At 36.8% G+C, this 72,089-nt stretch overlaps 1 long non-coding RNA gene across 1 annotated transcript; it reads right to left on the bottom strand.

The window, feature by feature from the left end:
- Positions 1-27,636: 27,636 nt before the first annotated feature.
- On the bottom strand, positions 27,637-53,229 carry LOC133250105 (uncharacterized). The gene is made up of 2 exons (XR_009737231.1): positions 53,145-53,229; positions 27,637-28,130 (listed from the first exon to the last, which is right to left on the bottom strand). It is a non-coding gene; the product is annotated as an uncharacterized LOC133250105 (long non-coding RNA).
- Positions 53,230-72,089: the final 18,860 nt, after the last annotated feature.

The following is a 72,089-nucleotide window of genomic DNA, read 5'->3' as shown; positions in this document are numbered from 1 at the left end:
GGGAGGGTCTTTCTTATTAGAGTTCTGACATTTTTGTCTAATACTTGTTAGGAAAAAAAAGTTCTTAATATTAGGGAATTATCTAAATGTCATCCTTGAGATAGGTTGTTTACATCACTGATAATTGTTTTCAAAGTTTATTAACCTAATTTTTCCTAGTTCCCAAAGACTTCTGAACAATACAGTTGTTGCTAAGTCACTTCAGTCATGTCCGACTCTGTGTGACCCCATACATGGCAGCCCACCAGGCTCCCACATCCCTGGGATTCTCCAGGCAAGAACACTGGAGTGGGTTGCCATTTCCTTCTCCAATACATGAAAGTGAAAAGTCAAAGGGAAGTCGCTCAGTTGTGTCCGACTCTTAGTGACCCTATGGATTGCAGCCTACCAGGCTCCTCCGTCCATGGGATTTTCCAGGCAAGAGTACTGGAGTGGGGTGCCATCGCCTTCTCCATTTTTTAAACAAAAGAAATAAATGAAAGTAAAATAGAATTGTTTTCAGGGTTTTGTCTTTTTACTTAGAGTGATAAAGTTTTTTTTTTCCCCCCTGCTGTTTGAACAGCCTCATTTACTATCCATTTTTTTTTCTTTTTTTTTTTTTAATTTTATTTAATTTTTAAAATTTACATAATTGTATTAGTTTTGCCAAATATCAAAATGAATCCACCACAGGTATACATGTGTTCCCCATCCTGAACCCTCCTCCCTCCTCCCTCCCCATACCATCCCTCTGGGTCTTCCCAGTGCACTAGCCCCAAGCATCCAGTATCGTGCATCGAACCTGGACTGGCATCTCGTTTCATATATGATATTTTACATGTTTCAATGCCATTCTCTCAAATCTTCCCACCCTCTCCCTCTCCCACAGAGTCCATAAGACTGTTCTATACAACACTGTCTCTTTTGCTGTCTCGTACACCAGGTTATTGTTACCATCTTTATAAATTCCATATATATGCGTTAGTATACTGTATTGGTGTTTTTCCTTCTGGCTTACTTCACTCTGTATAATAGGCTCCAGTTTCATCCACCTCATTAGAACTGATTCAAATGTATTCTTTTTAATGGCTGAGTAATACTCCATTGTGTATATGTACCACTGCTTTCTTATCCATTCATCTGCTGATGGGCATCTAGGTTGCTTCCATGTCCTGGCTATTATAAACAGTGCTGCGATGAACATTGGGGTACATGTGTCTCTTTCCCTTCTGGTTTCCTCAGTGTGTATGCCCAGGAGTGGGATTGCTGGATCATAAGGCAGTTCTATTTCCAGTTTTTTAAGGAATCTCCACACTGTTTTCCATAGTGGCTGTACTACTTTGCATTCTCACCAAGAGTGTAAGACGGTTCCCTTTTCTCCACACCCTCTCCAGCATTTATTGCTTGTAGACTTTTGGATCGCAGCCATTCTGACTGGTGTGAAATGGTACCTCATATGGTTTTGATTTGCATTTCTTTGATAATGAGTGATGTTGAGCATCTTTTCATGTATTTGTTAGCCATTTGCATGTCTTCTTTGGAGAAATGTCTATTTAGTTCTTTGGCCCATTTTTTGATTGGGTCATTTATTTTTCTGGAGTTGAGCTGTAGACGTTGCTTGTATATTTTTGACAGTTGTTTGTCGGTTGCTTCATTTGCTATTATTTTCTCCCATTCTGAAGGCTGTCTTTTCACGTTACTAATAGTTTCCTTTGATGTGCAGAAGCTTTTAAGGTTAATTAGGTCCCATTTGTTTATTTTTGCTTTTATTTCCAATATTCTGGGAGGTGGGTCATAGAGGATCCTGCTGTGATGTATGTCAGAGAGTGTTTTGCCTATGTTCTCCTCTAGGAGTTTTATAGTTTCTGGTCTTACGTTGAGATCTTTAATCCATTTTGAGTTTATTTTTGTGTATGGTGTTAGAAAGTGTTCTAGTTTCATTCTTTTACAAGTGGTTGACCAGATTTCCCAGCACCACTTGTTAAAGAGATTGTCTTTAATCCATTGTATATTCTTGCCTCCTTTGTCAAAGATAAGGTGTCCATATGTGCGTGGATTTATCTCTGGGCTTTCTATTTTATTCCATTGATCTATATTTCTGTCTTTGTGCCAGTACCATACTGTCTTGATAACTGTGGCTTTGTAGTAGAGTCTGAAGTCAGGTAGGTTGATTCCTCCAGTTCCATTCTTCTTTCTCAGGATCGCTTTGGCTATTCGAGGTTTTTTGTATTTCCATACAAATTGTGAAATTATTTGTTCTAGCTCTGTGAAGAATACTGTTGGTAGCTTGATAGGGATTGCATTGAATCTATAAATTGCTTTGGGTAGTATACTCATTTTCACTATATTGATTCTTCCAATCCATGAACATGGTATATTTCTCCATCTATTAGTGTCCTCTTTGATTTCTTTCACCAGTGTTTTATAGTTTTCTATATATAGGTCTTCAGCTTATGATCAGATAGTGATCTCTAGGGCTGACCTGAAATGTCTCATCACACAACATATACCTAACTCTTTGTCTTCTGAGTTTTTTCCCCAAGATTTTGCATATTTTTGCATATAACTCATGAAACCTGTGGAATTTTCACTCTCGTTTTCTTTTTCTGAATGGAAAATGATATTCTAGATTTTTTTCATACACACATTACAAAAATAGTATATTTTCTCTCCCTTTATCCATTCTTCTTTCCTACCTTTGGTTCACCCTGTCTTTCTCTCCCTCCCTCTCTTCATCTCCCTCTTTCTCTTTACTCTCTCTTTTCCCTCTCTCTTTCTATCTCTTCCTCTCTCTTTCTTGTCTTCTCTTTCTCTACAGATCCAATAAACCCATTTTAAGCTCAAAATATCAGGTTGAAAGTGCATTTAATACACCTAACCTACTGAACATCATAGCTGAGCCTTGAACATGCTCAGAAATTAAATTAGCTTACAATTAGGCAAAATCATCTAACATAAAGCCAATTTTATAATAAAATGTTGAAAATCTCATGTAATATATTGAATAATATACTAAAAGTGAAAAACAGAATGTCTGTATACAAAATGACTATGAGTGTATCTGTTGTTTATGCTGTGATTATGTGGCTCACACAGAGCTGCAGCTGCCTTTGTCCAGTGTCATAAGGAGAGAATTTCATACTATGTATTGTTAGCCTGGGAAAAGGTCAATGTTTAACATTTGTAGCACAGTTTTTACTGAATGAGTATCACTTTCACACCATCATAAAGTAAACAAAATCATAAAACACTATAAATTGGAGACTATCTGTATACATTCTAATGGACAAATCAAGAGGTCTCTGAAATGTTAGGAGCAGAAAAAGGAATAAAGACATTTAAGACCAGAAATTAGATGTTAAAGTCATTCAGTTCAGTTGAGTCGCTCAGTTGTGCCTGACTCTTAGTGATCCCATGGACTCCAGCACGCCAGGCTTCCCTATCCATCACAACTCCAGGAGCTTGCTCAAACTCACGTTCATCAAGTCGGTGATACCATCCAACCATCTCATCCTCTGTCACTCCCTTCTCCTGCATTCAATCTTTCCCAGCTTCAGGGTCTTTTTCAGTGATCCTGGCATCAGGCGGCCTAAGGATTGCAGTTTCAGCTTCAGCATCAGTCCTTCCAATGAATATGCAAGACTGAATATTCAAGTTAATATCATTACTTACTGAGATTATTCATGGGGTCTCAAAGAGTCAGACACGACTGAGCGACTGATCTGATCACATCTGACTGAGATTATAAGGATGGGATAACTTCTTTCTTATAAGTTCTATTTGAAATGAACATTCCTGTAAAGTTAATTCAATGTAATATTTTAAATATGCAAAAGTCAACATTAAGTACTTTAGCAAATGATTTAAGATATAATTGACCTAAAGTAGCCTTGTTTTAGGGCCTCCCTGGTGGCTCAGACAGTAAAGAATCTGCCTGCAATGATCCCTGGATTGAGAAGATCCCCTGGAGAAGGAATGGCTACTCACCCCAGTATTCTTGCCTGGAGAATTCCATGGACAGAGCAGCCTGGTGGGCTACAGTCCATGGGGTCACAAAGGGTGGACACGACTGAGTGACTGACACTTCCAACCCTGTTTTAGAAACTCTTTTGTGGAATTATAATAATCAACCATATATATTTTTTCTCTCTCTCTGATATATATATCTTCCTATATTTCAAGAGGTTAAAACCTTAAGCTCTAAGATGATGAAGTATTTCAAACTTTGTAGAATATTTGATCTTGGAGACAATAACTTAACATAAATGAAATAGTTTTAGTGTCATCTCCCTCCCACATATTCTATATTCTTAGTTTTACATCGTCTATTCTTAACAAAGCAAAACCGAAAAAGCAGGGAGAGAAGAAACACATTTGATATACACTTATATAGCACTAGTCGAGAGATAGCCTCCTAAATGCTAAATTTTTTTTTGCTCGTTTATTTGGTATGTCTATAAAATGGCTGCCATATATTTGGGTGTTGGTGCTTCCCAGGTGACTCACTGGTAAAAGAATCCCCTACCAATGCCAGAGAAGCCAGTTTGATTTCTAGGTCAGGAAAATCCCCTGGAGTAGGAAATGAAAATTCATTCCAATATTCTTGCCTGTAAAATTCATGGACAAGAAAGCCTGACAGGCAAGGTCCATGGGGTTTCAAAGAGTCAGGCAAAACTGAGCATGCACACACACTCCTGATTATAAAAGTATCTATTGTCAGTTTGTGGAGAAGGAAATGGCAACCCATTCCAGTACTCTTGCCTGGAAAATCCCATGGATGGAGGAGCCTGGTAGGCTAAAATCCATGGGGTCGAAAAGAGTTGGACATGACTGAGTGACTTCACTTCACTCACTTCATACTTTATCACTGAAGAAGGAAATGGCAACCCACTCCAGTATTCTTGCCTGGAGAATCCCAGGGACAGAGGAGCAGGTGGGCCGTGGTCCATGGGGTCACAGAGAGTTGGACACGCCTGAAGTGACTGAACACGCACGTATTGTCAGTTTGAAACTTTGTTGACTGATTCCACTTCCTCATTAGTAATGACTCCACCCAGACTGCTCAAATTCTTGTCCATTGAGTCAGTGAGGCCTTCCAACCATCTCATCCTCTGTCATCCCCTTCTCTTCCTGCCTTCAATCTTTCTCAGCATCAGGGTCTTTTCCAAGGAGTCAGTTCTTTTCATCAGGTGGCCAAAGTATTGGAGTTTCAGCTTCAGCATCAGTCCTTCCAATGAATATTCAGGACTGATTTCCTTTAGGATCGACTGGTTGGATCTCCTTACAGTTCAAGGGACTCTCAGGAGTCTTCTCCAACACCAGAGTTCAAAAGCATCAATTCTTCTGCATTCAGATTTCTATATAGTCCAACTCTAACATCCATACACGACTACTGGAAAAACCACAGCTTTGACTAGAAGGATTTTGGTTAGCAAAATAATATCTCTGCTTTTTAATATGCCATATAGTTTGGTCATAATTTTTCTTCCAAGGAGTAAGCATCTTTTAATATATTGGCTACAGTCACCATCTGCAGTGATTTGGTAGCTAAAAATAAATAAATAAATAAAGTCCTTCACTCTTTCCACTGTTTCCCAATCTATTTGCCATGAATTGATGGGACCAGAGGCCATTATCTTCACTTTTTAATGTTGAGTTTCAAGTCAACTTTTTCACTCTCCTCTTTCACTTTCATCAAGAGCTTTTTAGTTCTTCTTCACTTTTTGCCATAAGGGTGATGTCATCTGTGAATCTGAGGTTATTCATATTACTCCTGGCAATCTTGAATCCAGCTTGTGCTTCATCCAGCCCAGGATTTCTCATGATGTACTCTACATATAAGTTAAATAATCAGGGTGACAATATACAGCCTTGACATAGTCTTTTCCCAACTTGGAACCAGTCTGTTGTTCCATGTCTGGTTCTAACTGCTGCTTCCTGATCTGCATACAGATTTCTCAAGAGGCAGGTCAAGTCGCTGATATTCCCATCTCTTTCAGAATTTTCCACAGTTTGTTGTTGTCCACATAGTCAAAGGATTTTGCAGTCAATAAAGCAGAATGAGATGTTTTTCTGGAACTCTCTTGCTTTTTCAATGATCCAACGATGTTGGCAATTTGATCTCTGGTTCCTCTCCCTTTTCTAAATCCAGCTTGAACATCTGGAAGTTCACAGTTCATGTACTATTGAAGCCTGGCTTGGAGAATTTTGAGCATTACTTTACTAGCGTGTAAGATATCTGCAACTGTGCAGTGGTTGGATCATTCTTTGGCATTGCCTTTCTTTGGGATTGGAATGAAAACTGACCTTTTCCAGTCCTGTGTCCACTGCTGAGTTTTCCAAATTTGCTGGCATATTGAGTGCAGCACTTTAACATCATCATATTTTAGGATTTGAAATAGCTCAAGTGGAATTCCATCATCTCCACTAGCTTTGTTCATAGTGATGCTTCCAAAGGCACACTTGACTTTGCATTCCAGGATGTCTGGCTCTAGGTTAGTGATCACACCATCGTGGTTATCTGGGTCATGAATATCTTTTTTGTACAGTTCTTAAGAAGGGGACAACAGAGGATAAGATGGCTGGATGGCATCACTGACTCAATGGACATGAGTTTGAGTGAACTCTGGGAGTTGGTGATGGACAGGGAGTCCTGGCGTGCTGCAATTCATGGGGTCGCAGAGTCAGACACGACTGAGCAACTGAACTGAACTGAACTCTCTGTATTCTTGCCACCTCTTCTTAATATCTTCGGCTTCTGTTAGGTCCATACCGTTTCTGTCCTTTATTGTGCCCATCTTCAGATGAAATATTCCCTTGGTATTTTTAATTTTCTTGAAGAGAACTCTAGGCTTTCCCATTCTATTGTTTTTCTCTATTTCTTTGCATTGGTCACTGAGGAAGCATTTTTTTTTTTTTTTGGCTCTCCTTGCTATTTTTTGGAATTCTGCATTCAAATGGGTATATCTTTCCTTTTCTCCTTTGCTTTTCACTTCTCTTCTTTCATAGCTATTTGTAAGGTCTCCTCAGACAACCATTTTCCTTCTTTGCATTTTTTTTTCTTGGAGATGGTCTTGATCCCTGTCTCCTGTACAATGTCATGAACATCTGTCCATAGTTCTTCAGGCACTCTGTCATCAGATCTAATCCCCTGAGTCCTTTTGTCACTTCCACTGTATAATCATAAGGGAATTGATTTAGGTCATACCTCAGTGGTCTAGTGGTTTTCCCTACTTTCTTTAAGTCTGAATTTGGCAATAAGGAGTTCATGATCTGAGCCACAGTCAGCTCCTGGTCTTTCTTTCACTGATTGTGTAGAGCTTCTCTATCTTTGACTGCAAAGAATATAATCAATCTGATTTGGGTATTGACCAGCTGATGGTGTCCATGTGTAGAGTCTTCTCTTGTGTTGTTGGAAGAGGGTGACCAGTGTGTTGTCTTGTCAAAACTCTACTAGTCTTTGCCCTGCTTCATTCTTTACTCCAAGGCCAAATTTGCCTTTTACTCCAGGGGTTTCTTGACTTCCTACTTTTTCATTCCAGGCCCCTACAATGAAAAAGACATCTTTTTGGGGTGTTAGTTCTTGGAGGTCTTCATAGAACCATTCAACTTCAGCTTCTTTAGCATTCCTGGTTGGAGCATTGACTTGGATTACTGTGGTATTGAATGGTTTGCCTTGGAAATGATCAGAGCTCATTCTGTCATTCTTGAGATTTCATTCAAGCACTGCATTTAGTACTCCTTTGTTGACTATGATGGCTACTCCATTTCTTCCAAGGGATTCTTGCCCACAGTAGTAGATATAATGGTTATCTGATTTAAATTCACCCATTTCAGTCCATTTTAGTTTGCTGACTCCTAAAGTGTCAATGTTCACTCTTGCCATCTCCTGTTTGACCACTTCCAATTTACCTTGATTCATGGACCTAATATTCTAGATTCCTGTGCAGCGTTGCTCTTTATAGCATCAGATTTTGCTTTTATCACCAGTCATATCCACAACTGAGTGTTGTTTTTGCTTTTGCTCTGTCCTTTCATTCTTTCTGGAGTTATTTCTCCACTACTATCCAGTACCATATTGGGCACCTACCGACCTGGGAGTTCACCTTTCAGTGTCCTTTTTGCCTTTTCATACTTCTCATAGGGTTCTCAAGGCAAGAATACTGATGTGGTTTGACATTCCCTTCTCCAGTGGACATTTCGTCAGAACTTTCCACCATGATCCGTCCATCTTGGGTGAGCCTACACGACATGGTTCATAATTTCATTGAGTTAGACAAGGCTGTGGTCCATGTGATCAGATTGGTTAGTTTTCTGTGATTGCGGTTTTCAGTCTGTCTGCTCTCTGATGGGGAAGCATAAGAGGCTTATAGAATCTTCTTGATGGGAGAGACTGACTGAGGGGGAAACTCAGTCTTGTTCTGATGGGCAGGGCCATGCTCAGTAAATCTTTAATCCAATTTTCTGTTGACAAGGAGCTATGTTCCCTCCCTGTTATTTACCTGGGGTGAAACTATGATGGAGGTAATGAAGATAATGGTGATCTCCTTTAAAACGTCCCAAGCATGTACTGGTACACTCAGTGCCCCGAACCCTGCAGCAGGCCACCACTGACCCACGCCTCTGCTGGAGACTCCTGGACACACCCAGGCAAGTCTGGGTCAGTCTCTTGTTGGATCACTGCTCCTTTCTCCTGGGTCCTAGTGAACACAAGATTCTATTTGTGCCCTCTAGGAGTCTATTTCCCAGTTCTGTGTAAGTTCTGGCAGCTCTGTTGTGGGGTTAATGGTGACCTCCTCCAAGAGGGGTTATGCCATACTGAAGTCTGCTGCACCCAACCATACCAAAGTGTGCTGCTCCCACACTGCTGCCCCTGTGGCAGTCCACTGCTGACCTGTACCTCCATAGGAGACACTCAAACAGTTTTATCTCAGTCTCTGCTGGGTCTCTGGGTCCTGGTGGGCACAAGGTTTGTTCGGGTCCTCTGAGTGTCTGTGGCAGGAATGGGGTTTGATTCTAAAGATGAGGTATTGTACTTCCCATAATTTTAAAAGAATTTTTAAAACTATCAAGTAACTGTACGATAAGATAAAATACACTTTCACTTAAAGTTGAAAAATATGCCATAGTGTAATTGTTTTGCAACTCCTTTAAAAACTTTTTAATCAGAGAATGCTCTAAGAAAAGATACTTAGAAATCTAATATTTAGCACAAATGAAAACAGTGCTGCTCACATCAAAAATGATGGGGTGTTCCAATGTCATCTCACTGGTTCTTCCTTTACACTCTTTCTACAGGAGGAATGCTGGGGGAGTTGGGTCTTTGGAACAGCTAGGGTACAGACTGAAAACTACTTATACAGAGTAGAGGTGTGTTGTGAGAGGCCTATTGTCTAACGGTGGACCTCTCTATTGAAATTTGGAAACAAAGTGAGAATGGCCTTAATAATTTTTATTTACTTTTTGAGAGTGATTTCATCTGTTTCTATTTTCAATAAAGACTTTTTAAGGTGTATACACTCAGATAAAGATATAAGATGTGAAAACGTTTAAGTATTGTACCAGTTTAAAAAGCTATTATTGATTGCTCATTCACTATAAATGGAGCTGTACTCTATTTTGATAATTCAGAAGTAAATATGCTGACCCTGCAGCTCAATAACAAAACAACAGCAAAAGAAAAAGAAAAATCATTTAATGTCAGACTATACTCTGATAAACTTGATGATGCTGAAACTTGCACTACTCTTGAATTGAAGGATAGTATTAATTCTTTGAAGCCTTAAAGGCAAAAGCCATTAGAGACTGAATAGATAGTGATATGCTCTTAAAAATATTAGTTGCAATGCCTCTATATCCAGAATATTTATTTTTTAATAAGTACTTTTAGTTGTGAGATTCCCTTGTAAACAATAATCAGTATATGTTAACACTAAAAATTATTTTTACTGAATCATTATTTTTCATTGGTATATGTTATGCTACATGCATTAGTTCTTTTCCTTTTGTCTGCAATTTGAGATAATGATGTCATTTTGCAGTTAATGCCCCCTCCCCTGGGGGGATTTCTTTTATTTTTTATTAATTTATTTATTTTAATTGGAGGCTAATTATTTTACAATATTGTAGTGGGTTTTGCCATACATTCACATGAATCAGCCATGGGTGTACATGTGTCCCCCATCCTGGCCCCCTTCCCACCTCCCCCACATCCCATCCCTCAGGCTTGTCCCAGGGCACCAACCCTGAGTGCCCTGTCTCGTGCATCAAACCTGGACTGGCAATCTATTTTACTTATGGTAATATACATGTTTCTGTGTTATTCTCTCAAATCAGGCCACCCTCGCCTTCGCCCACAGAGTCCAAAAGTCTGTTCTTTACATCTGTGTCTCTTGCTGTCTCGCATATAGGGTCATCATTACCATCTTCCTAAATTCCATATATATTCATTAATATACTGTATTGGTGTTTTTCTTTCTGATTCACTTCAGTCTGTAAAATGGGCTCCAGTTTCATCCACATCATTAGAACTGATTCAAATACATTCTTTTTAGTAGCTGAGTAATATTCCATTGTGTATATGTACCACAGCTTTCTTTATCCATTCATCTGGTGATGAACATCTAGGTTGTTTCCATGTCCTACGATGAATATTGGGGTACACGTGTCTCTTTCAATTCTGGTTTCCTCGGTGTGTATGACCAGCAGTGGGATTGCTGAAAACTCTCACTGTTTGAAGATGACATGATCCTCTACATAGAAAACCCTAAAGACACCACCTGAAAATTACTAGAACTAATCAATGAATATAGTAAAGTTGCAGGATACAAAATTAACACAGAGAAATCCCCTGCATTCCTCAGTTCAGTTCAGTTCAGTTCAGTTCAGTCACTCAGTCCTGTCTGACTCTTTGCGACCCCATGAATTGCAGCATGCCAAGCCTCCCTGTCCATCACCAACTCCTGGAGTTCACTCAAACTCATGTCCAACGAGTCGGTGATGCCAACCAGCCATCTCATCCTCTATTATCCCCTTCTCCTCCTGCCCCCAATCCCTCCCAGCATCAGAGTCTTTTCCAATAAGTCAACTCTTCACATGAGGTGGCCAAAGTATTGGAGTTTCAGCTTTAGCATCAATCCTTCCAAAGAACACCCAGGACTGATCTCCTTTAGAATGGACTGGTTGGATCTCCTTGCAGTCCAAGGGACTCTCAAGAGTCTTCTCCAACACCACAGTTCGAAAGCATCAATTCTTCGGCACTCAGCTTTCTTCACAGTCCAACTCTCACATCCGTACATGACCATTGGAAAAACCATAGCCTTGACTAGATGGAACTTTGTTGGCAAAGTAATGTCTCTGCTTTTAAATATGCTATCTAGGTTGGTCATAACTTTCCTTCCAAGGAGTAAGCATCTTTTAATTTCATGACTGCAATCACCATCTGCAGTGATTTTGGAGTCCAGAAAAATAAAGTCTGACACTGTTTCCACTGTTTCCCCATCTATTTCCCATGAAGTGATGGGACTGGATGCCATGATCTTCATTTTCTGAATGTTGAGATTTAAGCCAACTTTTTCACTCTCCTCTTTCACTTTCCTCAAGAGGCTTTTTAGTTCCTCTTCACTTTCTGCCATAAGGGTGGTGTCATCTGCATATTTGAGGTTATTGATATTTCTCCTCACAATCTTGATTCCAGCTAATGCTCCCTCCAGTCCAGCGTTTCTCATTAGGGAAATAAAAAGTCAAAACCATGACAATATGAGATGTTTCTTTGTATATTTTTCCCTTCCTATTATCCCTAATGCCATAATAATTTATGTATTTTAAGTTATGATGACAAAGTATTGTTTCACAATATACCTTCCAACCATAGAAACATAGTCTCTTGTCTATTTTGACATAGGCTTAGAATTTTAAATTTCCTGGACCTTTAACATTGCTGCCAAGTCATTTTCTTAACAGTGGTTAGCACAAAATATATTAAGACTCAAACTGAAAGTTTAATTTTTGTACATACAATTATTTCTCTGATATAAAAATGGTTGTCAAATATTTTAGCTGAAGAATCATTTATAATCATAATAATATCATCTTATTAAGCACACAGGTGTAAAAATACACTTTTTTTTTTTTTGCAGCCAAAAAAAATTTTTTTAATGTTTAAACCTAATTCCCACATTTCTTTTCTTTTCTTTTCTTTTTTTAAATTTTATTTTTAAACTTTACACAATTGTATTAGTTTTGCCAAATATCAAAATGAATCCACCACAGGTATACATGTGTTCCCCATCCTGAACCCTCCTCCCTCCTCCCTCCCCATACCATCCCTCTGGGTCATCCCAGTGCACTAGCCCCAAGCATCCAGTATCGTGCATTGAACCTGGACTTTGTACTCTATACAGCTATGAGTTAAAACATAACAAAGATTATTTAACATCATCCATTGAGAATACAAGTTTATTGGCAGACCTGAAACTGATACCATGGTTTTGGAGAAAAATTCCAGTTATATCTCTATTTTTATTCAATTTATTGCAACCAATAAAATGTTTATGTTCACAAACTATTTATGAATGATAACAGATTGTTTTTAAATGTTGTAATATGTTATCTCATCCTGTAGCAGACTGTCACTTCCAAATAACATCCACAGATATATTTCTGGTCTAAAACATCCCCACTCCCCAGCAAGTAGTAGAATTTATTTTCCTTTCATTTGAAAATGAACATGACTTTGAGACTGCCTTGATGAATAGATTGCAATGAAAATTACATTATATGACTTTGAAAATAGTTCAGAAAAAGCAGTGTGGCTTCTGTGTTCATGCAGTTTATTTCTGATATCTTACTCTTGAAACCCAGTGATTCTATAAGGAAGCCAACCTAGTCCATACAGAGTCCCACTAGAGAGAAACTGAGATGACTAGATTATATTCAATGTCTACCATACATGAGCAAATAAGACTACAGATCATTTTAACCCCTAGGTTTCAGTTCTTCTTTCTGAGGCTTGTAGATCATGACCCCAAAAACCATTTTTATTATTTGTCTTTTAAATCCTGATCCATAGACATACTGAGACAAAAGCAAATACATAGACATAAAAGCACATACATAGATCAAAAGAAGTTGTTTAATACTACTAAATTTGGGGTGATATAGTAATGTGTTACACAGAGAAACTGAAATAGAATTTGGTGACCAGAGTGGGCAGTGCCAAAATCTTGGTGGGCCTGAGAACTTAGTCCTAAAGAAATAATTAAGTGAATCATGATAAATTTTGAGGAGACTGTCAGTGAGGACTTAAAGAAAAGTGAAGAAAATACTGTCAGAAATTAGGTAAAAGTGTTCTTTGCATGTAGTGGCTGAAAATTTAACAATATCATTGATTGCAGTAACATGGAAAGTAGAAAATGAGTCAAATGAACCTAGTGATCAACAATAGACACTAGGTTGAATAGACAAGGTGGGTCAGGCTTGTAGTTTTACTCATTTAGAGGGAAAGCTTTCAGTTTTCATGACTGAGTTTCATGTTAGCTGTCATGTTTGTTATAAATGGCCTTTATGATGTGAGATATATACCCTCTACAGCAACTTTATCACACATTTTGTGATTCAGATGGTATAGAATCTGCCTGCAATGTGGGAGACCCAGGTTCCATCACTGGCTGGGGAAGATCCTTTGGAGAAGGAATGACTACCCACTCCAATATTCTTGCCTGAAGAATCCAATGGACAGAGAAGCCTGGCATGCTAGAGTCCATGGGATTACAAAGAGTCAGACACAATTGAGTGACAAACACTTCCATGTTCATATCAACTCTGGAAGAGAATTTTTATCATGAATGGATGTTGAATTTTGTCAAACACTTTTTCTTCATCTATTAAGCTGATCATGTGATTTTGTCATTTGTCACTGTTTTATGTCACGTTTATTGATTCATAGATATTGAATCATTCTTTCATCCCTGGAATAAACCCCGCTTGATCATTGTCTAGGAATAGTTTTATATATTACGGAGTTTCTCTTGCTAATATTTCTTGGGGATTTTTGAGTCTATTTTCATTAGTGATATTGGCCTATAATGTTATTGTAGCATTTTGTCATCATGATAAAGATGGCCTTGTACAAAGAATTAGGGAGTGTTCCCTCCTCTTCAGCATTTTGGAACAATTTGAGAGGATGGGTATTAACTCTTCTTTTAATGTTTGGTAGAATTCTGCTATAAAGTCATGCAGTCCTAGATTTTTGTTTATTAGGAGTGTTTTGATCACTGGTTCAATGCTAGTAATTGTTTTCTTCAGATTATCTATTTCTACCTAACTTATTCTTGAAAGAATGTATGTTTCTAGGAATTTATCCATTTATTTTAATTTATCAAATTTGTTAACATATTACTGTAGTGTTCCTTTATGATTTTTTGTATCTACGTTGTATCAATATTTTTTTTCCTCTTTCATGTACTATTTCCTTGAGTCCTCTTCTTTTTTTCTTAATGAACCTGACTAGAGGTTTGTCAGTTTTATTAATCTTTTTAGAAAACAACTCTAGATTTCGTTGATCTTTTCTTTTTCTTTTTTTTGTCTCTAATTTATTTCCTCCCTGATCTTTATTATACCCTTCTTTCTGATAACTTTAGACTCTCTTTGTGCTTATTTTTCTGATTCCTTAAGTTGGTAGGTTAGTTTATTTTCTTGAAATATGCCATATTTCTTGAGGTGTCTCTGTATTTGTATAAATTTCCCTTGTAGAACAGCTTTTGCTGCACCTTGATAGGTTTAGGGAAGTTGCAATTTTATTTTCATTTCTCCCAAAGTATTTTCTGATTTCCTCTTTAATTTCTTCATTGACCCATTTTTTCCACAAATGTTGTTTAGTTTTCATATGTTTGCTTTTTTCCCAAAATGTCTTCCTCTACCTAATGTCTAATACCATATCATTGTGGCCAGAAAAATGCTTTATATAATTTCTATACTCTTGAATCTGTTGATACATGCTTGTGACCTAACGTAATTTATCCTAGAGGATCTTTCATGTGCATTTGAAAACAATGTGTATTCTGATGTTTTTTGATGGAATGTCCTTTGAAAGTGAAAGTATAAAAGTCCTTTAGATATATATTAAGTTCATTTGGTTTAATGTGTCATATAAGACTACTATTTCCTTATTAATTTTCTACCCATCGATATTAGTGCGGCGTTAAAGTTCCGTATTATTATTGTATTACTGTCAGTTTTTCCATTTATGTCTATTATATTTGCTTTATATATTTATGTGCTCCTATATTAGGCACATATATGTTTAAGAACATTATCTCTTCTTGTTTTATTCCCTTTATTATTATATAATTCCTCTCTTTGCATTTAATTTTAGATTTTGTTTTAATGTATACTTTGTCTGGTATGAATATATACTCCAGTTTTCTTTTAATTTGTATTTGCATGGAATATCTTTTTCTCTACCTTCGCTTTCAGTTTGTGTGCATCTTTAGTTCTGAAATGAGTCTCCTCTCTCCTTTTCTTCTTAGTTTAGTTTGTTCCATTGTGATTTTATAATTTGATTAAGTGGTATGCTTGTGTTCCTTTCTCTCTAGTGTTTGTGAACCTATTATAGGCTTTTTGATTTCTGATTCCAATGGGGTTTATATATATTGTGTGCATGTGTGTGTTTGTGTGAACTCACTTCAGTCATGTCTGATTCTTTGTGACCCTGTGGACTGTAGCCCACCTGTGGGGCTCCTCTGTCCATGGGATTCTCCAGGCAAGAATACTGGAGCGAATTGCCATGCCCTTCTCCAGGAAATCTTCCTGACCCAGGGATCAAACCCGCATCTCTTATGTCTCCTGCATTGGCAAGTAGGTTCTTTACCAGTAGTGCCAACTGAGAAGCCCTTTTTATACATTGAGCTATAAATATATCTATTTATTTTAAATTGTTAGTAGTGTAAGTTCAAACACATTCTAAAAGATCTACATGTTTTAACTCCCTTCCCCCAATATTTGTGTTTTTGATGTCATATTTTACATCTTCATATTTATCCCTTAACTATTTGTTATAGTTATATTTGATTTCATATTTTTTTTCTTTTAACCTTTGCACTAGCTTATTTAAACAGTGGATCCATAGATTTCACTATGTATTTTCCTATAACAATGGAACTTTTCCCTTTGCATAATTTCTTTATTGTAGCCTTTTATTTTTTATTTAAAGAAGACTCTAGCAACTCTTATAAAGTCTCTTTAGCATTCAGTTTTTAAGTATTTCAATGTTTGCTTGTGTGAAAAGTTCTTTATTTTCCCTTCAATTATGAATGATAAAATTGCTGGGTAGGGTGATCAGAGTTTTTAGCACTTTAAATGTATCATGCCACTCTCTTCTGGCCTACAGAGTTCTGCTAAAAAATAATCATAGCATTATTGTTCTTCTTTTGCTGCTTTTAGAATTTTCTTTTTATCTTTAATATCTGCCATTTTAATTATATGTCTTGGTGTGTGTCTCTTCGGGTTCATCTGGTATGGTACTGTCTGTGCTTTGTGCCTGAATATCTCGTTTCCTTCTTCAGATTCAGGAAGCTTTCAGTCATAGTTTTATCAAATATATTTACACCCCTTTCTCTTTTCTCCTTTTGGGATTCTGATAATTCAAGTGTGAGTATGCCTGATGTTGTCCTAAAAGTCCTTTAAACGGTTCTCATTTTTATCTTTTGCTGTTCTGATAGAGTGACTTTCATTATTCTATCTTCTAGACTGTTTATGCATTTGTGTGTGTGTCATCTAATTTGCTGTTAATTTCTACCTGTGTATTTTTTCATTTCAATTATTGTGTTTTTCACACTTATATTTTTTAGTTCTTTGTTAAAATTCTTGCTGTTTTCCTCTACTCTTTTCCTCAGTTTAGTTAGCATTCTTTTTTTTTTTTTTTTGTATATACATTTTTATTTTTATTTTTTTACCCATGGCGGATTCATGTTGATGTATGGCAAAACCAATAAAATATTTTTTTTTAGTTTTTATTTTTTTTAATTTTATTTTATTCAATACAATATTGTAAAGTAATTAGCCTCCAATTAAAATAGTTAGCATTCCAGTTTTTTAAGGAATCTCCACACTGTTCTCCATAGTGGCTGTACTAGTTTGCATTCCCACCAAAAGTATAAGAGGATTCCCTTTTCTCCTCATTCTCTCCAGCGTTTATTGCTTGTAGACTTCTGGATCACAGCCATTCTGACTGGCATGAAATGGTACCTCATTGTGGTTTTGATTTGCCATATGACCCAGCAATCCCACTGCTGAGCATACACACTGAGGAAACCAGAATTGAAAGAGACACGTGTACCTCAATGATCATCCCAGCACTGTTTACAATAGCCAGGACATGGAAGCAACCTAGATGTCCATCAGCAGATGAATGGATAAAAAAGCTGTGGTACATATACACAATGGAGTATTATTACTCAGCCATTAAAAAGAATACATTTGAATCAGTTCTAATGAGGTAGATGAAACTGGAGTCTATTATACAGAGTGAAGTAAGCCAGAAAGAAAAACACCATTCCAGTATACTAACACATATATATGGAATTTAGAAAGATGGTAACGATAACCCTGTATGCAAGACAGCAAAAGCGACACAGATGTATAGAACAGTATTTTGGACTCTGTGGGGGGGGGGGGGGTGATTTGGGAGAATGGCATTGAAACATGTATAATACCATATAAGAAATGAATCGCCAGTTCAGGTTTGATGCAGGATACAGGAAGCGTGGGGCTTGTGCACTGGGATGACCCAGAGGGATGGTATGGGGAGGAAGGTGGGAGGGGAGTTCAAGATTGGGAACACGTGTACACCCGTGGTGGATTCATGTTGATCTATGACAAAACCAATACAATATTGTAAAGTAATTAGCCTCTAATTAAAATAAATAAATTTAAATTTAAAAAATAAAATAGTTAGCATTCTTATTACTATTGCTTTGAAATAAATAAGGCAAATTATCTATGTTTCATCAAGGTTTTCTCTCAGTCTTTTTTGAAACCTATTTCACTATCATCTCATTCTGTTTAATTTTTTCTGTACTTATAAAATTAGAGGAAATATTTATCTTTCCTGATCTTGAAGTGATGTCCTGCACGTGTGTGTCCTTCTGCCATCTGTGTGCACAATGGCTTCAGTGGGAAACCTGGATCTGAAGTGAGCATAGGCTAACTGCCTTGGTGGGGGGTAGGACTTGATTTGGAGGGGACAGAACCGGGGGCAAGCCAGGGCTTCTGCAATGTTCAGTACCCATCACAATCCTATCAGGGGTTAGTTCAGAGTCTGAGAGGCTAGAACAGGAGCCGTGGTGTTGTTGTCTCTCCTGGGTATGATGGCAGTTTCTGCCTTGATTTGAGTGATATTTAGGGCTTGAGGGCTTGGGGCTGCACTTTTTTTTTTTGCTGGTTTTATTTTCTCTTGTTGTGTGTCCCCTGTTTATAGGATGGGTCAGGGCCAGAGGGACTGGGGCCACACCACTGAACTGGCCTCATTCCATTCCTAGTGTGCACATGGATGTACACTTCAGTGATGGCAGAGTCTGCCCTAGAACTAGCTTCTACTCCTTGGAAATGTGTGCAGGGACATGAGAGCTGACAATGGCTACTTCCACCTTGGTCAGAGGCAGGGCTGATTCTAAGTTGGCTCTGTTTCTTAAATGAATACATACTTACATTGGAAAAGGCAGCCTCCTCCTTAGTGGGGAGCCATGCCAGAGTAAGAGTGGCTACAGCTGGAGGCTGCGGAGGTCCTAGTAAGCCAACCAGATCCCACATAGTTTTGAATCGGCTGCCTCCACACTGTAACAGGGAGTAATATGCATATATATGGAATTTAGAAAGATGGTAATGATAATGTTCTTGGCAAGACAGCAAAAGAGACACAGATGTATAGAACAGTCTTTTGGACTCTGTGAGAGAGGGACAGGGTGGGATGATTTGGGGGAATGTCATGGAAACATGTATAATATCATATAAGAAACGAATCACCAATCCAGGTTTGATACAGGATGCTTGGGGCTGGTGCACTGGGATGACCTGGAGGGATGGTACCGGGACGGAGGTGGGAGGGGTGTTCAGGATGGGGAACACATGTACGCTCGTGATGGATTCATGTTGAAGTGTGACAGAACCAATACAATATTGTAAAGTGAAAAAAATAATAATAATAACAAAGAAATAGGCAAAAAAAAATTATAACTTATTGGACTTCTCTAGAGCAGACTGTTGGTCTCTTATAACCTTCCTCTAAGTCCCACTGGTTTTCAAATCAGTTAAGAGAGCTCATCTTCCCAGCATTGAATCTGGAATTTAGGTGCTTCATATGCAGCTCGTCTCCAGATGGTCAACACCAAAATCAGATTGATTATGTTCTTTGCAGCCAAAGATGGAGAAGCTCTATACCATCAACAAAAACAAGACCAGGAGCTGACTGTGGTTCAGATCATGAACTTCTTATTACAAAATTCAGACTAAAATTGAAGAAAGTAGGGAAAACCACTAGACCATTCAGGTATGACCTAAATCAAATCCCTTATGGTTATACAGTGGAAGTGAGAAATAGATTTAATGGCCTAGATCTGATATATAGAGTGCCTGATGAACTATGTACAGAGGTTCGTGACATTGTACAGGAGACAGGGATCAAGACCATCCCCATGGAGAAGAAATGCAAAAAAGCAAAATGGCTGTGTGGGAAGCCTTACAAATACCTGTGAAAAGAAGAGAAAAGAAAGCAAAGGAGAAAAGGAAAGATATAAGTATCTGAATGCAGAGTTCCAAAGAATAGATAAGAGATAAGAAATCCTTCCTCAGTGATCACTGCAAAGAAATAGAAGAAAACAACAGAATGGGAAAACTAGAGATCTCTTCAGGAAAATTAGAGATACCAAGGGAACATTTCACAAATATGAGCTCTATAAAGGACAGAAATGGTATGGACCTAACAGAAGCAGAAGATATTAAGAAGAGGTGGCAAGAATACACAGAAGAACTGTAAAAAAAAAGATCTTCATGACCCAGATAATCACGATGATGTGATCACTGACCTAGAGTCAGACATCCTGGAATGTGAAGTCAAGTGGGCCTTAGAAAGCATCACTACGAACAAAGCTAGTGGAGGTGATGGAATTCCAGTTGAGCTATTTCAAATCCTGAAAGATGATGCTGTAAAAGTACTGCACTCAATATGCCAGCAAATTTGGAAAGCTCTGCAGTGGCCACAGGACTGGGAAAGGTCAGTTTTCATTCAAATCCCAAAGAAAGGCAATGCCGAAGAATGCTCAAACTACCACACAGTTGCACTCATCTCACATGCTAGTAAAGTAATGCTCAAAATTCTCCAAGACAGGCTTCAGCAATACGTGAACCGTGAACTCCCTGATGTTCAAGCTGGTTTTAGAAAAGGCAGAGGAACCAGAAGTCAAATTGCCAACATCCGCTGGATCATGGAAAAAGCAAGAGAGTTCCAGAAAAACATCTATTTCTGCTTTATTGACTCTGCCAAAGCCTTTGACTGTGTGGATCACAGTAAACTGTGGAAAATTCTGAAAGAGATGGGAATACCAGACCACCTGACCTGCCTCTTGAGAAACCTGTATGCAGGTCAGGATGGAAGAGTTAGAACTGGACATGGAACAACAGACTGGTTCCAAATAGGAAAAGGAGTACATCAAGGCTGTATATTGTCACCCTGCTTATTTAACTTATATGCAGAGTACATCAAGAGAAACGCTAGCCTGGAAGAAGCACAAGCTGGAATCAAGATTGCCGGGAGAAATATCAATAACCTCAAATATGCAGATGACACCAACCTTATGGCAGAAAGTGAAGAGGAACTCAAAAGCCTCTTATGAAAGAGGAGAGTGAAAAAGTTGGCTAAAGCTCAACATTCAGAAAACAAATATCATGGCATCCGGTCCCAGCACTTCATGGGAAATAGATGGGGAAACAGTGGAAACAGTGTCAGACTTTATTTTTGGGGGCTCCAAAATCACTGCAGATGGTGACTGCAGCCATGAAATTAAAAGATGTTTACTCCTTGGAAGGAAAGTTATGACCAACCTAGATAGCATATTCAAAAACAGAGACATTACTTTGCCAGCAAAGGCTCGTCTAGTCAAGGCTATGGTTTTTCCTGTGGTCATGTATGGACGTGAGAGTTGGACTGTGAAGAAGGCTGAGTGCCGAAGAATTGATGCTTTTGAACTGTGGTGTTGGGGAAGACTCTTGAGAGTCCCTTGGACTGCAAGGAGATCCAACCAGTCCATTCAGAAGGAGATCGGTCTTGGGATTTCTTCGGAAGGAATGATGCTAAAGCTGAAACTCCAGTACTTTGGCCACCTCATGTGAAGAGTCGACTCATTGGAAAAGACTCTGATGCTGGGAGGGATTGGGGGCAGTAGGAGAAGGGGACGACAGCGGATGAGATTTCTGGATGGCATCACTGACTCGATGGACATGAGTCTGAGTGAACTCAAGCAGTTGGTTATGAACAGGGAGGCCTTGCATGCTGCGATTCATGGGGTCGCAAAGAGTCAGACACAGCTGAGCTACTGAACTGAACTGATGCAGCTCAAACCTATTACCCAGGATGATTCCCAAGCTTTTGGTATCCCTCCATTTTCTGTGTCCCCTGCTAGGGATGCATATTCTAACCTGATCACTTCTCTTCCCTTCTTACCAGACTTCATTTGGATACAGCTTTGACTGAAGAAGAATTCTGCTAATTCTGAGGTTGATTCTGGTATTAATCACTCTATGTATTATATTATATGCTATTATATCTATTAAATCAATAGTTTTGATGTGCTTGTGAGCAGAAGCAAGTCCAGCATCCCCCTACTCCACTATCTTATCTCCTCTCCAAAAATAACATTTTTAAAGGGAAAACAACACAATTAACTACTCTTTTAAGTTACTCTACTATATATAGTGTTAGATTCAAACATATTTAGGATAAGTTTGATTCCTTCCCAATATTTGACTTAACTTTTTAAACCACAGGCCATACACAAATTTAGTATGTCAAGTTTTAAGATTAAGCAGCTAATCAACTTTTCAGTTATTTCAAAACATTTCCTTCCTAGAATAGTGAGATGATGTCAGATCTAAATCTTTTAAAATGTATGTATAAGAGATGAATTGTATCCAGTTTCATGAACAGAATATTTTCTTCAAGAGAGGGTAGATATATTACAGGTAGGAGATTTCAATGCATAAATGCTTCACAGAGATAAAGTGAATTCCAGAAAATCCATTCACTATAGAGCTATTCTGGGAATTTGTCCAAAGATTCTGCAGAATGAGGTATGATCACAAAACGGGACATGCCTCAAGTCTAGGTAATGTGAGAATAAGTTTAGAAATTGTTTCCTTATTATTCAGACACAGATATGCCCAACATATCCTAGAAACTTACTCCTCCCAAAATTGGAAATGGTAGACTTATGGTTGTTAGATGCTTGGATTAATAGTTTCCCAGCACTGGCTAGATCAACTTGATATTTGATGACTGTATTCTCAGTTTCAAATCCACAGAGTATGCTCATGCATTTTTTATATATCCATGTTCTTTGAATGATTCAGCATTGCCCTGCAATAGCTCTTATATTAAATGTGATGCATGCTATTAATGTATGTAAATTTCAGCTTTTAAATTTAAGCTGTCTTATTGTTCAGAAGTGTGTGCCTACATGATGAACAAGAGGGGAAGTCTAAATAAATGTATTTCTTACATGGAGGTTTGAGGATATCTTGAAAGAATTCACTGGAAAATAAAAATGAAAAAATGAAAAACAACAACAACAAAAAAGCAGTTAAGTCCTGGTTATAGGAGAGAAGAGATAATATGGATTTGAAAAAATAGTCATTTGAACCTCTCTCCTAAATCCAAAGAAAAGAAGGGCTGTCAGCAAATAGAGAAAAGTATTTCAACAAAATTATGTGTTTCAGGACCTGAGCATAAGGATTTGGTAGGTTTTAAACAGACTCCAACACTTGAAGAAGTGGTAAGACATTCTCCCATTTTATTCTACCAAAAATCTTGTGGATATTGCAAGGTCATCCATTGTGGACTCTGGGATACAGTGAATGGAGTGGTGTCTAGTGAAAAAATCATCATATCTAGAAGGAAGAAGTGCCTTTGGAGGTCTTTCTCTAGTGGACCCGACCTCAAGGAGTAATAGCAGTTGAACGATACCCAACAGAAGTGGCAGAGGATGCCATTGTCTAGATTTGGTCTCCGTGTGAGACAGTCAGGGAAATCCAAGATATTTAGATGGAAAGAGCAGGGACCAGGAGGGAGGCTGCTGTTCTAAATAACCAGTGGGGAAAATGCCCTGAGAAATGTGTTATCCCTGTTAGTGGTGCCCCATAGATTGGTGAGGCCTGTGGAAACTCCACTCACAGCAGTGCTGCTAGTCTTAATCTGTTTAGACAAATGTGAATTAAACATGTATACTTCGATCTCCTCTGAGAATTACACATTGCATTTGGATATTTTTTGTCCATACCTAACTTGATTTTTTGGGGTCGTACATCTGTATTTTATCAGTTTACACATACTAAGCAGGGCTTATTCCATGTCCCTGTTTAATCTCTCCCTTCACATTTCCATGTTACGTTTCTGTCAACAGTAGAGTCTTTCTTTACCCCTAAACCATAACCTCAAAAACTGCATGTTGTAACTCATAGTTTCTGCCAAATTTAAATCACCTGAAGATTTAGTTGAGTTCAGTTCAGTTCAGTTGCTCAGTCATGTCCGACTCTGCAATCCCATGAATTGCAGCACGCCAGACCTCTCTGTCCATCACCAGCTCACGAGGTTCACTCAAACTCACGTCCATCGAGTCAGCGATGCCATCCAGCCATCTCATCTGCTGTCGTCCCCTTCTCCTCCTTCCCCTAATCCCTCCCAGCATCAGAGTCTTTTCCAATGAGTCAACACTTCGCATGAGGTGGCCAAAATACTGGAGTTTCAGCTTTAGCATCAGTCCTTCCAAAGAACATCCAGGACTGATCTCCTTCTGAATGGACTGGTTGGATCTCCTTGCAGTCCAAGGGACTCTCAAGAGTCTTCTCCAACACCACAGTTCAAAAGCATCAATTCTTTGGCACTCAGCTTTCTTCACAGTCCAACTCTCACATCCATACATGACTACTGGAAAAACCATAGCCTTGACTAGACGGACCCTTGTTGGCAAAGTAATGTCTCTGCTTTTGAATATGCTATCTAGGTTGGTCATAACTTTCCTTCCAAGGTGTAAGCATCTTTTAATTTCATGGCTGCAATCACCATCTGCAGTGATTTTGGATCCCCCAAAAATAAAATCTGACACTGTTTGCACTGTTTCCCATTTATTTCCCATGAAGTGATGGGACCAGATTCCATGACTTTAGTTTTCCAAATGTTGAGCTTTACGCCAAGTTTTTCACTCTCCTCTTTCACTTTCATCAAGAGGCTTTTTAGTTCCTCTTCATTTTTCTGCCATAAGGGTGGTGTCATCTGCATATCTGAGGTTGTTGATATTTCTCCTGGCAATCTTGATTCCAGCTTGTGCTTCTTCCAGCCCAGCGTTTCTCATGATGCACTCTGCATATAAGTTAAATAACCAGGGTGACAATATACAGCCTTGATGTATTCCTTTTCCTATTTGGAACCAGTCTGCTTTTCCATGTCCAGTTCTAACTGTTACTTCTTGATCTGCATACAGGTTTCTCAAGAGGCTGGTCAGGTGATCTGGTATTCCCATCTCTTTCAGGATTTTCCACAGTTTATTGTGATCCATACAGTCAAAGGCTTTGGCATAGTCAATAAAGCAGAAATAGATGTTCTTCTGGAACTCTCTTGCTTTTTCTATGATCCAGTGGATGTTGGCAGTTTGATCTCTGGTTCCTCTGCCTTTTCTAAAACCAGCTTGAACATCAGTAAGTTCACAGTTCATGTACTATTGAAGCCTGGCTTGGAGAATCTTGAGCATTACTTTACTAGCATGTGAGATGAGTGCAATTGTGTGGTAGTTTGAGCATTCTTTGGCATTGCCTTTACCTGAAGATTAGTTTCTTCTAAATCAGTATCCTCAAACAGACAGAACATTACTGACACAGAAAATAGGCACATTTCTAAATAATTTGTAGCAGTGGTATTCTATATTAGAGGTAGTGAATAAGTAGATCCAAGTCTTAGTTTAATCTCAGTTGAATGATAGAAAATAGTTTAGGCATTCAGAAGTTCCCTGAAACAGTTTTCATAGCATATAAGCAAACTGATCTTTGTTAATAAAATCATTTAAAAGTAAAATATTTTTTCACATGGAATTATTACTGTGAAGTGAATTTTCTTTTTGCATGTTCCAACTAGATTGATTAAACTGCACATATTTGATTTAAAAACAAAGGGATATGGCCTTTCAGATATTTTCAAAGGTTATATTAAAATATATCCCTTTTATCAAACGTGTAATGAGATATATAAAATGACACTAAGTTAGATATCACAATGAAGAGCTTCTCTTTGCATAAGAAATTTCATTTTTGCTGTTATTACTCTTAGCAGATGTGGTAGACAGATAATGAGTGCCCCCAAACGCCCATGTCTTAATTTTCAGAACCTATGATTATGCTTCTTTACTTAGCAAAAGGAACTTTGCAACTATGATTATGGATCTGGACTATATAATGTGGACGTCCTCCTGGATTCTCCAGGTGGAACCAATATTACCATGATTGTTATTAAAATGGAAGAGAAAGGCAGAATAGACAGACATGTAACTAGAGAAAAGCAAAGTCAGAGAGAACTGCAAAATTATTGTCTTTGATAGAAGAGGAAGTGGCCCGAATAACTTTGGAAACCTTGAGAAGTTGGAAGCCACAAGAAACAGATTCTTTTCTAGAGCTTCTTGGGAGAAGGCAGTACAGGCCTGTTTTCACCTTCAGTTTATCTCAATGAGACCTGTGTCAGACTTCTAGCCTATCAAACTGTAAGACAGTAGATTTGTATTGTGTTAATTTGGACCATAAAGAAAATTGAGTACAGAATTAATGCTTTCGAACTATGGTGTTGGAGAAAGCTCTTGAGAGTCCCTTTGGACTGCAAGGAGATCAAACCAGTCAATCCTAAAGGAAATCAATCCTGAATAGTCATTGGAAGGACTGATGCTGAAGCTGAAGCTCAAGTATTTGGCCACCTGATATGAAGGACTGACACATTAGAAAATACCCTGATGCTGGGAAAGATTGAAGGCAGGAGGAGAAGGGGACGACAGGTGATGAGATGGTTGGATGATACCACCAACTCAATTGACATGTTTGTGCAAACTCTGGGAGATAGTGAAGGACAGGGAAGTATGGCATGCTGCAGTCCATGGGGTCATGACTGAGTGACTGAACTGAACTGACCGAAGTCACTAAGTTTTTGATAATTTATAACAGAGGCAATAGAAAACTAATATAGCAGATACAATTATTTCCACTGAAAAATTTATTTTTTAAAGGCTCAGTGTATGATATTATCCCTAGAATAGGAAATGGCAGCCCACTCTAGTATTCTTGCATGGAAAATTCCAAGGACAGAGGAACCTGATGGGCTAGAATCCATGGAGTCACAAAAAACCAGACATGAGTGAGTGACTGAGCATGTATGTATGCAATCTTATAGAAAATACATATAAGATTGAAAATATAAAAAATTAAGTTCATGTATTTTGAGCTTAATTAATGGTGTCTAATGTGCTTCACTGAATCGATGGACGTGACTCTGAGTGAACTCTAGGAGTTGGTGATGGACAGGAAGGCCTGGCATGCTGAGATTCATGGGGTCGCAAAGAGTTGGACACGACTGAGCAAGTGAACTGAACTGAACTGAATGTGCTTCTCTTGTGACTCAGTGGTGATGAATCTGCCTGCCAATGCAGGAGACATGGGTTCCATCCCTGATCCAGGAAGATCCCTTGGAGAAAGAAATGGCAACTCACTCCAGTGTTCTTGCCTGGGAGATCCCATGGATAGAGTAGTCTGGCAGACTACAGTTCATGGATCCGTAAAGAGTTGGACAGGACTTAATGAATGAACAACAACGTTACTATCAAATAGTCAATATCTAGTTAAAATGTGCCCTCCTCCACCTCCATATATGTCCACTACCTTCTACATTTGAGTAGGTGAACATTTAGGAAATTATCTTTAATCCTGAGTGGTCTGAGTTTGACTTTTGATTTTCACATGATCACCAGTTGCCACTGATCTCAAAATACACTGACTTTATCAAACTCTATGAGAATCTTTTTGGATATTCTTGTGTTGTCTTCTATTTTAACGTCTCTTAGCTAAATTTATTCCATTTCTTTATTTGAGAAATAAATTTTTATTTTTCTACCGGAATAGTTTTTCTTGCCAGAACAGAATGCTCTGCAATTTTAGATATATCTTAAATATTCATGGAGCAAATATTAGTATAATAGGATGTTACAGTATATTTGAAACATATTCACATGTAGAGATTATGCCGGTATGTGTAACTCACATTAGGCATCCAATTCATTGTCCTCTCTAAACCTTTATTTACTACAAAATGTACATTTCCCAAAACCCCTTTCAGCTAAGGTCCTGAATGCAAATTAATTTCCACCATTTGGTTACCAAGTATGTATTATGGCAAGGTCTGAAAGGGACAAATTAATCAGAAACCATCTTCCTGTGGTTTTGACCTTTAATGTCAAACAATGCTCAGGAGATATGATGATTTCCAACAGTGATTCTGAAGGGTCCCAACTCCAACTTTCTAGATGTTGACAAGCAAAAGGTACAGAACCTTGGCCTGGTGTAGCAGGCTGCAGCAATACGAGCACATTTTGCAGCCTCCTGAGTGTTGGGCTGTGTTGGCAAAGTCAGAGAATCTTGTTTCTGGCATATTCCCAGCTGTGACCTCAGAGGTAGTGCTCTTTTAGTAAGTCAGTTCTGTACAGGACCAGGAGTTACTCCAGGAGACTCAGCTTAGAAACTGTTGCTTCAGTCTTGGCAATGTTTTTGTAAGCACAGAATTTCCTGTATGAAATTTCCTCATGTTTAAGAATACCTATGGTGGTTTCTGTATCCTGCTTTGAACTGTGGTAGAAAAGTCCATTCTGGAAATATAAATACATTATCCATAAGAAATTGCTGTGCTGTTTGTGACAAAAATTTGATATATTTTCTGTTATTAAATGGAGAATTAATTGAAAGGCAATTATAGCACCTTAATTACAAAATATCTGCATCTCTAAATTCATAAATATATTTTCCAAGAATTTGAATGTATATATGCATTCATTTCAGTGGCAAAGATTATACGTATGCCAATCATCATTCTAAAACATATATTAAATGAAAAATAGTAATCGTTCAAACTCATTTCAAGTGTCATTCAAGTATAATTCTGTTTATAGAAAGGGAAAAATCACAAAATTAATACATAAACATGTATTGGGAATATGTACACATATAGTAATATAAATGTATGTATATCTCTATATCTTATTTCTATATATCCTTCATTTTCTGAGTTAAGGACCAAATAATAGATATCTCTCTAAATACTAAGAGAAAAATTACTTGGAGTGGATGAATGTGAATATTATGGTTCAATTTATTTATAATCAGTTCTGCCAGCTCTTCCGAACTGTAATGCCACTTCCTTCTAGGAGTTAGTCTTTTATTTTAGTGGAGATTTATGAAACCTCTTGAATACAGTCATTAAAACTGTGACCACCTCTCACTGCAGCCCTGTCATTTAGTTTTCTTGCATTATTAACTGGGCAAGGCACTGTATATAGTAATGGAACCTACTCAGCACTCATTAAGATTTCATTCAGAGTCACTCTTTTTGAATTTCAACATGAAGGAGCTTGTGAATAGGTGTGCACAGTGATTTGAATCTGTAAAAGGAAGCTTTATTACATTAATGATATTTTTAAATCTTAAAAAAATACATTTAAGTAATAACTTTTAAAGTGTATCTTCAGTCATATATAGTTTATAATTTAGCTTTCAAATCAAAGAAAAACTTATTAGTTTCTAGAAAAGATATTTTTCTGCTCTGAACCTACTTGCTAATATTAAGGAATTTATAAAACTATCTCTGTGTTGAATTTGAAAAATTTATATTTCTACTAAGTACTGGAGAAATTTCAAACAAGAAGATTCTTGCAATTTTGAGAAATCCAGCAATAAGAAGGGAAAGTTGCTCTGTAACATAATTACTGAGGCCCAGAAAAAGTGTTTTTCATTTTGTGAGTACTGTGTTATACTTTAAAAAAGAATCTTTGGTGAATGACATTTATAAAATTAAAAAAAAATCTGTTGATTGATTCATTATATCCTTGGACATCTGCTTTAAGATGTAATAACTTAAACATCTGAGAATTATTCTGATGCTTCCAGGGCTATTTTATTATTTTTGAATTATTTATTATGAAAAAAAAATTGCTGTTACTTTTTTTCTGCTGTTGTTTTTAACAGTCAACACCAAATTTTTTTAGTCACATTGGTAATGCATTGTTGAAATGAAGGCTTATTTCTATTACTCAGTTCCTTTATGATCCCTAAATTTCAGTGTTAATTAAACAAAGACAATCTTGTTTGGTGACACATGAATTTAAGGAAGACAAATACATGAGCATAGCATTTACTAGCTTGGTTTCTGTCAGCTACAGTTGTTCCTTTGTATCCACGGGGGATTGGTTACAGCACCCCACCCACTTCAGGGATACCAAAATCTGTGGGCAATCAAGTCATTTATATAAAATGCTACAGTATTTTTATATAGTTTGCTCGTATCCTCACATAGGCTTCAAATCATCTCTATATTACTTATGTCTAATAAAATGTATATATTTTGAAAATTATTGCAAATATAATGTAAATCTTATGTAAACAGTTGCCAGTACATTGCAAATTCAAATTTTGCTTTTTCCACCAATATAGTGAGATATAGTTGACATATGTTATATAAGGTTCAGTTCAGTTCAGTTGCTCGGTTGTGTCTGACTCTTTGTGACCCCCACTCTTTGTGACTGCAGCAAGTCAGGCTTCCCTGTGCACCAACAACTCCCGGAGCTTGCTCAAACTCAAATCCATCGAATTGGTGATGCTATCAAACCATCTCATCCTCTGAATGAGAGGTCACCTTCTCCTCCTACTTTCAATAGTTTCCAGAATCAGGGTCTTTTCCAGTGAGTCAGTTTTTCACACCAGGTGGCCAAAGTACTGGAGTTTTTTTTTTTTTTTAATTTTTATTTAATTTTAAAACTTTACATAATTGTATTAGTTTTGCCAAATATCAAAATGAATCCACCACAGGTATACATGTGTTCCCCATCTTGAACCCTCCTCCCCCCTCCCTCCCCATACCATCCTTCTGGGTCGTCCCAGTGCACTAGCCCCAAGCGTCCAGTATCGTGCATCGAACCTGGACTGGCATCTCATTTCATACATGATATTTTACATGTTTCAATGCCATTCAACTTCAGCATCAGTCCTTCCAATGAATATTCAGGGCTGATTTCCTTTAGGATGGACTGGTTGGATCTCCTTCCAGTCCAAGGGACTCTCAAGAGTCTTCTCCAACGCCACAGTTCAAAAGCATCAATTATTTGATGCTTTGCTTTCTTTATAGTCCAACTTTCACATCCATACATGACTACTGGAAAAACCATAGCTTTGACCAGACGGACCTTTGTCAGCAAAGTAATGTCTCTGCTTTTTAATATGTTGCCTTGGTTGGTCATAGCTTTTCTTTCAAGGAGCAAATGTCTTTTAATTTTATGGTTGCAGTCACAGTCTGCAGTGATTTTGGAGACCAAGAAAATAAAGTCTGTCACTGTTTCCACTGTTTCCCCATCTATTTGCCATGAAGTGATAGGACCAGATGCCATGATCTTAGTTTTTTGAAAGTTGAATTTTAAGCCAGCATTTTCATACTTCCTCTTTCACTTTGATCAAGAGGCTGTTCAATTCCTCTTCACTTTCTGCCATAAGGGTGTTAATGATTTGATTTACTTCATGAAGTTATTATCACAATAAGTTTATAGAATATTACTCATTTCTTAGGTACAATATTCAACAAAGAGAAAAGAATGCTATTCTTATGATGGCAAACCTTAAGTGCTGCTCTGTTAAAGATTTCATATATAATATATGACAGGGTTAATTAATTATACTTATCACATTGTAAATTTCAGTACTTATTTACCTTATAACTGGAAGTTTGTACCTTTTGACTGCCTTCATAAGATTTTCCCCACCGCTACATCACCCAATCAAGTTTTGCTTTTTGAAACTTTCTGGAAACTTTTTCAAATATTTTTGATCCACAGTTAGTTGAATTTGTGGATATGAAACCTGTGGATTTGGAGGGCTGACTATGGATTCCTTTGTTTCTCCTAAATATGATCACTGACAAAACATGATCCACTGGAAAAGAGAATGGAAAAACACTTCCGTATTCATGCCTTGAGAACCCCATGAATAGCATGAAAAGACAAAAAGATAAGACACTGAAAGATGAACTCCCTAGGTCAGTAGGTGCCCGATATGCTACTAGAGAAGAGTGGAGAAATAACTCCAGAAAGAATGAAGAGACAGAGCCAAAGCAAAAACAACACTCAGCTGTGGATGTGACTGATGATGGAAGTAAATTCCAAAGCTCTAAAGAGCATTATTGCATAGGAACCTGGAATATTAAGTCCATGAATCAAGGAAAATTGGAAATGATCAAACAGGAGATGGCAAGAGTGAACATCAACATTGTAGGAATCAGCAAATTAAAATGGACTGGGATGGGTGAATTTAAATCAGATGACCATTATATTTACTAATGTGGGCAAGAGTAGAAAGAAGAAATGGAGTAGCCCTCATAGTCAACAAAAGAGTCTGAAATGCAGTACTTGGTTGCAGTCTTAAAAACAACAGAATGATTTGTTCATTTCCAAGGAAAACCTTTCTTTCACAGTACTTTCACAGTAATCCAAGTCTATAGCCTGACCAGTATGCTAAAGTAGCTGAAGTTGAATGGTTCTAGGAAGATGTACAACACCTTCCAGAACTAACACCCCGCCCCCCACCATAAAAAAGTGTCCTTTTCATTATAGGGGACTACAATGCAAAGTAGGAAGTCAGGAGATACCTGGAGTAGCAGGCAAATTGGCTTGGAGAACAAAATGAAGCAGGGCAAATGCAAACACTGTTTTGCCAAGAGACTGTTTTGGTCATAGCAAACACCCACTTACAACAACACAAAAGAAGACACTACACATGACATCATCAAATGGTCAATACTGAAATCAGATTGATTATGTTCTTTGCAGCCAAAGATGTAGAAGCTCTACACAGTCAGCCAAAATAAGACCAGGAGCTGACTGTGGCTCAAATCATGAACTCCTTATTGCCAAATTCAGACTTAAAGAAAGTAGGGAAAACCACTAAGCCATTCAGGTATGACATAAATCAATTCCTTTAGGATTATACAGTGAAAGTGACAAATAGATTCAAGGGATTAGATCTGATAGACAGAGTGCCTGAAGAACTATGGACAGAGGTTTTTGACATTGTACAGAAGGCAGTGATCAAGAACATTCCCAATTAAAAGAAATGCAAAAAGGCAAAGTGGTTGTCTGAGGAGGCCTTGCAAATAGCTGAGAAAATAAGAGAAGCAAAAGGCAAAGGAGAAAAGAAAAATATGCCTTTTTGAATACAGACTTCCCAAGAATAGAAAGCAGATATAAGAAAGCCTGCCTCAGTGATCAGTGCAAAGAAATAGAGGAAAGCAATATAACGGGAAAGACTAGAGATCTCTTCAAGAAAATTGGAGATACCAAGGAAACATTTCATGTAAAGATGGGCACAATAAAGGACAGAAATCATATGGACCTAACAAGAGCAGAAAATATAAAGAAGTGGCAAGAATACGCAGAAGAACTATACAAAAAAGTTCTTCAAGACCCAGATAATCACGATGGTGCAATTACTCACCTAGAGCCAGACATCCTGGAATGAGAAGTCAAGTGGGCCTTAGGAAGTATCACTATGAACAAAGCTAGTGGAGGTGACAGAATTCCAGTTGAGCTATTCCAAATCCTGAAAGATGATGCTGTGAACCTGCTGCACTCAATATGCCAACAAATTTGGAAAACTCAGCAGTGGCCACAGGACTGGAAAAGGTCAGTTTTCATTCCAATCCCTAAGAAAGGCAATGCCAAAGAATGCTCAAACTACTGCACAATTGCACTCATCTCACGCACTAGCAAAGTAATGCTCAAAGTTCTCCAAGTCAGGCTTCAACAGTACATGAACCATGAACTTTCAGATATTCAAGCTAGATTTAGAAATGGTAGAAGAACCAGAGATCAAATTGCCAACATCTGCTTGATTATCAGAAAAGCAAGAGAGTTCCAGAAAAACATATATTTCTGCTTTACTGGTCACGCTAAAGCTTTTGACTGTGTTGATCACAACAAACTGTGGGAAATTCTTCAAGAAATAGGAATACCAGACCACCTGACCTGCCTCCTGAGAAATCTGTATGCAGGTCAAGAAGCAACCGTTAGAACTGAACACTGAAGTTTAACCATCTCCTGAGAAACCTATATGTGGGTGAAGAAGCAACAATTAGAAGCAACAATTAGAACCTTACATGAAACAAGTGACTGATTCAAAATTGAGAAAGGAGTATGACATGGCTGCATATTGTTACCCTGCTTATTTAACTTATATATAGTGTAGCAGTGGTGGTTTAGTCGCTAAGTTGTGCCCAACTCATAGGACCCCATGGACTGTAGCTGGCGAGGCTCCTCTGTCTATGGGATTTCCCAGGCAAGAATACTGGAGTGGCTTGCCATTTCCTTCTGCAGAGATCTTCCCAGTCTAGGGGTTGAATCCATGTCTACTGCATTGCAGGAAGTCTGCGTTGCAGACAGATTCCTTATCACTGAGCCACCAAGAAAGCCCCATATACAGAGTACAGCATGCAAAACACCAGGCTGGATGACTCACAAGATGGAATCAAGATTGCCTAGAGAATATAAACAATGTAAGATACACAGATGATACCACTCTAATGCCAGAAAGTGAAAAGGACCTCAACAGCATCTTGATGAAAGTGAGAGATAAGAGTGAAAAACCTGGCTTGAAACTCAACGTTCAAAACACTAAGATCATGGCATCTGGTCCCATAAAAGGAAAGGAAAGGAAAGTCGATTAGTAGTGTCCAACTTTTTGTTGGACAGGCTCCTCTGTCCATGGGATCCTCCAGGCAAGAATACTGGAATGGGTTGCCATTTCCTTTTCCAGGGCATCTTCCCAACCCAGGGATTGAACCCGGGTCTCCCACGTTGCAGGTAGAGGCTTTATCGTCTGAGCCACCAGGGAAGATCTGGTCCCATAACTTCATGGTAAATAGATTGGGAAAAATTGGAAACAGTAACAGATTTTATTTTCTTGGTCTCCAAAATCCCTGATAATAGTGACTGCAACCATGGAATTAAAAAGCACTTGCTTAATGGAAGGAAATCTATAACCAACCTAGACCACATATTAAAAATCAGAGACATCACTTTGCTGACAGAAATTTGTATAGTCAAAGCTAAGGTTTTTCTAGTAGTCATGTACAGATGTGAGAGTTGGACTATAAAGAAGGCTGAGCAGCGAAGAATTGATTCTTTTGAACAGAGGTTTTGGAGAAGACTCTTGGGAGTCCCTTGGACAGCAAGATCAAACCAGTCAATCCTAAAGGAAATGAGTCCTGAATATTCATTGGAAGGACAGATGCTGAAGCTGAAGCTCTAGTACCGTGGTTACCTCATGCAAAGAGCCAACTCTTTGGAAAAGTCCTTGATGCTGAGAAAGATTGAAGGCAAAAGGAGAAGGGGACAGCAGAGGATGAAATGGTTAGATATCATCACCAACTCAATGGTCATGAATTTGAGAAAACCCTGGGAGATAGTGAAGGACAGGGGAGACTGGTGTGCTGTAGCTCATGGGATTGCAGAGTTGAACATGACTTAGTGACTGAACAACAACAGCGAATCTGACTGAGCATGTCCAGTGGAATGTGAGTGAAAGGAAGTTGCACCACCTTCATGCATTGGCCGTAGAATTCTCTCACATTGGGTTCTCCTGCTCTATTCCTTCGACATCTTGAAGCATAGGAGCTTGGATAACCTGGAAGCCATATTTTGAAGACACTGTAGTCATGGATTGAGGTAACATGGTTCCTTGTAATCATTTATATTAGTCGTTCTCTACTGGGGCTAATTTTGTTCCTTAGGGGGCATTTGTCAAGTTATGAAGATATTTTTGGTCATCATAACTAGGAAGGTGCTGTTGGAATTTAGTTGGTAGAGACTATAGATGTGGTTATACAACCTATAGAAACAGTCTACCATAACAAAAAGTTATATAGGTCAAAAATGTTAACAGAGCCAGGGTTGAGGAACTGTAACTTCCATGAGGCTACATGGCAACCAGGGACACATGTTTCATCCTTTATGAATGAGAAATAATCCATTATATTAAACCACAGATATTTTTAGGATTTATATTTTATTCCAGCTAGCATTAAGAATACATGATTCATATGTTTTCCTACTTAGTATGATGTGGAACATACTCTAAAACAGTCACTAAGAAAGTGTAATATTAAATTAATCTTTAATTCACATATTTTTAAAATAGTTACTGAGCACTCATTGTGAATTTGACACTTTTCTAGTAGTAAAATATTGGTAGTAAAATATTATTGAAACATGTTCTCAACCCTTAAAGGGCATTGGTCTATAAGCAGAACACAATATGAAGATCCAATTAAAAATTGTCAGGGACACCATGATGATATCATATTCAGAGTTCTGTAGCAGAACAAGAATAATTATCATGCAAAAAAAAGAAAAAAAGAAAAGAAAAAGGTCTTAGTAAAGCAGTACTGAGTATAAACATTTTTGAAAAGCACAATTTTTTTTTAGCTGGATTCTAATGAAGAGGTAAAAATTATAAAATAAAGTTAGGACTATTTCATACTGAGGGAACAACACAGTTGAAGGTCTGACATGAAGTCAAACAGAGGTTATTTAATATTGTAGACAGGGCTATGCCTGTTTGGTGTGTATCTAGAATGAGTGTATATAGATGAGGTTAGCAAGAAATTAGCAAAGTGATTTTCAAAAAAGTTCTATTCTAACTCCAAGTTGAGTAAAACAGGAATGTGTTCTAACATCCCTTTTTTTTTTTTTTTCTTAACAATTTTATATCATCCACAATACATATTCTCCTAAATAAGGAAAGGAAAATACAAAAAACAAGAGAGGAAAACAGTCTTCTAAATTATGTAATAGTTGCATAGCCTTATATCATCAATTACTCAAAATCGTTTAATACTCAATGGAAAAATATTCAATGCAAAATATTTCCTTTTCACTGTTGGAAAAAACATGTATCAGTTAGCCATTGCTATGTAACAAATCATCCCCAAATACTCAGCAGATTTCAATAGTAAACATGTATTCTTGCTCATGGGCTTCCAGGTGGCTCAGCTGGTAAAGAATCTGCTTGCCAATGCAGGAGACCGAGTACGATCCTGGGTCAAGAATATACCCTGGAGGAGGAAATGACAACCAACTCTAATACTCTTATCTGAAAAATTCCATGGACAGAAAAGCCTGGTGGGCTACACTACATGTGATCACAAAGAGTCAGACGTGATTGAGCTCACACACACACACATTATTGCTCGAAAGAGTATAGGCCAGTTGCTTGACTTTTCTGCTCTTGGCTAAGCTTGACTGATTTCTTATGTGTCTGTGGTCAACTGGTAAGCTGGTAGGTAGCCTGAATATGATTTGTTAAGGAAGGCCTCAGTCATGTCTGATGTATAACTAGCTATCTTCTGGAATAACAGAAATAAGCAGGCCACCCTTATTTCATCATCCAGGAGTCTAGTGCAGGCTTCTTTACATGGCAGTGCAGGTTACAAAGATAAAACAGAATCTATAGGACCTCTTGAGGCCTATGCTCAGAAATGGAATTGAAACTTTTACTGCCTCCTATTTAAGTAAATCGAAAGGCCAACCAAGTTGAAAAGATGGGAAGAATAAACATATCAAGATGAGAAGTTTTGTGAAGTCATATTGGGTGAATTTTAGCAAACTCACACAGGAAAGTTACCATAATCAACTCTTACTGATAATCAACTTTTCTAACTCAAGGTTATCATGCCCATCTCACTGTAACTTTTAATTGCTGGTAGTTAATAATGCTATGTAATGATTTCTTTTCTGTGACCAGGCATAGATTTTTAAACAAATAACATTGTGGGGATCATTAGAAAGTTTTATTTTTGCAAAAGACATTTTCTTATTGTGATTTAAATATGTGAATTTAGTGTAAAGATGGGCATTTATTCTTGTCTGTTTATTTTACTTTCTGAAACAATTTTTTTTGCATTTACATTGCATATCTCATTATTTGAGATAATCTTAGACTTTCCTATGTCTATTTTATTTATTCACATCTTAGAAAAGGCAATGTGAGCTTTTAAGTCGCAAGTTCTCATTCAACAGGTCAATTTTATAAGTGAATGGCAAATAATTTTTCAACTTAGTTCACTTTTAAGACATGTGGTGATAACATTTATTAGGAACTGATATTTTGTGAATTTTAGGAGTCTTTCAGATGTACAATTTCAAATTACTGTTACTTTGCATAATATAAATTTCAAGTTAGATAAACACAAAGAAATTTTCTGAATTAAATGTTATTCTGGACATTCTAAAATCTCTCAGTAGATAATACAAATTGTCAAAAAGATTAAAATCTGGTTCACTTCTTTGGCATCTTTTGTTAAACCATGGCACATAGATTAAGAATTAACTTTTGGATATTTATATACTACTTCCTATATTTATATTAGCAATACCTATTGAGGATATTATTTCCACTTTATTTTTCACAGGAAAAAGCATGAGAGAATCAATCTGGTATCTATACAAGGAACAATTGCATTTTTCATTAACTGTTTATATTTAGCTTTTATAAATATTACAGATTTTGTAACTGACCTGTTTCTGTATTTGCCTTGGAAGTTAGTGAACTTAGATTCAAATTTATCATACATTACTCTAAGCCATATTTTCTGTTCTAATCTTATTTCTGGCTTCTATTTTCCTTAGACATCTCTTCCTCCATTATGCTGCAATTAATCTTTTTGTGTATATATTCTTGTGAACTTTCTTAAACTATTTTGGAATTAATGAATATTATGAATAAATACATATATAGAACATAAAAATAGGGCTATTTTAAAATTTAAATGCGTCCTATATTTGATATATTCAGTATAGTATTGTCAAATGACAAGTAAATATGATTGTTTAAAATATTTACAATTTTAAAATCTAAAATTCTTTATTTCTCTTAATCTATTTTGTATTAGTGTCCTAAAGAATTAAATGTTTAAATACACTAAAACAATGAATTCTTGACAATGTTGTTCAATATATGACTGTGAATTCTTTAAAACACTTCTTTGAGAGTAAAGGTAACAATTAAATGCTGTCTTTCCCAAAATCAGAACAATTGACAGGCATATATAGAAACTGAAATAAAGGGGTAATATGATATTATCTTTGCTTATATTAATAGACTTCAGTGCTTATTTTTTATGATTTGCCTAAAGCTAAAAACATCCAAAATTTTATATTAAAATTAGAAACCAAAACATTCACTTCTATAAGAATGAATAACAAAGAAACTGTAACATATATAAGAATGAATAACAAAGAAATTGTAACATATATTCTTTCCTATTACATGTGTTTCTTAAAATGACACCAACAGCAAATGATATTTGTTATAAGGACACCTGACAGAGTTATAGCAAATTTCAGACGTAGATCAATTTTAGCTACTAACAAGTAATTGTCTTTCAGGCAGGTCACATAACCATATTTATACTTTATTTTTTTCCTCTGTAATATAAGTGAAATCAACCCTTATTTCTAACCTTAACATTCTAAGATTCTCTTATATACTGTGGTTGAGATCTTCCAATAATTCATACACAAGTAATTCTTCAGACTCAACTATAAACATTATTTTGTACTTCATTCTTTTCATAAAACCTTTTAAAGAAATGCTAATATAAAAGTGATATATTTCAACACATTAAAAAATAACTACATGAGCACAAAACACTATATGCCAATGGAAAAAAAATTACCCATTATCCTTTGAATTTTTACATTTTTTTCCCTCATCATACATAGTTTGTATACAATTTTGTCTTCTTTTGTTTAGTTATGAGTTATTTCTTATGTAATTTTCATGTTTTTAATTCTACAATAGTTAAGTAAAAGAAGCGTAAGTAGCATTCAGGCTATAGGCAGACATACCTGTGTGTATGACTTATTAATGATATTGTAATAAACATTTTTATATATGTAATTATCAGCTTTTAGTCTTGTTTTTAAGATAAATTTCAAAATAAGAATAAAGTCAATAATAGAGTAGTAGTGTCTTGTAAATGATTCATACTTTTTAACAAACTGCTTAGATTTATGATATTACCTTATAAATTAATATTCAGACTAGTGCATTGAGAATATTATTTTGGAAGTGTTTATTCCCAAAAATCTATTTATTAATAATTTACATATCTAGGAAATACTTGGGAGAATTTCACAAAATTTACAGCTACTTTCTTTTAAATATTTTCTCAACATGCAGCTAGCAAAGGCCAACAAACTCTTATTGCAAATGAAGACCAGATGATAAATATTTCAGGCTTTGAGGGCTAGACAGTTTCTGTCACAGCTACTTATCATTGAAGCCATTGAAACTCGAAGTCAGCTGCAGATAATCAGTAAACAAATTAAACTTTTATTTATTATTAATGGGAAGACTTATAGCATAAACAAAATCAATCATGATTTTAGTGATTGTCCCCAAAATTATTTTTACTCTTTTTCTAAGTAGATGAGATTTTTATTTATTTATTGACTCAGTCATGATCTAACATTTATTAAGTTCTCATTTTGTGATAAGCCCTGTGCTAAACATTAGGATTTAACTGTGCATAACCCAAGGAGCTATGGTCTAGGGAGACATAAATGCACATTAAAAAATAATAAATGGTTAAAACGTGCATGAGGGCATGCTAAGTGACTTCAGTCAGGTCTGACTCTTTGTGACCTCATGGACTGTAGCACCCAAGGCTCCTCTATCCATGGTATTCTCCAGGCAAGGATACTGGAATGGGTTGCCATACCATCCTTCACCAGGGATAGAACTGACCCTGACCCAGGGATAGAACTTGCATCTCTTATGTCTCCTGCATTTGTAGGCAGGTTCTTTACCTCTATCACCACCTGAGAAGCCCCAGTTAATGCATATCACATGTTAAAAGTTCATGGAGACAAAATCTCATGAGACTAAGTAACAAAGGAGAAGAGGAAAGATATTCCCATTTGAATTCAAAGTTCCAAAGAATAGCAAGGAGAGATAAGAAAGTCTTCCTCAGCAATCAATGCAAAGAAATAGAGGAAAACAGTAGAATGGGAAAGACTAGAGATCTCTTCAAGAAAATTAGAGATACCAAGGGAACATTTCATGCAAAGATGAGCTCAATAAAGGACAGAAATGGTATGGACCTAACAGAAGTAGAAGATATTAAGAAGAGGAGGCAAGAATACATGGAAGAACTGTACAAAAAAGAGCTTCATGACCCAGATAATTAAGATGGTGTGATCACTGACCTAGAGCCAGACATCCTGGAATGTGAAGTCAAGTGGGCCTTAGAAAGCATCACTACAAACAAAGCTAGTGGAGGTGATGGAATTCCAGTTGAGCTATTTTAAGTCATGAAAGATGATGCTGTGAAAGTGCTGCACTCAATAAATGCCAGCAAATTTGGAAAACTCTGCAGTGGCCACAGGACAGGAAAAGGTCAGTTTTCATTCCAATCCCAAAGAAAGGCAATGTCGAAGAATGCTCAAACTACCGCACAATTGCACTCATCTCACACACTCGTAAAGTAATGCTCAAAATTCTCCAAGCCAGGCTTCAGCAATACATGAACCGTGAATTTCCAGATGTTCAAACTGGTTTTAGAAAAGGCAGAGGAACCAGAGATCAAATTGCCAACATTCGCTGGATCATCAAAAAAGCAAGAGAGTTCCAGAAAAACATCTATTTCTGCTTTATTAACTATGCCAAAGCCTTTGACTGTGTGGATCACAATAAACTGTGGAAAATTCTAAAAGAGATGGGAATACCAGACCACCTGATCAGCCTCTTGAGAAACCTCTATGCAGATCAGGAAGCAACAGTTAGAACTGGACATGGAACAGACTTGTTCCAAATAGGAAATGGAGTATGTCAAGGCTGTATACTGTCACCCTGTTTATTTAACTTCTATGCAGAGTACATCATGAGAAACGCTGGGCTGGAAGAAGCACAAGCTGGAATCAAGATTGCCGGGAGAAATATCAATAACCTCAGATATGCAGATGACACCACCCTTATGGCAGAAAGTAAAGAGGAACTAAAAAGCCTCTTGATGAAAGTGAAAATGGAGAGTGAAAAAGTTGGCTTAAAGCTCAACATCCAGAAAACAGGGAGGCCTAGCGTGCTGCAATTCATGGGGTTGCAAAGAGTTGGACACGACTGAATGACTGAACTGAACTGAAGTGAATTATCTGAAACATGGAACTTTCATACTTTATACACTATATTTATACTTTGTTACGTGAAAATGCATACAGATTTTTCTACATCATAACATGGTATGCATTAGGAAGTGAGAGTGATAGGATATGATCATTGTTTTGAGAAAGCCCATTAATTTATTTAAGCCACCACTAATTCATCAGAATGGCATTCTTCCTGATCATCTAATTTAATAGCACATATACAACATACATGTTGGGAAACTATAAAAGGCAAGATAATATGTACCCATATTTAAATTCATATTTATTCTTCCAGCCTTCTTGATATTTCAATATGACAGAGCTCCCTTAGGTAATTCTTATAAGTAATATATCTAAACTTCCTTTAGGCTTGCAATTGAGTCTGACTCTTTTAACTCTTGAGTAGACACTATTTAGGTGTTACTCCTTTTAGAGTAATGAGTATAAAAATGAGTAGTGAGTACTGAATACCAGTAGGAAAAAGTGACTAATGAAAAATGTTTATTTGATTTCCATCTAATTATGAATGTGCCAATGGACAGTGAATTTATTGTGCCATAAAATAATCAGCAAAATGTCCACAAAAGGAGAAAATAATATCTGCACTATTATACACTGATACTCTCACGTCTGTTAATCAATAATTCGTGCTCACTTGGTGTGAGGAGACCCTTTTATTTTTAAGATGGTTTCTTTTGTTTTTTCTCATGGTTTCAGTTTTCTAATCTGCATTATGTGATATAATATATACATAAGAATTTCAGGATAATTATATTATTTTTCAATTCTGATTTAAAGTGAATTTTTATGTTGCTGATGGTCCACTTACAGTAGTGTTCTGGTAAAAGCTATAAGTTTCCATAAATTAAACCTCAGTGGGTTGAAAGTAAAAATTACATGTAAATAACCACAGTAAAAATGTCCCTTTCACTTCCATCATCTAGAGCAGCAGGAGATTCTAAGCAGTGAAATGAGAGGACTCCCTTATGGTGATAAAATATTTCTAAGCTTTAGCAAACTCAATTACTGTCAGTCAAATGAGGCAAACGGGTAAAGTAATTGTAGACTCTGTTGACACTGACTTCTACAGCATAGGAGCCACAGCTAAATAATGGTTCACATCTTAAATGCTCAAACATATTTCCCCTGTCAAGAATAAATATGACTATTTTTTTTCTGTAAGTTTCAAGTCAAGCATTCTTTGTGAGCTGAATTTGCCTGGTTTTAAAATAAAATAAACACAGACCCAGAAATTAGCAGCGATATGTGATAAAAAGTAAAATAGTAAAGAGACAAAATGGTTTGGATGGAGTCTGAGATTTACCACTTACTAGTTATGTGGCAAGAATATTGAAGTGGGTAACCATTCCCTTTTCCAAGGGATCATCCCGATCCAGGAGTGAAATCTGGATCTCCTTCACTGCAGAGAGATTCTTCACCATCTGACCCACCAGGCAAGCCCCTAAATTAGAGTTGCACAGCATTAAGACAAGTAATATTTTGTCTCTTCAGATGTAAAGAGTGTATCTAAATATTATATATTAGGGGATTTTTGTAGAGACCAAAGGACAGGATGATAGCACAATAACAGTTATTATAATAAAAATAATAAAATGTTTAATAAATAAAATAAGCACAGTTTTATAGGTATGTGTACTCAGTTGCTCAGCTGTGTCTGACCCTTTGTGATGCCATGGATTATAGCCTACCAGGCTTCTCTGTCCATGGGATTTTCCAGGCAAGAATATTTGAGGGGGTTGCCATTTCCTGTTCTTTTGTATGTATAGTAATACAGTTATATTCTAAAACTTAGCTTTACTATTATCTAACTTTTCAATGGTAAAATACATTTTATTTTCATAATTAAATACATATAAAAGGACTATAGCAGATTAACTCAGTAATTATTTTTGTTCAACAAATATGTACTGAGCATGTACTCTGTTCCAAGCACTATTCTAGGCAGCAGGATATATTAGGAATTATTTGAAATAATGTTGAAGTCTTAGGTTTACTTTTCATAATGTCCTTTCCCAACATTTTATTGGGAAATTTTTGTAATAGACTTAAAAAGCATAGACATTACTTTGCCAACAAAGGTCCATCTAGTCAAGGCTATGGTTTTTCCAGTAGTCATGTATGGATGTGAAAGTTGGATTGTGAAGAAAGCTGAGCGCCGAAGAATTGATGCTTTTTCACTATGGTGTTGGAGAAGACTCTTGAGAGTCCCTTGGACTGCAAGGAGATCCAACCAGTCCATTCTACAGGAGATTAGTCCTCGGTGTTCTTTGGAAGGAATGATGCTAAGGCTGAAATTCCAGTACTTTGGCCACCTCATGTGAAGAGTCGACTCATTGGAAAAGACTCTGATGCTGGGAGGGTTTGGGGGCAGGAGGAGAAGGGGACAACAGAGGATGAGATGGATGGATGGCATCACTGATTCAATGGACGTGAGTTTGAGTGAACTCCAGGAGTTGGTGATGGACAGGGAGGCCTGGCGTGCTGCGATTCATGGGGTCTCAAAGAGTCAGACACGACTGAGCAACTGAACTGAACTGAACTGAACTGAAAAAAAATACAAAGTAAATGAGACATAAATGAGACAACCTGTTCTCATTTATTCTCTATATTGAGTAAAAATGTATTAGCATTGTTCCAGAGTGGATTTAAACACACACACACACACACACACACACACACACATATATATATAAACACATTCACACATATATAAGAACATAAATCTGAATCTTTTAGAAAGAAATCTAGGAATAATATGACTATTCACTCAATATTTTCTGCATGTTGAACCAAAAAATTTAACAACATACCAAATGCTAAAAATGTACCATATTGTCAACAATCGTGCCATGTTGTCTAATATTGAATCTACAGTCAAATTTTCTCAGATGTCGTCAAACGTTTTTTAAATAGCATTTTTTTTTAATGATGATCAACACTACTGGAAACTCTCTACAAACTGAAAATAGAAGGTACATTCCCCAGCATTCCTTAAAAAATTGTCTACGGAAAGATACCATGTTTGCTACTTTCAAAATTAGTAAATGAGTTTTATACTCTACATATCTGTAAGCAATTTGGTAAAAGTTTTTACTTGTTTATTCTTTCAACTTGTTAAAAGTGTTTCTTCTGTCTTTTCAAATTGTCCTATGAATAAATTTTATTGTTCATGATGAAAAACCACATATCAGAGGATTATTGCTTTCTCATGTCATGGGATACCTAGTATAAAACTAGTCATCCCACAATAAACAGCTCTAATCTTGAACAATGTCCATTCAAGTCCCTGTTTTCAGACTTTGGACAACAGGCAGGTCCAGATAAAAATTCCTGAGGAAAGGCTACTTATGAGGTAAGATTCAGTATTACCACAGATGGAGACTGCAGGAATGAAATTAAAAGACACTTGCTCCTTGGAAGAAAAGCTATGACAAACCTAGACAGCGTGTTAAAAAGCAGAGGCATTACTTTACCCAAAAAGGTCTGTATAGTCAAAGCTATGGTTTTTCCTGCAGTCATGTATGGATGTGAGAGTTGGACCATAAAGAAAGCTGAGTGCCGAAGAATGGATGCTTTTGAACTGTGGTGCTGGAGAAAACTTTTGAGTGTCTCTTGTGTTGGGGGCCAGAGTGAGGTACTCCGCCCGTGACAAAGGTCATGAGGAAAGAGGCTCGACATATGCAAAGGTGGGATCGAGCCTCAGGAGTCCCCCTGGAAATCCTCGAGCATCTACCCCCATAACCAGACCCTGCCTACTTTACTACTTTGTGCTCATCTACACCCCTGACTTTACGGGGGGCTGTCCCCCACCACCTCTTTCAGAGAAGGAGTTAACTTAGAGCTCCAGTTAATAATAATTCCTGGGCATGATAAGAGTGTTTTAACCTACAAACTCCTCTGAAGGTTCTCTAGCCTGCCTGACAGGCTTGTCCGGCCACATGTGATCCCTCACAGCCTCCCAACCGTGAGAGGCACGAGATGCTTTAAACCTTCTAAAAACAGGTTCCTTAGAAAAGTTAGAAAACTATTAGTATAAGTATAATGGGCTGATTAGAAATTGTGTTGGTGAAGGGTTTTTCATTTGTTGAGCCAATGTTTGTTGCTAAGACTCCACATCCCCTGCCCTTACACACATTAATGAATATATAGAAGAAATAAGTATTAACCTTTGATATAAATCACATTAGACCTTAGGCTAAGTAAATTCTTTCCTTAACTAAAACCCACTATACCCTCACCCTATAGGAATGTAACTTTGTTTGGGTGGTGTCTGTTTTAAGAATAATCACCCCTGGAGAAATAAGTGTCCTAGTTGACTGACCGCTGTCACAAGGAGAGGGTCATAAATTGTCAGCAGGCCCCCTGGCCAGAAGATGATGTAACACCCCTAAGACTTCTGTATACATTTGTATGAAGCACCTGACTTTGATAAAAGTCAGGACTGCTGACCCCACGTGACTTTTGCATAACATCTCAGTGTATAAAAGTAGACCATGGAAAATAAAGAATTGGGATCAGTTTCTCAAAATACTGTTCTCCCCATGTCACTCTCTCTCTCACTCTGGCTGAGTCTCCATCTGGAGCACGGAACCCGCCATGCTTACTAATTATGCCTGGGCTTCTAAGATCCGACCGGGGAGGCCTCAGTGTCTCCTCTCCTTCGGGAGAACGGAAGGATGCCTGCGGCCTACGTAAGTGGTGCAAGCTTCTTGTCTTGAAGTTTTATTGGTCTCCCGTGTAAACCAAGCTACTCAGTCTCTTTTCTCCACTGAATTTTCCTACTGAGCTATCCTCATCCTATTACTCTTTATATCTTTGATAAAATATTCAAATAAATAGGTTGCCGACACCATCCCCACTTTGAATACCCTGGATCAGCCGGGGCTGGACCCCGGCACTCTTGGACTTCAAGGAGATCAAACCTGTCAGTCCTAAAGGAAATCAGTCCTGAATATTCATTGGAACAACAGGTGCTGAAGCTCTAATATTTTGGCCACCTGATTCAAAGAACTGACTCTTTGGAAAAGACCCTGATGTTAGGAAAGATTGAAGGCATGAGAAATAGGGAACTACAGACCATGAGGTGGTTGGAAGGCATCACTGACTTGAAGGACATGATTTGAGCAACCTCTGGGAGTTTATGATGGACAGGAAAGGGTGGCATGCTGCAGTCCGTGGGGTCACCAAGAGTCAGACACAACTGAGCCACTGAACTGAACTGAACTGCCTGGGAATAATTACTTAAGCACAGTGGAAATTCTAAAATATTTTGATATCAATAATAATGACAAAAATAAAATATTTCATAAGTGTAGCACTCAGTTGAAACAGTGATTGAAGCAAATGTTTTCATTCTAATGATCATGTTAAAAATTAACAAGGATATAAGATCAATGATCAAAGTTTCTATTTAGAAACTAGGAAAAGATACAAAAAATAAGCAGAAAATAAATACAGAAAGACAATGAAAAGCAGAAATTTGGATTAATCTGAAAACCAACAGAAAGCAGAACAACAACAAAAGGTAAGGTCGATAATTTTTAAAATATATATTAAAATAGCAAACTAGCCTTATAAGCCTGATTAAAAGGAAAATAGAGGAAACACATTGCCAACATCACAAATGAAGCAGCACATATGTTTTTATATCCTACAGATATTGAAAACCTAATGTTGAAATAGGAAAAACTATTACCAATAAATAAATTCTATAGCATAAATTAAATGTAATGCTTTATGAAAAACATGATTTTCATAAAGAAACATAAAACGTGACTAACTTTAAGCTTATTAAAGAAATTGAATTTGTAATAAGAAGAATTTACATAAAATATTCTAGTATAGGTTGTATTATAGATAAATTATATCAATCATTAAAAAAATATATCTTACACACAAACTCTTTCAAAATCCAGAAGGAGGAAGTACTTTATCAGATAGGGATCAATCAGAGAAGTAGAGCCACTAATAGTGATATTAAATAATGGAAATGGTATAAGGATCAGGCCTTACATAATTGTGAGAGCTGATGAAGAAACTTTTATAAGACTCTGTCCACTGCATCTGATATTCTACCTGAAGTTGCCATGAATCAACACTCTGGGGAAGGTGGACATTAACTGGAACATACTAGGGTAGCCTTGCCCCAGAAACAAAAACTGGAACAGACATCTTTCACCACTTACAACACTGACGAAGTAGGTGATATTCTATAGAAGTTGGACACTCCTCGTGGAGCTATGCCTGTCCTAAAAACCAAAGAGCTAGAGAAGGAAATGACTCAGGAGCCAAAAGAACTCCAGACTCAGCTGTTACAATCCACAAGGAAACTCAGAAGATTAGCAGCGATGCCCATGGATTGCAACAGCATCTGCCATCTATATCAATCTTGCTCCATTTTGCCAACTCCAATCTAGAGTCATATAGGAAAGGGCAATTTGGAAAATGAAAATGACATTTGTCAAAGTTAGCATAGCTTCCCTGATGGCTTAGAGCTAAACAATCCACCTGCCAATCAGAAGGTATGGGTTCGATATCTGAATCAGGAAGATCCCCTGAAGAAGGAAATGGCAATTCACTGCAGTATTCTTGCCTGGCAAATCCCATGGATAGAAAAGTCTTAAGAGTTACAATCCATGGGGTCACAAAAAGTCAGACATGGCTTAGTGAATAAATAGTAACAACAATGTGAACATATACCAAAGACAGTACTGTCTGCTTCTTGTCAACCTGGCATTCATAACTCTTTTAAAAGTATACTTCCAAATAAAGACAATACCAAAACTATACTTCTATATAATATGATTGAAACCAGGTCTCCCACTTTGAAGGCAGATTCTTTACCATCTGAGCCACATGGGAAACCCCTTATATTGTGATGCAACTATCCCAAATACAAGAAATACATGCAGATAGCTTCCCCAAAATATATGTATTCTTTACCCATGTCTAGATGATTATAAATCCTCTTCTACCTGAGTTACATTCTTTTTTGATACACCATACCTATGGTACTTGAATAGAAATTTGACTACTATTCAGTTCAGTTCAGTCACTCAGTCTTTTCTGACTCTCTGTGACATCATGAACTGCAACATGCCAGGCTACCCTGTCCATCATCAACTCCCAGAGCTTACTCAAACTCATCTCCATCTAGTCAGTGATGCCATCCAATCATCTCTTCTGTCATCCCCTTCTCCTCCTGCCTTCAATCTTTCCCAGCATCAGGGTCTTTCTAGTGAGTCAGTTCTTCATATCAGGTGGCCAAAGTATTGGAGTTTCAGCTTCAGCATCAGTCCTTCCAATGAATATTTAGGAATGATTTCCTTTAGGATGGACTGGCTGGATCTCCTTGCATTCCAAGGGATTCACAAGAATCTTCTCCAACACCACAGTTCAAAAGAATCAATTCGTCGGCACTCAGCTTACTTTATAGTCCAACTCTCACATCCACACATGACTCTGGAAAAATCATAGCTTGGAATAGATGGACCTTTGTTGGCAAAGTAATGTCTCTGGTTTTAATATGCTGTCAAGTCTGATCACACCTTTCCCTCAAAGGAGCAACATCTTTTAATTCCATGGCTGCAGACGCTGTCTGCAGTGATTTTGAAGTTCAAAAAAATAAAGCCTGTCAATATTCACATTGTTTCCCCATCTATTTGCCAGGAAGTGATGGGACCAGATGCCATGATCTTAGTTTTCTGAATGTTGAGTCTTAAGCCAACTTTTCATTCTCTTTCACTTTCATCAAGAGGCTCTTTAGTTCTTCTTCACTTTCTGCTATAAGGGTGATGTCATCTGCATATCTGAGGTTATTGATATTTCTCCCAGCAGTCTTGATTCCAGCTTTTGTTTCTTCCAGTCCAGCGTTTCTCATGATGTCCTCTGCATATAAGTTAAATAAGCAGGGTGACACTATACAGCCTTGACATACTCGTTTCCCAATTAGGAACCAGTCTTTTGTTCCATGTCCAGTTCTAACTGTTGCTTCCTGACCTGCATACAGATTTCTCAGGAGGAAGGTCAGGCAGTCTGGTATTCCCAACTCTTTCAGAATTTTCTGCAGTTTGTTGTGATCCACACAGTTAAAGGCTTTTGCATAACCAATAAAGCAGAGGACATGTTTTTTCTGGAACTCTCTTGCTTTTTCAATAACCCAACACATATTGGCAATTTGATCTCTGGTTCCTCTCCCTTTTCTAAATCCAGCTTAAATATCTGGAAGTTCATGGTTCATGTACTGTTGAAGCCTGACTTGGAAAATTTTGAGCATTACTTTGCTAGTGTGGGAGATGAGTGCAATTGTGTGGTAATTTGAGCATTATTTGGCATTGCCTTTCTTTGGGATTGGAATGAAAACTGACCTTTTCCAGTCCTGTGGCCACTGCTGAGTTTTCCAAATTTTCTGGCATGTTGAGTACAGCAGTTTCACGTTTAGGATTTGAAATAGCTCAACTGGAATTCCATCACCTCCACTAGCTTTGTTCATAGTGATACTTCTTAAGGCCCACTTGACTTTGCATTCCAAGGTGTCTGGCTCTAGGTGAGTGATCACACCATCATGATTATCTGGGTCATAGATATCTTTTTGGTATAGTTCTTCTCTGTATTCTTGCCTCCTTTTCTTAATATCTTCTGCTTCTTTTAGGTCCATACCATTTCTGTTTTTATTGTGCCTATCTTTGCATGAAATGTTCTGTTGGTATGTCTAATTTCCTTGAAGAGATCCCTAGTCTTTCTCATTCTATTATTTCCTCTGTTTCTTTGCAGTGATCACTGAGGCAGGCTTTCTTATCTCTCCTTGCTATTCTTGGGAAGTCTGTATTCAAATGCGTATATCTTTCCTTTTCTCCTTTGCCATTTTCTTCTCTTCTTTTCTCAGCTATTTGTAAGGCCTCCTCAGACAACCATTTTGCCTTTTTTGCATTTCGTTTTCTTGATCACTGCCTCCTGTGCAACGTCACAAACCTCCATCCATAGTTCTTCATGCACTCTGTCTATTAGATCTAATTCCTTTAGTCTATTTGTCACCTCCACTGTATAATCATAATAGATTTGATTTAGGTCATACCTGAATGGTCTAATAGTTTTCCCTACTTCCTTCAATTGAAGTCTGAATTTGGCAATAAAGAGTTCATGATCTGAGCCACTATCAGTTCCTGGTCTTATTTTGGCTGACTGTATAGAGCTTCTCCAGGTTTCACTGCAAAGAATGTAATCAATCTGATTTCAGTATTGACTGTCTGGTGATGTCCATGTGTAGAGTCTTCTCTTGTGTTGTTGGAAGAGGGTGTTTGCTGTGATTAGTGTGTTATTTTGTCAAAATTCTGTTAGCCTTTCCCCTTCTGCATTTTGTATTCCAAGGCCAAATTTGCCTGTTGCTTCCAGTATTTCTTGACTTCCTACTTTTGCACTCCAGGTCCCTATAATTAAAAGGACATCTTTTTTGGGTATTAGTTCTAGAAAGTCTTGACAAAAGTGAAAGAGGCAAGTAGAAAAGTTGGCTTAAACCTCAATATTCAGAAAACTAAGATCATGGCATCTGGTCCAATCACTTCATGGCAAATAGATGTGGAAACAGTTACAGAATTCATTTTGGGGATCTCCAAAATCATTACAGATGGTGATTGCAGCCATGAAATTAAAAGATACTTGCTCCTTGGAAGAAAAGTTATGACCAACCTAGATAGCATATTAAAAAGCAGAGACATTATTTTGCCAACAAAGGTCTGTCTAATCAAAGCTATGGTTTTTCCAGTAGTCATGTATGGATGTGAGAGTTGGACTATAAGGAAAGCTGAGCACCAAGAAGTGATGCTTTTGAACTGTGGTGTTGCAGAAGCCTCTTGAGAGTCCCTTGGACTGCAAGGAGATCCAGCCAGTCCATCCTAAAGGAAATCATTCCTAAATATTCATTGGAAGGACTGATGCTGAAGCTGAAACTCCAATACTTTGGCCACCTGATGCAAAGAACTGACTCAGTTGAAAAGACCCTGATGCTGGGAAAGATTGAAGGCGGGAGGAGAAGGGGATGACAGAGGATGAGATGGTTGGAGGGCATCACTAACTCAATGGACATTAGTTTGAGTAAACTCCAGAAGTTGGTGATGGACAGAGAGGCCTGGTGTGCTGTACTCTATGGCGTGGCAAAGAGTCAGACATGACTGATCAACTGAACTGGCTAACCAATAGGTTTAATTATTTTGCCCTCAGCTTTACACTTTCTCTTTAAACTCTGTTTTTACCATTTTTGCATTAATCATGTAATGTGATTGTGTCTATTTTTAAGCTTTTTTTTTGTATAAGATCTCATAAAGTTTATTTTTCATGAAGTTAAAAAGAATACTCTTTGGTAAATCTAGAATCATATTCAAATGACTGAAATAATTTAGGCTTGCAAATATTTGCTGACAGAGCGAATTCATACTCTTCCTCCCAACCCAAGTCTTTTAGTTTTCTTCATATCCTGATGGCTTAGAATCTGGTGGCTCAGCAGTAAGGAATCCACCTGCTGATGCAGGAGACAGAAGAAATGAGCATTGGATCCCTGGGTCATGAAGATCCCCTGAAATAGAAAATGGCAACCCACTCCAGTATTCTTGCCTGGAAAATAACATGGACAGAGTAACCTGTTACAGCCCAAGGGATCACAAAGAGTTGGACACATCTGAGGATGCCCCTTTTTATAATCTATCCACTGAATCAAGCTGAAAGTCTTGCATGACTTCTCTTAATTTACCTTCACAGTTTAGGTAGTCTTTAAAACACTAATTTATTATCCTCAGTCTCTACCATAAATTTATTTTCATTTTCTTTCTACCTTTGTTTTAGTTCAAACCTCATTACTTCAATTTTGCTCTGTATACCTACAACTAATCTTACATTCTTAGTTACAATATTCTTTAGTCAGAGAGATCTTTCTAACATTGATCTTTCTGACCATGCTGTTCTTAAGTCTTTCATTGAATTCTTATTCAGTGTTTCATTCATTTTTGTGCTGTTCTCACTTGATAACACTTGTATGATTTGCACTTTCCATTTTTGTTATTTAATGTATTTCTATTATGCACTTATTCTTTCTTCTGCCTGTATTACATGACTTTTTACCCATCCCTTTCTTGATATGAACAGCTTCTAAGTAACACTATATAGCAAGCAAACTTTATATACTTTTCTCATAGTGCTGTATTATCCAGTGAGTAAACTATCTATGGGTTCCATAAGAAGGCAACAGGTAACAATAGCAAAAGTTTTTAAAATAAATTAAAGCATTTTCTAATATTTTTACTTGAAATATTTATATATTAGGCATAAAAAATCAATTTGGAGGAAAATCATAGTTTTACCAGAATTCTTATTAATTATGCAAATGTAATATTATAATTAGGGACATATTCTCACAAGTTGCATTGTCCAAGTTGAGGTTCTTACTCTGCGTCCTACTAGCTGTGCATAACTGTCTTTTGCTGCTGCTGCTACTTATTCACCAATTATGGTCCAACTCTTTGTGACATCATGGACTGTAATCTTCTAGGCTACTCTGTAAATGGGAATTCTCAAGCAAGAATACCTGATTAGGTAAGCATTCCCTTCTCCAGGAAATCTTCCTGACCCAGGGATTGAACCCAGGTCGTCTGCTTGGCAGGCAGATTCTTTATCACTGAGCCACCTTGGAACATTTACATCCTTATAAATTAATCTCAGTAAATAATTTTCCATAGTGCTAAATGCATATTAAAGTGAAAAATGAAGTTGCTCAGTTGTGTCTGACTCTGCAACCCCATGGACTGTAGCCTACCAGGCTGTCCATGGGATTTTCCAGGCAATAGTACTGGAGTGGATTGCCTTTTCCTTCTCCAGGGGATCTTCCCAACCCAGGGATTGAACCTGAGTCTCCCCCATTGTAGACAGACACTTTACTGTCTGAGCCACTAGGGAAGTCCTAAATACATATTAACTGTTATATAAATGTTGCCTACACTTATTTATAATTATTAGGTATATATTTTTTTCACTTCTGAAGGTATTCAACCTTGCACATGATTATGATTATATCTTATAAGGAAGTCCTTTGGTAGACTTTGACAACTCTTGAAAGTTATTTATTTCATGCTCTGCTGCAGACTTATTTATTTGATCCTCTATTAGATATGAGAATCTTGGAGATATAATTATTTTTTCATCAGTTAAGTTACATTACTTTGCAGTTTCATTAGCACACATAATTAGCCATTTCACTGATATGTCCATCAGGCAGGACAGAGGGAATCCTGAAATGAAGAATGGAAAAAGTGGAAGAGACTCTTAGGATCCAGAAACATGTCCATTTTAGAAAATGAGGTCAATTTTGAGATTGTAGACCATGTTCAGTTCAGTTCAGTTCAGTCGCTCAGTCATATCCGACTCTTTGCAACCCCATGAATCACAGCACACCAGGCCTCCCTGTCCATCACAAACTCCCAGAGTTCACTGAGACTCACGTCCATCGAGTCAGTGATGCCATCCAGCCATCTCATCCTCTGTCGTCCCCTTCTCCTCCTGCCCCCAATCCCTCTCAGCATCACAGTCTTTTCTAATGAGTCAACTCTTCGGATGAGGTGGCCAAAGTACTGGAGTTTCAGCTTTAGCATCATTCCTTCCAAAGAAATCCCAGGGCTCATCTCCTTCAGAATGGACTGGTTGGATCTCCTTGAAGTCCAAGGGACTCTCAAGAGTCTTCCCCAACACCACAGTTCAAAAGCATCAAGCTTCAGTGCTCAGCCTTCTTCACAGTCCAACTCTCACATCCATACATGACCACAGGAAAAACCATAGCCTTGACTAGACGGACCTTTGTTGGCAAAATAACGTCTATGCTTTTGAGCATGCTATCTAGGTTGGTCATAACTTTCCTTCCAAGGAGTAAGCGTCTTTTGATTTCATGGCTTCAGTAAATTCTGGAAAGGAGTTAAACAAATATTCAGGAAGAAGTGGAGGCAAGAAAGATTCTCACATAATCTGCTGAATAAGAATGTACTGATTCATTTCTACTTTTCCAGTCTGATTTATCTAATCCTGGGCTTACCCTGCTTGCTAAAGATGCTCTATTCAGCTTAGATAACCTGAAATGTTAAGAAGTATGCATTATATGCAATAGATATTAATTAAATTTTAGAAGGTATATTATTAAGCAGAATTGTTATTTTTTCAGTTATTATTTCCCATATATAATCAAGTAGGAAGTGAATTGGAACCTTTAAGCTATGTCTATTTATCTCTATTAAATTCTACAACTCATCACTAAATCATTCCCATTTACTCTTCTGCTTGTTCACGTGATATGCCATCTGTAGATACGGCAATTGATATTGAAAATTTATATCAAAATTAATAAACAAATGTGAACTTGTTAAAAAATATTGGCAGCATTTTTGAGCAGAGATTTTTTTCACATAAAAGATATGTGAATTATAATTTAACATCTAAAGTATTATAAAAGAACTAAAAATGCTTAGTATTATGGTGACAGCTTATGCAAATGCTTTTATTCTAGTATACTTAATCTTGAAAAAAAATATTAAAATAAGTTGTAGCTTTGAATTTATTTTGAGTACACTGTCCTTTGACAAGTTCAGATATTACACATTTCTTCTCATTTTTCTTAAGCTAGTAAGCAAATATAGTATTATCATCTATATACTTCAGCATTGGCTGTATTTAAATAGTTCCATGACTTAACTAAAGTTATAGAATTTATCAGTAGAAGAATTATGCTTAAAATCCCAGGCTGTCATATGCAGGGCTGTATTTAATGTTCATCTTAAAATACACAATCTAAATCCAAGGTTCACTCACTTATGCTCAAGGAGAGATAATATTCACTAGATATTTTCAGAGAATAATTCACAGATTATTTGGTAGTTGACTGTCCTGTATTTATTATCACCAGTCATCTCTAAGATTAAAATATTTTCCCTGACCACATATTGTAGGGCACTGAGTTTAAACCCTAAGAACAGACATATGGAGAGAAACGTTGCTTCTTCTCTAAAGAGCTAAACTTAAAGAAAAAGATTGTATATTCAACAAAGTAAAAATGATGATCCATGTAAGCATGCCTATGTTAAATGTAAACAAAAAAGAAATGCGCCCTCCAAGGATGCTGACAGTCTAGGTGATATTGCTGATGAGATTTTTGTTTGTTTGTTTGTTTTTGCTTTATTACAGAATGAGGTATTAGGGAAAGGAAAAATAAAGAAGAATGTATTTCAGGTGAGAAAAATGACATGATAAAAATCACAAAGGCATCTACAAATTGTTCCCAGTAAATACTGAGAAAAATATAAATATTAATTTTGTTGTAATAAAATTTTTGATAATATAGAGTGAGATAAGATTAGAAAGTCAAATAAAGGAATACAATATATAAAAAAATCACAGAAGAGATTTTAACGAAGTATTGAAAGAATTTAAGTCAAAGATTGACACAAGTAAGTAATATTTTAGAAAAAAATGCTATAATGATAGATGTTAAATGTTCAAAAAATTTTTTTAGGTTTATTTATTTTAAAAAATAAATGTTAAGTAATTAGATGTGGAAAAGTTGGATTCAGGAATAAAGCAATACACTAAGCATAGATGATGACAGAAGTCTATGGCAATAAGGAAGACAAAATAATCCATAGGAGCATGGAATGAAAGATGAAGCATTATTGTATAGTGGAGTGAGTGAAGTAACAAGAATCAATGTATCATTCTGCAGTTGAGACAGAAATCCTCAATAATGAGGATGTCAGCAGAGAATCTGGATTGTGGGAAAAGATGACAAGCTGGATGTTAAGTCAATCTAGGACATTCATATAGCTGATAGATGGCATGAAGTTATCTCCATAGGGGTAAGATTTCAGGTTCTATAAAAAGATGAGCTTTCATGAGCAGTAGTTACCAACACATGGAGAAACAATTGTATTTCACACTGTTTCTTGAGTTCCACATTTATAGTCAATAGCTAAGTCAAGTGTTTCATGGATCATTGGCTTATATAAATACTCATTCCATCCATCTGTCATAACTTCCCTTCGCTCTAACCCACAAAAGTTGCTAGGTCATTTCAACAGGCTATCCAACAACTAATTAAATTTCATATACACAACACTAAGTAATTAGTTTAATAAATATTCAATAAATTAGGACTTTACCATTAATGTTTGTAAATATTTTTTAAGCTAATCAAAGATGACTGTATTAGGAATTATTGTGAATGTTCTAATATTTCTTTTTTTTCCAATTGTTTATTTTATTTTATTTTTTTAATTTAATTTTATTTTTAAACTTTACAAATTGTATTAGTTTTGCCAAATATCAAAATATTTAAAATATTAAAAATATTAAGGGTTAATAAGATCAAACAGGAATGATGCTGAAAACTAAAACTGGCAAGAACTATTGTTACTGTGCTCATCTTAAACTTTACAAATATGTCTTAATTATTACTTTTATTTTGATGTATTCTAAATCTTTTTTTTTTTTTTCCAATTTGGAGTCCCCTTACTTCTTTTTCTTTTCTGATTGCTATAACTAGGACTTCCAAAATTCTGTTGAATTAAAGCGGTGAGAGTAGACATCCTTGTCTTGTTCCTGATCTTGGAGGGAATGCTTTCAGCTTTTTACCATTGTGCTAGCTGTAGGCTTGTCATATATGGTCTTTATTATGTTGAGACATGTACCATCTTTGCCCACTTTCTGGAGATTTTTTAATCATAAATGGGGGCAGAGTTTTGTCAAAAGTTTTTCTGCATCTATTGAGATGATTTTATGGTTTTTATTCTTCAGTTTTTTGATGTGATGAATCACAGTGATTGATTTGCAGATGTTGAAAAATCCTTGCATCCCTGGGATAAATCCTGCTTGATCATGGTGTGTAATCTTTTTAATGTATTGTTGAATATGGATTGCTAATATTTTGTTGAGGATTTTTGATTCTATTTTCATCAGTGATATTGGTTTGTAATTTTCTCTCTCTCTCTCTCTCTTTTTTTGTTGTTGTAGTATCTTTGTCTGGTTTTGGTATCAAGGTGATGGTGGCCTAATAAAATGATTTTGAAAGTTTTACTTCCTCTGCAATTTTTTGGAACAGTTTCAGAAGGATACATGTTAACACTTCTCTAAATGTTTGATAAAATTTGACCATAAAATTGGGTCTTGGACTTTTGTTTGTTGGGAGATTTTTAATCACACTTTCAATTTCAGTGCTTGTGATTGGTCTGTTCATATTTACTTTCTTCCTGGTTCAGTCTAGGGAGACTGTACCTTTCTAGAATATGTCCATTTCTTCCAGGTTGTCTATTTTATTGGCATACATTTGTTCACAGCAGTCTCCTATAATCTTTGGTATTTCTGTGGAGTCAGCTGTAGCTTTTCCTTCGTAATTTCTAATTTTATTGATTTATTCCCCTGTCCATGGGGATTCTCTAGCCCAGAATAGTACAGTAGGTGGTAATCGTTCTCTTCTCCAGGGGATCTTCCCAACTCAGAAATCAAACCCAGGTCTCCCACATTGCAGGTGGATTCTTTACCATCTGAGCTACCAGAAAAAAACTGTACCTTTCTAAGAATTGGTTTATTCCTTCCAGGTTGTGTTTTTGTTTTTGTTTTTTGCATACAGTTATTCACAGTGGTCTCTTATAATTCTTGGTACTTCTATGGATTTAGCTGTAACTTCTCCTTTTTAATTTCTAATTTTATTGATTTGAGTCCTCTCCTTTGTTATATTGGTTAGTCTGGCTAAAGTTTTATCAATTCTGTTTATCTTTTCAAAGAATCAGCTTTTAGCTTAACTGATTTTTGTGATTGCTTTTTTAGTCTCTATTTCATTTATTTCTGCTCTGATCTTTGTGATTTCCTTCCCTCTACTACTTTAGGTTTCGCATGTTCTTTTTCTAGTTGTTTTAGGTGTAAGTTTAGGCTGTTTGAGATTTTTCTTATTTTTTGAGGTAAAATCACATTGCTCTAAACTTTCCTCTCAGAACTGCTTTTGCTACACTCCATAAGTTTTGGATCTTTGTGCTTTCATTTTCACTTGTCTCTAGGTATTTTTTTTTTAATTTCCTCTTTGATTTCTTCAGTGATCCAATGGTTGTTGAGTAGCATATTATTTAGCTTCCTCATGTTTGTATTTTTTTTTTTTAGGGTTTTTGCTTGTAGTTTATTTTCATTTGCATAGCATTGTGATTGGAGAAAAAATGATTGATATAATTTCAAGTTTCTTAAATTTACCACAGCTCGCCTTATGGTCCATCATGTGATTAATCCTGGAGAAGGTTCCATGGGCCTTTGAGAAGAATGATTAGCATGTTGCTTTTTGGTAGAATGTAAAAATATCAAGTTCAGCTCATCTAAAGTGTCAGTTAAGGCCTGTGTTTCCTTATTAATTTTCTGTCCCAATATCTGTCCATTGATGGAGAGTAGAGTATTAAAGTCCCCCACTATTATGATGTTGCTATCTATGTCTCCCTTTATATTTGTATTTGCCTTACATATTGAGATGCTCCTATGTTGGGTGCATATATATTTGTAATTGCTATATTTTCTTATTGAATTGAACCCTTGATCATTATGTAGTGAACTTCTTTGTCTCTTAAAACAGTCTTTGTTTTAAAGTCTATTTTGCCTGATATGAGTACTGCTACTCCAGCTTTCTTATGAATTTTATTTTCCTGGAAAAGTTTCTCCCATCCCCTTACTTTCACTCTATAAGTGTCCCTATGTCTGAGGTGGGCCTCTTGTAGAAACATATGTATGGGTTTTTTTTGTATCCACTCAGCCAGTCTATGTCTTTTGGTTGGGCCCTTTAATCCATTTACATTTATGGTAATTATTGATATGCAAGACCCTATTTTCTTTTTATTCAATGTTTTGGGTTTATTTTATTTATTTATTCTTTTTTTTTTTTTTTGCAGATCTTTTCCTTTTCTTATATTTTCTGCCTAGAGAAGTTTCTTTAGCATTTATTGTAAAACTGATTTAGTTATCTTAACTCTTGCTTGTCTGTAAACCTTTGTTTTCTGCACTAAATCTGATCAAGAGTCTTGCTGGGTAGCATACTCTTGGTTGTAGTTTATTCCTTTTCATCATTTGGAATATTTTATGCTGTTCCCTTCTGGCTTTTAGAGTTCTGTTGAGAAATCAGCTGATAACCTTAGCAGATTTCCTTTGTATGTTAATTTGTCTTTCTCCCCCCTTTTTAATCTGTTAATATATTGTCTTTGTCTTTAATTTTTGTCAGTTTGATTACTATGTGTCTTGCTGTGTTCCTTTTTGGGTTTGTCCTGCTTAGGACCTCTGTGCTTCCTCAACTTGGTTGACTATTTCCTTTTCCATGTTCAGGAAGTTTCCAGCTATTATGTCTTTAGATGCTTTCTCAAGCCCTTTCTGTCTCTCTTTTTCTTCTGGGACCCCTATAATGTGAATGTTCGTGTTTTTAACATTGCCCCAGAGGTCTCTCAGGCTATTCTCATTGCTTTTCATTCTTTTTCCTATGTTCTGATTTGAGGCAGTGATTTTGTCTTCCAGGTCACATTCTGTCTTCCAGATCACTTATCCATTCTTCTGCCTCTATCATTCTGCTATTAATTTTTTCTAGTGTATTGTTCATCTCTGTTTGTTTGTTCTTTAGTTATTCCAGGTCTTTGGTAAATATTTCTTGCATTTTCTCAGTCTTTGCCTCCATTCTTTTTCTGAGATCCTGGATCATCTTCACTATCATTATTATGAATTATTTTTCTGGAATGTTGCCTGTTTCTATTTCATTTAGCTGAAGGGTTAACTTGTTCCTTCATCTGGGACATAATCCTATTTCTTTTCATTTTCATTAGCTTTCTGTGATTGTGGTTTTTGTTCTAGAGTCTGTGGGATTGTAGTTTTTGCTCCTTCTGTCTGCCCTCTGGTGGATGAGGATAAGAGGTTTGTGCAGGCTTCCTAATGGGAGGAACTGGCTGTGGGGAAAATTGGGTCTTTCTCTAGTGAGCAGGGCCATGCTCAGTAAATCTTTAATCCAATTGTCTGCTGATGATTGGAGCTGTGCTCCCTCCCTGTTAGTTGTTTGCCTTTGTAAGCTCAATGGTAGGGCTAATGGCAACCTCAAAGAGGACTTACCCTAACAAAAACCTCCCAGGACTGCTTCTGCCAGTGCCCCTGTCCCTGTGGCAGGACACTGCTGATCCATGTCTCCACAGGAGACCCTCAAACACTCACAGGCAGTCTGGCTCAGTCTCTGTGAGGTTACTGATCCTTTTCCCTGGATCAAGGTTTTGTTTGTGCCCTCCAAGAGTAGAGTATCTGTTTCCCCTGTCCTGTGGAAGTTCTGTAGTCAAATCCCACTGGCCTAGGATTCCCTGGGGATTCCCAGTCCCTCTGCAAGATCCTCAGGCTGAGAAACCTGATGTAGGGTCTAGAATCTTCATAAAAGTGTGAGAAATTATTTGTTTTTATTGTTCTCCAGTTTGTGAGTCTCCCACCTGGCAGGTGTGTGATTTGATTTGATTGTGGTTGCACCCCTCCTACCGTCTTGTTGTGGCTTCTTCTTTGTCCTTGGACATGGGGTATTTTTTTTTTTTTTTTTTTGGAGGAGGTGGATTCCAGCATCCTTTGGTCAAAAGTTGTTCAACACCTAGTTTCAATTTTGGTGTTCTTGCAGGAGAAGATGAACACACATCTTTATACTCTGCTATCTTGAACCAATCTCTAATCTCTGTTTATATAATTGTAAGCAATAGTTCCTTGAGAACTTCTATCAAATATTATTGTTATTTAATTTCCAAATTGTCTAAAAAAGAGTGGTCAGTCACATTATTATTTGAGTTTTTTGAAGTTGAAGAAATTTCAGGGTGGTTTTACTCAAATTCGATTAACATTCTGGAGTTTCACAAAAACAACTAGGATCAAGAAATACAATGTTTTGACTACTGTTCATTCTATTTTATGGTCTCCAAACTAATTTTCCTCAAATAACTCACCCTTTCCCCGTGATAAATGCTGCTTGACTTGCAATATTGTTTATCTTTTTCCTTGCCTCTCTGTTCTCTCATTCTTCTGACCTAGTAAAAGGAACCCACTTGTCAGAGTCTTGAGTTCTTATCTGCTAATGCTAAGAATTGTAAGATGCTAAGAAAGCTGATGGAGATAAAATGAAAGACTCTCCTAAGACTGAAAAAAAGAGAAAAGCATCTGAAAACTAGCTTTTTCCAGTCTCTCCTGATATTCACCCCATTCTGCTATCCCATTAAATGTAATGGATGCTATATTGGGAAAGGACTAACTTGAGAGAATCTTGTTTAATATTCTGGCAGGAGGAATGTCTTGTGAACCATCTGAGTGTTGACCAAAACTTATTGGTGACAAATGTAGGTAGCTGAATTGCCTATGTTTTGTGAATGTCTGTTGCTGCTTGAGGATTGTAAAGCCATTCAAGTTAACAATTGGCAGTTGAGTTTAACTTTAACATATTTCTAGATTTCATATGCTCATAATTAAATAAAAAGTGGTAATGTTCTATTATCAGTAGCCATAAATACTTGGCAGACTGGATAAATAAATTATGTTCCAGGAATATGAGAAAGGCTTTATTATCTTGCAATTAAATAATTTGACTAATACCTCGGAATCACAAATCATTGCTTTAGAATTATAGCATAGGAAAAAAAATCATTTAAGTACTCAGACTGGTGAAAATGGGAAATTGAATCAATCCATATCTGTAAATCAATACCATATACTGAGTTATTAGACATCTGATGACGTGGCCACATCTAACAAATAAATTAAAAACCCATGTATTATTCTTATGATCACCATTCTTATGATCACCATTCGGAGACAGCAATGGCACCCCACTCCAGTACTCTTGCCTGGAGAATCCCATGGATGGAGAAGCCTGGTAGGCTGCAGTCCATGGGGTCGCTAGGAGTCCGACATGACTGAGCGACTTCACTTTCACTTTTCACGTTCATGCATTGGAGAAGGAAATGGCAACCCACTCCAGTGTTCTTGCCTGGAGAATCCCAGGGACAGGTGAGCCTGTTGGGCTGCCATCTATGGGGTCACACAGAGTGGGACACGACTGAAGTGACTTAGCATAGCATAGCATGATCACCATTATATCAGCTAAATCCCTATTAAAATTAATTTAAACAATAAAAATAGCATATCACTTATTAAATTTCATTTTAAATAATCCAGTTGATGGGGATTCAATTATAGAATCTCAATTGATCATTGCACTTTTTTTTGATAATTTATAAAATAGTAATGCTGAGGCTTTTAAAATCCTACACTAAATTTAAATTACTAAAAATTTTAAGATACATTCTGAAGCACTTTATCCACTTTATTTAATTTATGTTGCAGCAATATAAGTTTGTAGAACCAAGACTTCAGAAAGCAGTGTAATATATTTTAAATTAGTGGTGAAACAAATATTTTCCCTAAAAAGATTTTAACTTCATACTTAGAGGCTAAATTTGTTACTTACTTGTAATTAGGGGGAAAAAAGAAACAAACTAAAGTTTAAAAATATGAATGAGGTGGATTATTTGTTTCTTTTTAAACTCATACATCTAGATGTAACTTACATCATGATACGGTTCACCATTCCAATCCCAAAGAAAGGCAATGCCAAAGAATGCTCAAACTACTGCACAATTGCACTCATCTCACACTCTAGTAAAGTAATGCTCAAAATTCTCCAAACCAGCCTTCAGCAATACGTGAACCGTGAACTTCCTGATATTCAAGCTGGATTTAGAAAAGGCAGAGGAACCAGAGATCAAATTGCCAACATCCATTGGATCATGGAAAAAGCAAGAGAGTTCCAGAAAAACATCTATTTATGCTTTATTGACTATGCCAAAGCCTTTGACTGTATGGATCACAATAAACTGTGGAAAATTCTGAAAGAGATGGGAATACCAGACCACCTAACTGGCCTCTTGAAAAATCTGTATGCAGGTCAGGAAGCAACAGTTAAAACTGGACATGGAACAACAGACTTGTTCCAAATAGGAAAAGGAGTTCGTCAAGGCTGTATATTGTCACCCTGCTTATTTAACTTCTATGCAGAGTACATCATGAGAAACGCTGGACTGGAAGAAACACAAGCTGGAATCAAGATTGCCGGGAGAAATATCAATAACCTCAGGTATGCAGATGGCACCACCCTTACGGAAGAAAGTGAAGAGGAACTAAAAAGCCTCTTGATGAAAGTGAAAGAGGAGAGTGAAAAACTTGGCTTGACGCTCAACATTCAGAAAATGAAGATCATGGCATCCGGTCCCACCACTTCATGGGAAATAGATGGGGAAACAGTGGAAACAGTGTCAGACTTTATTTTTTTGGACTCCATAATCACTGCAGATGGCGACTGCAGCCATGAAATTAAGATATGCTTACTCCTTGGAAGGAAAGTATGTCCAACCTAGATAGCATATTCAGAAGCAGAGACATTACTTTGCCAAGAAAGTTCTGTCTAGTCATTGGTATGGTTTTTCCAGTGATCATGTATGGATGTCAGAGTTGGACTGTGAAGAAGGCTGAGTGCTGAAGAACTGATGCTTTTGAACTGTGGTGTTGGAGAAGACTCTTGAGAGTCCCTTGGACTGCAAGGAGATCCAACCAGTCCATTGTGAAGGAGATCAGCCCTAGGATTTCTTTGGAGGGAATGATGCTGAAGCTGAAACTCTAGTACTTTGGCTACCTCATGGGAAGAGTTGGCTCATTGGAAAAGACTCTGATGCTGGGAGGGATTGGGGGCAGAAGGAGAAGGGGATGACAGAGGATGAGATGGCTGGATGGCATCACTGACTTGATGGACGTGAGTCTGAGTGAACTCTGGAAGTTTGTGATGGACAGGGAGGCCTGGCATGCTGCGATTCATGGGGTCACAAAGAGTCGGACACGACTGAGCGACTGAACTGAACTGAACTGAACTGATGGTTCACCAAAATCACAGATCTCATAATGATCAGAAAGTAAAAACTGGACTAGTTACTATATTCAAAAAGCAAGTAAGAAATTAATCTCTTTTTGAACATTATATTGAGATACTTCATTTACATAATGTTTTCGTCACAGACAGCTCAAAATATAGTTTACTCACATCATCATTGCATGCTTTAGACTTCTTACCAATCAGGTAAAATATGAACTTAATATTTCAGGGAGCTATCTGGGTGCGACAGGACATTGCCACAATAATATCACCACTATTTTTTTTATATAGTAATTTTTCTCATGTGATGCAAACATATTTTGGCCCTTTCAACAAGACTACTCTCATATAGGTCCCTAAATTTACTGGAGGCATGTTATTTTTAAGATATTAAATATCATGTCTTCCTGCTGAAGCCTATAAATACCAAGAGTTCATTCAAGCCATAAATTGCTTATTTGTAAGCAAATTCATGATTTCATTTACTGCTTTGTAATGCAAAGTAAATTGAACTCATAAAGTTTTCTGCTTTCTGTAAAATAGAGCAGTATAATGTTAGTGAACTGCAAGAAAAAATATACTATTAAGGAAGCTTAGTCCAAATATGTTACATAGGCATATGCACACCTTTCTCAAGATAAAACAGGGATTTCGAGAAAGACACTTGGTAGAGTTATATAGTTTCAAAAAGAATATTGAGGGTCAAAACATAACTGATTTAGGACTAGATGGAAAGACAGAATGTGGTAACTATAGAAGTAGAAAAGATTCAAGAGACAGCAGGAAAATATAAGGAAAGAAGAGGCTGACTGAGAATGAATTTATGGTTTACAAACTGTGAGTTACATCTGGAAAATGTTGTCTTTAACAGTCATACTTACTGTATTGAAAAGTGTTGACTGTATTATAGCCATTGTCCACTAGATATGAAACATGAGTCTAGGTTATAGTATGTTTTCTCACTTTCTATTTGCTATAATCAGGTCTGAACTTACATATTTTGCGACTTTTGTCTTTTCCTGTTTTCAATCACCACTGATCACTCACTTGGGAGAAAAAGAAAAGATGGTGAAATTACGTGGCAATATTCCTGACACAGGAATCTGACAAAAATACATTTGTTTACTTGTTCTAGTCTTTCAGTGTACCTTCCCTGCTCTTGTTATTTCCATATGCAAAAAGTTAAATAAGCATGCTCGGTCTCTATGCTGTCAACTCATTCTGCATCAGAGGAGTTGGAAAATTATGCCAGATTGGTAAGGAGAATAATGTGGTCCCTTTCAGCCTCCTTCCCTCCTCTTTTTCTCTCTGTAGAGCCAGTCTGTCTGCAGAGAGCAAAGCATTTCTACTTTCTAGATAACCCTTAACTGCCCCACCTAGCTACACACACACAGCAGAAGCCTTCACTGGTTTAGCAGTTCCTGTGGTCCCATGGACCTACTAGTAACTGCAATAGCTTGTACAAGGTAGCATTTACTGACAGAATAAGTCCTTTCTCCAGTATTTCAGCATCCTCAGCAGTATCGTTGCTTTTCAAACCAGTTTTAACCCTTTGTCTTATATTTTATAGTTCTATAGTTCTATTTACAGGACCTCCTCAAATATCCATCAGTTCAGAATGGATTGTTCAGAAATATATAAAAATAATTATAACACAAAAATGTGCATTTGATGATATTTTATAGTCATAGTGCCATATGTAGGTATATACGGCTAGACTCCTGGATGAATAAATTAATTGCATCATATCACATTTTAGTTGAAGGTAGCTTAGTGCCTAATGTTCCAGATATTGGGTGTCATACCAGGTATGAAGTGAAGTGGAAATCTTGCCTTAAAGTAGTGATAGCTTAGTGGAAACACATGGAAGAGGTTGTATATTACAAAATGACTTGTGCTATGAGATATGGAGCTGAAGCCACAATACTTTGGTCACCTGATGCAAAGAGCCAACTCATTAGAAAAGACCCTAATGCTGGGAAAGATTGAAAGCAGAAAAAGAAAGGGACAACAGAGGACGATATGGTTGGATGGCTTCACCGACTCAAAGGACATGAGTTTGAGCAAGCTCCAGGAGATGGTGAAGGACAGGGAAGCCTGGTATGCTGCAGTCCATGAGGTTGCAAAGAGTCGAACATGACTGAGTAGACTGAACAACGAGATATGCAGCAACTATGGAGTATATCTGAGAACACGAGGGAAATGAGTGAGGACTAGTACAGTCTTCCTGAAGGAGGTGGCATCTGATCTGCTTTTCCCAAATGTATAGGCTTTCAGAGGAGATGCTAAATAGAGAAAGAGAAAAATGTCATGAGCAATTTATCTTTAAAAATGTGTGTGCACTCTGTAATGTCTGACTCTTTGCAACACTACAGACTGTGTAGCCTGTCAGACTCCTCTGTTCATGCAATTTTCCAGGCAAAAATACTGGAGCAAGTTGCCATATCCTTCTCCATGAGATCTTCCTGAATCAAAGATTGAACCTGCATCTTTTACATCTCCTGCAAAGGCAGGCTGGTTCTTCATCAGCTGAGCCACTGGGGAAGCCCTCTTTAAAATGAGGCACTTGGAATTCCTTGGTAGTCCAGTGACTAGGACTCTGTGCTCCCAATGCAGGGGACACATATTTGCCCCTGGTTAGGGAAATAAGATCCCACATGCTGCACAGCAATTAAAAAATTAATAAATGAGGTCATTAAAATTTTTCATATGTATTATGCATTTGACAGAATTTTTTTCAAATGAAATTGAGATTAAGATAAACTAGTATTTATTGATATTAGTGATATAGTACTTAATTACACGTTTTACATTATGCTACTCTTTGAAGAAAAGCATGTAAAATGCTTATGTGCATGTACAAGGATAAGCTAGAGAGATATTAAGAGCAACAAAATATGTGGCATGGTACCCTAATAGAAAAAATGAGAGAAAACTCACTGCCATCTGGAAGTCTAATACCTTACAGGTAAAACAAAACACACAAGAAAATTAATTAGTATGGCATGATTTAAATAAAAGTCATCCTGCTATCCATGATTAATTTACAAGTGAATGGAAGAGATAAATAGTGTTTAGGGAATTCAAAGGACATAGAAATTAAGGCTAACCAGAGATGAGGTCCAGTTTACTAAAGAAACAGAATCTCACAGGGGTCCTGATGGAAATTTTGAATAGTTATTTGTCTACCAAATGTGCAGGTTAACAATACATTATGGCTGATTTGAGGATCAACAAACTTTAAGAACTTTCTTAAAATGCACTTTGTAACATCTAATCTTTAAAATTAACCTTCTCAAAATTCTTTTTATTTGATTATTTGAATCAAGCTATTAACTTTTCTCAGGTCAGTTTGTTTTCATTTGCAATAAATTTTCATATTGCATGTACATGTTTTTATTTTAAAAACTGTGATATTTCTGTAGATGTAGGAAAAAGTCAGGTCCATTCTTTCTTATGCTGTGGGAGACACATAGATACAAGTTGTTAGCAAAACTCTTTTCAACTATAAACTTTATTTGAAAGATAAATTTTTCAAAAAGTTGAAATACCTTTTTTTTTTTTTTTTTACTAAGAGAAGGGGAAATAATCCACTTTTTCTGTTCTCCTTTTATTGAGTTGTCCACTTGAAGATTATCTACTTTCAAAAATATTTCAATTCTGTTAGCTCTAATTCCACTCTTAGAAAGCATATCCTAGATATATTTCAAAGTATTCATTCTTAAAGAAATGTTATGCCTGGATATAGATATGATACAGAATATCATGCTGACAATAGAAATTTTTCAGTGCCTCAGGAAAGCTGATAGATTCTATGGACATATTACCTTGTCAGACATTTCTGCATGCTCTATTTATTTTTTAAACTACCTTGGCTGGAAATCATCCTGTCCCAATTATTTACAACACTGAAGTTGAATAAGTTATTTATTTGATAACATCTTCTTTAGAGACACCTGATAAATCTGAATAATTATGTCCAATGAAAAGAGTCCTTGGAATTGGTAATTTACCATCAGCCATGGTAATAAAGATTAATGTCAGGAACTCATTTAATCTTAAAGAAAAACCGTGATTTAATTTAATTGACTTCTGTTCTCCTTGTGTTACATAATTAAGCAGTGAGAATTTTTGTACTATTTTTTGTAATATTTTGGTTTGCTATTTTAATCGCATTTAAAATATCTTTACCTCAGAAACATGAGTAAATTCTGTTAATCATATTTTCTAAGAAAAATAATTTGGAGGGTTAAGAGTTTAACACTAATTTTTCCTGGCAAATGGAAAAGATGACTTACTCCTTCTTCCAATGCGAGCCACCCAGGTGATGGATATATTGTTTGTTATACATTTTCTCCTTCCAATAAATAAATATGATTTTCCATTGCATTTGAGATGGGAGAGTGTACACTTTTTATTTTATGGACAGGGAGCATAAACAAACTGTTAACTGACATGTATAGGATTATGCAGCTAAAATAGACACACACACATGAGAACATGATTCTAATATTTATTCTGGAAAAAATCCCTAATATTCTTATATATCAAAGACTTCAGTTTTTTTCATTCTTTCTTAGGACATAACTTAATTATATACATAAAATAGGGATTCATTAGATATATTTACATGTGTATATGAATTTCTAATAAACTGCATCAAACTTTGTAATGTGGTTTTAAGGATTTCAGTTACTTGATTATACAGGAAGAGCTGTAACAATATCCAAAAATATGTAAGTGTAAAATAACTATGCTCATCACTCTATATTTTGAACTTATCATATTTTTGTTCTTGGAGAATATTTATTTCTAATGATAAACCATATTAAAGCAGGTAGAAGAGTAATTAATTTCAAAGATACAAAAGAGCAAAAAACAAGTTTCTTCTACATCTTTCCACTTGTGGTTTTTCCATCTTATTTTACTTGACTTGGTAAAAAGAATTAAAATGGAACTAAAATTTGTATCTTTCCTTTGCAAAATAGCCTTTAATTGCTAAATACAACAAGGGGTAAAACAACTTTCAAGCTGCTTTCTTTTATCCACATGCAATTTGTTTTAACTCTAGTCTTCTGAGTTATATAATTGTCTCACTTGTAATTTCAGTTCGGTTTAGTCGCTCAATCATGTCCGACTCTTTGCAACCCCGTGAATTGCAGCACGCCAGGCCTCCATGTCCATCACCAACCCCTGGAGTTCACTCAAACTCATGTCCGTTGAGTAGGCGATGCCATCCAAGCCATCTCATCCTCTGTGATCCCCTTCTCCTCCTGCCCCCAATTCCTCCCAGCATCAGTCTTTTCCAAGGAGACAACTCTTCACATGAGGTGGCCAAAGTACTGCAGTTTCAGCTTCAGCATCAGTCCTTCCAAAGAACACCCAGGACTGATCTCTCTTAGAATGGACTGGCTGGATCTCCTTGCAGTCCAAGGGACTCTCCTTCGGCACTCAGCCTTCTTCACAGTCCAACTCTCACATCCATACATGACCACAGGAAAAACCATAGCCTTGACTAGACGGAACTTTGTTGGCAAAGTAATGTCTCTGCTTTTCAGTATGCTATCTAGGTTGGTCATAACTTCCCTTCCAAGGAGTAAGCATCTTAATTTCATGGCTGCAATCACCATTTGTAGTGATTTTGGAGCCCAGAAAAATAAAGACTGACACTGTTTCCACTGTTTCCCCATCTATTTCCCATGAAGTGATTGGACCAGATGCCATGAACTTTGTTTTCCAAATGTTGAGCTTTAAGCCAACTTTTTCACTCTCCTCTTTCACTTTCATCAAGAGGCTTTTCAGTTCCTCTTCACTTTCTGCCATAAGGGTGGTGTCATCTGCATACCTGAGGTTATTGATATTTCTCCCAGCAATCTTGATTCCAGCCTGTGCTTCCTCCAGCCCAGCGTTTCTCATGATGTACTCTGCATATAAGTTAAATAAGCAGGGTGACAATATACAGCCTTGACGAACTCCTTTTCCTATTTGGAACCAGTCTGTTGTTCCACGTCCTGTTCTAACTGTTGCTTCCTGACCTGCATAGAGGTTTCTCAAAAGGCCAGTTAGGTGGTCTGGTATTCCTATCTCTTTCAGAATTTTCCACAGTTTATTGTGATCCACACAGTCCAAGGCTTTGGCATAGTCAATAAAGCAGAAATAGATGTTTTTTGGAACTCTCTTGCTTTTTCCATGATCCAGTAGATGTTGGCAATTTGATCTCTGGTTCCTCTGCCTTTTCTAAAACCAGCTTGAACATCTGGAAGTTCATGGTTCACATATTGCTGAAGCCTGGCTTGGAGAATTTTGAGCATTACTTTACTAGCATGTGAGATGAGTGCAATTGTGTGGTAGCTTAGCATTCTTTGGCATTGCCTTTCTTAGGGATTGGAATGAATACTGACCTTTTCCAGTCCTGTGGCCACTGCTGACTTTTCCAAATTTGCTGGCATATTGAGTGCAGCATTTTCACAGCAACATTTTCATGATTTGAAATAGCTCAACTGGAATTCCATCACCTCCACTAACTTTGTTCATAGTGATGCTTTCTAAGGCCCACTTGACTTCACATTCCAGAATATCTGGCTCTAGGTGAGTGATCACACCATCATGATTATCTTGGTTGTGAAGCTCTGTTTTGTACAGTTCTCCTGTGTATTTTGCCACCTCTTCTTAATATCTTCTGCTTCTGTTATTTGTGCAATGTCAAAATAACCATCTATATAAATCAGTGGGGAAAATCAAATTCCTTTTAAAATTACATTTGGATTCAACATCATGTCTGCTGGAAAAAAAATAATTGGTTAATTTAATAATTATCATAGCCAATTTTGGAAAATGGAGTGTTACATAGAGACCACATATTTTTAAGAAGAGTTTTTGTTTCTTTTTGTCAATTTAGCAATAGACATACAGAGAAAATGAGACCATGTAAGGAAGTTACACTGCATTATTCTTCTGACAGCTAAATTCATGTGCTTATTCACTCAGTCGTGTCTGACTCTTTGCAACATTATGAACGTTAGCCAACCAGGCTTCTCTGCCCATGGGATTTTTTCAGGCAAGAATGCTGTAGTGGGTTGCTATTTCCTTCTCCAGAGCTAAATCTATATCCCCTAATTTAAAAAACATGAACTAATGTTATTTTTGAAGAGAAAGAAAAATACTGAAGTTAAGATCAAATAAGTTATGCATATAGAATGTAATATGTATGTGCTAAATACTATTCTCAGATCTTAAATTATTAAGATCTTTTTAAAATTTTATTTTATTTATTTTATTTAATTTTATTTTTTAACTTTACAATATTGTATTGGTTTTGCCATATATCAAAATGAATCTGCCACAGGTATACATGTGTTAAATTATTAAGATTATTATGAACTCCT

The sequence above is a fragment of the Bos javanicus genome, chromosome 6 (assembly GCF_032452875.1).
Source record: "Bos javanicus breed banteng chromosome 6, ARS-OSU_banteng_1.0, whole genome shotgun sequence".
Lineage (NCBI taxonomy): Eukaryota > Metazoa > Chordata > Mammalia > Artiodactyla > Bovidae > Bos > Bos javanicus.
This window is presented reverse-complemented; position numbering and strand designations above follow the sequence as displayed.